The 72,089-nt window shown below is 36.8% G+C and overlaps 1 protein-coding gene and 1 pseudogene across 1 annotated transcript; one reads left to right on the top strand and one right to left on the bottom strand.

The window, feature by feature from the left end:
• Positions 1 to 41,114: 41,114 nt before the first annotated feature.
• On the bottom strand, positions 41,115 to 49,655 carry LOC135845020 (uncharacterized). The gene is made up of 5 exons (XM_065363458.1): positions 48,234 to 49,655; positions 47,733 to 48,141; positions 47,461 to 47,614; positions 47,205 to 47,356; positions 41,115 to 45,078 (listed from the first exon to the last, which is right to left on the bottom strand). The coding sequence occupies exons 1-5, from the start codon at positions 48,692 to 48,694 to the stop codon at positions 44,755 to 44,757; spliced, it is 1,500 nt and encodes a 499-aa protein (XP_065219530.1). The 5' UTR covers positions 48,695 to 49,655; the 3' UTR covers positions 41,115 to 44,754.
• A 223-nt stretch (positions 49,656 to 49,878) lies between these two features.
• Positions 49,879 to 52,814, top strand: LOC135844588 (arylsulfatase B-like; annotated as a pseudogene).
• The last annotated feature ends 19,275 nt before the right edge of the window (positions 52,815 to 72,089 follow it).

The raw sequence follows: 72,089 nt of genomic DNA, 5'->3' as shown, positions 1-72,089 counted from the left end.
GAACAGTAGGAACTATGTACAAATACTCAAAATTAACAAAATTAATACTAGAACAAAATTTTAAAGTGACAAAACACATCACTGGGTCAAATTACAAAAAAAAAAAAAGATACTGAATGAAATATGTACAAGAACAAAAACAAAACGAATAATACTAACAAAAGGAACAGAATATCATCACGGTGATACAACAGTCACGTTTGAAATCTTCTAAAAGTAAGTACAAAAGAAAATGAAAACAATCAGCGAATTCATACACGCAGGTATGTTATTCGAAAACAAAAGAAAGGTAATTCTAACATGATATTTACAAAACAGCCATGATGAGAAAAAACAAAAACTTTGAAATGTTTGCACGCAGGCAGACTTAACAAAGAAAAGAGAAAAATAAAAAAAAAATTTTTAAAGGAAATATTTACAGGGGTAGTATTGAAAAATCTGGTCATTGCGGTGAAATCCGAACATCATCGACGTAAGTAAGCGGTGGAGTAACGCGTTCTAATCGAATCGTAAATGGAATAGCTGTCATCGTTTCGTTGAACGGCAGACGGTTGAATTCCGTATTCGGCTCGGGTTCGTACCGCGACTGGAGTATATCGTCGACGATGGAATCGTAGCGGTTGAGGGGTCGCGTAGTTGGCCGTCGATGAACCTGAGTCCATGCGATTTGTCGCTGATCGGTCGAATTTGCCGGTCCCAGGATTGGTTGAAGTTGCGGCTCGCCGTCGGCGTTACGGGTGATCTCATAATATCGCCGCTCCTCGCCGTTTGGCATTACCGTGATAATGTCGGTTGCTTCCGGAGTGGGCGGTCGGCGAGTGAGAATATTTGGCTGGAACCTCTGACGACGCTCGACGGTATCATCGTTCGGTGCGAGTAAACGTCTCAACTCCGGGTGCCATGGTGGAATAATAGGCCATGGTCGGGCTGGAACTTCGTTGTTTCGGACTGGCTCGTTTAACACGTCCAACGACGGTTTTCGGAACGAATGCCCTACTGGCATTTTCGATACGCAAACCATTTTTTCGACACTGTTGAAAAAATATAAAGTATTAGAATTGGCGGTAAAAAACTCAACAAACTACGACGAGTTTGTAAAAATAGAGAAAAACCACCAATTCGACGATTGGAATGTAATTCTACTTTTCGATCAACTCCTGTTAGAGAAGTTCGAGAGTTGATGTATTGAAAGTTTCAACAATTCAACGATTGTGAGCTTTCAATTTTGTAGATTTGCCAAATTAAATCTGTGTAGAGTAACAGCAGTGCAAACCATAAAATGAAATATTCTTTATCGAGTTCGATTGAGCGTGTTGTTGTAGATACATAGAAACAGTCATCTTGATTATGACGTTTAATGCTCATGTGTGCGGTTTTTTCAGATAAGGCATACGTTACTGTGAATGCGTGCACTAATCTGTCAACAAAGCGCAGCATATAATAAATATCATTGAAAGCACACCAGCGTTCTTGAATATTCATTGCTGTAATCAAAATAGTTTCGACAAAGTAAATAACAAACATTGATTCAAAATCTTGTATTCTGATATCAAAAAATCATACAGTATAGCTTATTACTACTACAACAATGCATTTTGGCAAATGTAAGAAAACGAGATACGATCGAAACAAAACAAACAAAAAAAAATTTTGAACTATTTATAAAGAAAACGCGAGTTGGTTTAAAGATCTTCGTCGTCTTCATCCTCCTCGTCGTCTTCACCTTCATCGTCATTTGAAGGTTCGATTGCCGGTACGCCCGTTTGCTGTACTCCTTCATCGAGGAGCGCTGCTTCGGTGCGTGGTGATACTGGCTGTTGAGATTCTTCGTCGTTGCGAGGACTCTCATTAGTCAGATCATAAGTACCAACGAGGTGTGCCGGCTCGGTTGTTTCGATCGCTTCAGTAGTGACTACTGTGGTCACTACTTGTCGAATGGTAGTAAACTCATCATTCTCGACGGAATGTAGAGTTAGAGTCGTATCCTGTACCGCTGTATCAACCTTTGTTAGAATGCGCTGTTCGATTGACTGCGCTCCTCGAGGTAGTTCCTCCTTGGCGGAAGGATCTACCGTCTTGGTGAGATCGATAGTTTTGAGCGGTTTATCAGATTCCGCTGATTCGGTTAAGTCGACCGTTTTCACTGGTTTCTCATGCGGCGTTGATTCTGTTAAATCAAGCTTCGGCACGAGTACCTTTGGCTGAGTGCCGACTGTTCCTTCCGTCGTAGGATGTTCAGCATCAGTTTGTATCTTTGGTTGTGACTGTTTACCGAATACCTGTTTGAGGACTAAGTTGCGCTTAAGCGCTGCGTTTACGCGCTGCTGCTTTGCGTGCTGCTGTCTCGGAATATAGGTAAGTAACGTTTGCGGCGGCGAGAGCTTAACTTTCACCGAGCTGCGTGATTTGCGCGGTTTTGATTTGACGACTTTTGTCGTGTCGCTTTCCGAAGCAGAGGCAGAGGTCGTTGAGTCGGTAGGCTCAGGTACACCATCGGTATTGCCGAATATCTCGTACATTCGTCGCTCCGCTTCGGTGGGAGGTTTGCCCGATGGTGGCGTTTTCACCATATAACCGATGTATTTGTCCTCTTTATTGGTCGGGTTGGGCAATGAGTCGGTGTTGAGTACGTTTGACTCATCTCCCGACTTTACCTTGCGATCTTTTGATCTATTCGACGATCTGTGCTCTGAGCGAGAGCGTTCTCTTGCTTTGGAGGCTGCGCGGGATGGAGTTTTAGACGTGCTGAGTTTGTTATTTGAATCATCCGACGAGATCCCGGATTTTTCAGAAACATTGCGGGCTGGTTTCTCCTTCGACGAAGAGATGCCAGCTTTAGCATTATCAGCTTCCTTCTTCCACTCCATCTTTTCCTTTAGCGATTCACGTGATTTGGCATCGGCGGCTAGTCGCTCCTGCTCTTTCGCTTTACTAGCTTTTACATCAGCCTGAATCTTAGTGAGGACTTTTGCGCGTTCTATCACCTCCTTATCAGTAAGCGGTTTCTGTTCATCGTCGGAAAAGCCTACATTTGTTAGGTGCAAGCCGCTGTATGGTGAAATCTCAACTTTCGTTGAAGTTGTTGATTTCACCTTGGGTTTGCGCGGATCTAGCGGGTGACATCCTGGTGCCGGTGTATCCACTTTGGGATATGGCGGCGTACCGACTGCTTTATTCCCCAGGTAATCCGCTGTCGCCTGTTGCAACTGCGGGTTTACGTAGGATGGTGACAGGGTGTCGGTTATGATGTTGTTCGGGCTCTGCTGGAACGACGATTTCGGCAAATTGAACTGCGGCATCGCTGGTGCGGAGGTTTGTTGCAAATCGACGTTCGTATCAAGCTTTGCTTTTGATGTCGGCGGCGTTGCAGGTGACGATGCGGCGCTGTTAGCGTTATTCGACTCGACGGTTGAATCACTTTTTTCGATGACTGGTTCCGGGATAAATACGGCTGCGATACAGTTTGCTACTTTTTGGTATGTAGCTTTCGTGTATTTCGGGCCAAGTTCGTCCACTGATGCCAACTCGAGGTTCAAATCGTTAAGCAAATGGCCCGCTACCATATATTGGAATTTTCCGTTTCCCCAGTTGTACGTAAAGGTTTGGGTAATTTGCCGGAATGTGTTATTGTGCAATCGGCCGCTCGCATTCGGTGGCAGCATGATTACCTGTTCGACTTTTTTATCCCCTAAAACTTCGATGAGTTTCCGGAAATTTAGGTCGAAGGTATTCGGTGGTGTAAATGAGAAGATGTCGAACGTGCCAATAGATATCATGAGATTTTTCGGGATTTGTTTTAATTCGACGAGTAACTCAATTAACTCCGAAATCTTCATGTCACGCTTATACATGCGTTTGTCTATATTGTCATGATATGGTTTGCCTTCCGTAATCGCATGCATAATGCCATGGGCATGGATGTCGCCTACAATCCAATATTTGTATGCGAACAGTGCCATAACCGGTTTTGCTTCGCCGATTTTCAAACCGTAGGCCGAAAAGTGTTGCGGGTAGGCATTCGTAGGGTAGAATGGCGCTAACACTTTATGCGTTACCTCCGGGTATCGTGAGTCAAAGGTGTCTCGATTTGATTTTGTATTTGACTGTTTTCTAGGCTTTGCCCGCTTTTTCTTCTTCGGTACGACCGCCGGAGACTGGTTTGTCGCTGGTTGAACGTTTTCGGCTTGGTTTTCAACGTGTACATTCACGTTCGGCTCAACGGAATTTTGTACGTTGGCGGTATCAGGTGCGCTGGGGTTCGACTGCTCGCCACTTTGAGCGAGTGGTCTTCCCCAGTAGTCCGTATCTTTCTTCTGCGGGAAATTCCAGTAAGATGAAATTGGCGAGTGTGAACTTGCATCCGGTACAGTCGGCGCTGTACCCGGTTGCACGAACGGGATTTTGAAGCTAATAAGCGCCCCTTCGGCCGCGTCCTCGACGTGCGCGAGTGTCCGTGGGGCGGTTGTTATAGCGGCGTTCGTCGTGATGGTGCTCGTATTCATCGTAGTGCCGGTCGTCGTAGCGTTCGTCGTAACGGCCATCGTCGCGTTCGTCGCGGCGTTCGTTACGGCGCCTGTTATGATCGGGAAGCCGGGCGGCGGGCGGTGTATGCCTTGCGTAAGGTTGCTCGCGATAGCGGCGTTTGGTTGAGGTATCCCTGTGCCCATCGGCGTGGGCGCGGGGATATCTCCTACCGCGTTTTTTGATGGCTTCGGAGCTTTCGGCATTACCTCTGGTGTACCGTTGTTGACCGGAGGCGGTGGCGGGAACGGTGACGGTACAAACCCCTGGCAGAGTTCGTTTGTCGTCGCGGTGGGTGCCGTGTTCGTCGAAATCGAAGTCGTGTTCGTCGGTAAAGTCGCCGGAGCTGCTGGTGGCGTTGCTAGCGTAGTCGCGGCGTTGGACGCTGTGGTACTCGTAGCGAATTGCTGATTCGATTGACCGGCGGTCGCTGTGGAGCTCGGAAAGAGCGATGATATTTTGGCTTTCCGTAGAGCGTCGTATTTATTCGTAGTGGCGGCTAATTGAGCTTTTAAGCTCGCGATCGTATTGTTGGCATCGGTAAGTTGTGCCTCAAAAGTTGCCATACGTTGGTACATTTCTTCGGAGAGATCTTGTTGTAATTCCTTATCGGTGTTAAGTTTTGCAACTTGACTGCGCAGAGTTTGCAACTCGTCGGTTGCCGCTCCCGCAGATTGAGGTGTCGAGATCTGAATGCGAGTTGCCTCTACCTTGTAGCAGATGTTCTCCTTCACGTCTCGTTCACAACCAATATGTGTACACCGAGTCAACTGCATGCCGGCAGGATCTCGGAGTTCGGAGTCTTTGATCGCTTTCATGATGCAGCTCTTATGGTAAAGATGCTGACACTTGGTTATGTAGATTGATTCGGGAACCTTTTTATCGCCTGCATACTGCTTGCCTGGTGATGTAATCACCAAACCGCATTTATCGCATGCGATATGCGTAGATTCTGCCATCACTGTACGAATAGTTCCAAAGGTAACTTTCTGAATAAAGTTGCCAAGTTGTTGATTTATTCCAATTCGAATTCTATTTTTTCTGATTACTTTTTAACTGCTACTTTCTGTTGCGAAAATCTGATTATTTTCATCATACTCGTAGTTGTTTCACCGAGAAAAAACATACATTGTATTACTTAACACTGATACTGGCAATTTCAAACGACTACATAATTAGTCACTGTAACTGTATTTTCTACTTCTAAATGCTACGTCTGGAAACGTTGCTATATTCCATTCGTACCGCTGGCGGTAGTTTTATACTACGATAAAATTTGCTCGCCCTTCGTATACGATCTGGAATCTGAATTTGTATTTGTAGTTATTCGATGTATTTTTCATTTCAGCCTTCATCATTGCTTAATTGCAGCTTCCATTTTTCTTGAGCGCTGATAATGGTTGGTATTTTCCGTAAGGTTATCCCACCATTCTAGGTAGGATAGCTGGATCCATTTAGGCGTTTCGTTACCGTTGCCATTTCTGACGTAACATTTTCTGAAGATCTCGCCGTTGATTTTTCTAATGCGACATGTCTGACGAATGCGTTGCGTCGATATATTGTGCTCATGATGAACAACGTTCTGTTGAGCTTCCATTTTTTTATCGTTTCAATACAGCTGGCACTGTAGAGATCGATGAATAGTAATTTACTACGTTGATAAACCTCGACACAGCTTCAATTACTCGAAAAAAAGCAGCTTTACTTGGAATAGCTTAGAAATCAGTCAAACTTTCTTTCAAAGTGATGAAATCGTGATAAGAGCACATTTTCGCCGGTGTTATTTCGTCTAAATATGTGCGGATGCGGTGGCTCACGTTTTTGCCCGTAACGTAACGCGTAACGCTTTGAATAGCGTTATTTTTCAAAATTTTGAGATTTTACTCAAATTTTCGCGTTAAAATTACACAAAATGATTCTTGGCTGTTACGTGATCATTCCCTTGTGGAATTTTTACGTATTGGACGATTCTCAGAGATGGATTTCAGTTTTTTACCGAATTCCAACTCCGAAAATTCCCAAACTAAGTCAATGTTAGTAGTTAAATTTCAGTCTTTTACCAAATTTTAACCTGTTGAAAATTGTGATTGAGCATACGTGATTTATGATTATTCAAAAATCTAATTATTTTCGAAGTTGATCATTTTAAATGCCCCAGTCCGCGTTTACATGTGTTTGGTTGTGTCTTCTAATCAAATTATTTGAAATTTAAAACTTTTTCTCGTATTTGTGATTCATTCTGACTGTTTTAATTTCCTGTTTGAAATTTTGCCAATCAAAATAAATTTACATTGTGACTTGGATTTCGGCGAATCCTGGTCTGTGGTGTATTTTGGTCACTATCTGGTTATAGTGTTCAAAATTTCCAGTTACGATTTTACAAAATAAATTGGCTAATTTCAGATTTTATTAAGTAACCAGCCATTCATGGCGTTGGTAATTGTACTCTTTAAGAATTGTGCAATTGCATTTTCATTTCTAGGTATTTCACACTGCGGTGGAATTTCAACCTTTATGACTTCTCCTTCCAGTTTGTATTCTGGTGGGAGGGAGATGAAAATGTTACTTTCATTTTCCTCAGGATTGATCTCAACAGTGACTTCATTGACTTCTGATTTTCTCGGTTCCACAGTGAAAACTTCTTGTAAGTCTTCTGTGGCCGGTTGTTCTGAGTCTTCAATGAAGTAACTTTTGTAAAGACTTTTCTCAGAGTAATGGTATGGAACAATCTGATGGAAATCGTAGGTTCTAGGTGGGTCTTGACCCATACGCATGAGGCGTGCCTTGATTCTCTCAGATTTTCTCTGAGATTTAGTCAATTTATTCGGATCTTTTGCCGGTTGTGCGCTTCCTTCTGTCGTCAAATCTCCTGTTTGAGATTGCGACGTTGAAGGTTGCGGCTCCGCGGCGTTTGTCACAATTTTGGGCGTCTTTGGAGGTCGGCCTCGCTGCTTCTTAACAGAAGGAGCGAGTTGTGCACTTTGTTTAGGTGTGGCTGCGGATGCCCCAGTCGAAGTTGAGGATTCTAGTTGATCCTCTGTGCTCGTCTGAGTCTCCTCAGTGGCACTGGTATTTTGAGCTGAGTCATTTGGATCAACTTCCTCTCGTAAATCAGTGGATGTTGATTCCGTAGACTGTTGTTCAGTTGGCACTTCACCATTTACTGCAGTTTCAGTAATCGGTGGGTTGTGCACTTCAACTTCTACTTGTAGTTCGGTAGCTGTTGAAGTACTGGCTTGATCGCGTTTTTCAGCTCTTTGTTGTGCTCGAAGGTCGCGTGCTGTATTTTCAAGCTGTCGTAAAATAGCAGGTGATGCTTCTGCAATGTCACGCTCATTAATACCAACACCTTGCGGTGCACGAGTTGGCGGGTCGTCAACGTCTTCCTCGCTGTCAGACATTGCTTCGCGAGCTTTGAACAAAAATTCTTTGATTTTTTCTTCAATAGAACGCTGGTCTAGTAGAGATTTGAGACAGTCGCTTTTTTCCATGTCTTCGATGTTTTTACTAGTTAGGAATAGCGTTAACTGTCTTATGTTCGAAATTCTATCTACAGTTGTTCCATCTGTAGGTTTCAGAAGGTAACTGTTGAAACCTGACCATTTTATTACTATAAAAGGTCCATGTTTCTTTTGATAGAGTTTCGCAGCTGTTCTTTTTTCGAAACTTGACTGTTTGTGGTTAGTAATTAAAACCATATCGCCAGGTTGCAAATATGTAGGATCAACGTGCGTTTTGTTGAAGCAATATTCTTCTTCAATACGCTTTTGACGTCTTTTTTCTCTAATAAATGCTTCAACGGCTTGGCGATCAGTCAAATTCCCGCTTCTGTCTTCTTGCCATTCACTCGTATACACAGCTTTTTTAGCTAACATATCTGCCATGATGTTAGTGTATTCTACTTTGCGTGCGTATACGTGCTGAAATTCTACATCTTCGAGCTCTTGCCTGATAGCAAGAATACGTTGAAATAGTTCAGCAACTGGCTTGTTTCGGGAATTCTTCCAATTATTGGTTTTCCAAATTGAGCATGTGTTCGTTAGCGCTTTGATTACGTAATTCGAGTCTGATAACAACTTTATCTTCTTCACACCGTTATCTCGTAATATTTCTAGCGCAATGATTATTGCCATTAACTCGGCATAATTGTTTGTAACCTGGAATTCTGTGCTCACAATCCTGTCAGATATGTTAGCAGTTGAACCCGGTTTGAAACAAATTCCTATTCCAGCAATAGCTTCGGGTGAGCCGTTTTTGGAACAGGCGCCGTCGGCTGTAACTCTGGCATAGCCATTGTTGTCGATAAAGACTTCCTGTTCGTTCGACGGGACGTCAAATATCTTGAGTTCACGGCTTCGACATTCCTCAATGGTTATTGATGGAATTTGGTTGTTTTCATTTTGATCATGTAATCGTGCTAACGCATCTCGGAAGTTGAAAGTTCTAATTTCAGTAGGAAAACCTGGAATTGTCGTGTCTGGTATGAACCAAGCCTCGTTGGGCTTGAAACCAAATGACGTAGGTGTGTTATTTATTTCGTTCTGGATTTCTCCAACGAATTTACTCCAACCAAGATGAGTGCGATATGGATCATAAACTTCGTTGAGTTTGACACGTAACTTATCGCCTATTACTCTCATTGTTCGTTCCACTGAAGAACTCTGAGGGTTGTAAGCTGTCGTGTGTGCAACTTTGATCTCGCATTTTTCCAGCAAATTGTACCAAGAGTCGGAAATAAATTGCGTGCCGTTGTCAGTGATCACTTTCTTGATCTTGACATCGTGGATTTCAATTTCAAATAAAATTGATTCCATTGCGTTGCAAACTACTTTCTTTTGAATCCTGTGCATGTCTCGAAGCCAGACGCGACTGGTAAAGATTTCTTTTTCAACTAGCAAGTATTTCGGATCGTTCTTTAATGCTGGAACCGGTCCATATATATCTACCGATAGCACGTCGCCAATGGCGTACGCCTCTATTTGAGCGTATTCCAGGACTTTGTGTTTCGCGTAGTTCTTGTTCACTTTGCATATAATGCAGGTGTTTGTAATATCGCGAATGTACGCGAGTGAACTAGGATGGTAGTATAATTGTCTAAAAATCATGTCTAATCGATTTGCCCCAGTATGCCCATAGGCACAGTGTAGGTAGTCGACAGTGTCGTAAAGCAAACGATCAGGTAAATATGGTACTTGCGATTTATCTGGCAAAATTTCCATCAGACGTTTTTTACCATCGCGTGTGTACATTATGTCATAAATTTGTTTTTTACGGAGTGATGTACCCTGTTGCTTCTTATTATTTGCTGGTACATCTTCTTCTAAGACATCCATTATTTTTTTGCAATGTTTGTCTGTAGCTTGTTCGTCTTCTATATTGGATAGTAGGTCGAACAATCTGGGTACGTTTTCGTCCATAAATTTGCAATCCAGAGGTGGTAGAGCGGTCTTTTTACTGGCACCTGTTAGTTCATGATTGTCTTCCTTGTGAAAACCTTTCGTGAACCTGGGTACCACTTGGTTAATCATCAATAGATCGAGCTCTGTTAGCTCTTCTATGACGATATTTCCAACTACCAGTTCTGGTGCTCTAATGTCGTATAAAGCTTTATTGGATAACTTCATGTCATAGATTAGATCGAAATTGCATATAGTTGTAACCCATTTTGCAGCTTTTCGGTGCGTTTTCGCCAGACTCTCAAATTCTTTGTAAATTGGGAGCAAATTGGCGCGCACGTGGACTCTCCTACTGAAAATCCACATCCAAATCTTTTTGATGACTGAGTACAGTGTTAGCATTTCTTTGTCGTACAGCATGAAGTTCTTCTGGTGCTCTTTAAAGCCTACAGAAATAAACATAATGATTTGCTTTTGTTCATCCTCCTTGTAGAAGAGAACTGCATTCATTGCATCGTCTGTGTAATGCGTATCCAAGAATAAGTCGCCCTCACGTGGAGGTTGTTTCAACGTGAATTTCTTCAAGTACTCCGATTTGAGTATGTCGAAGGCCTTCTGTTGAGCATCCGTCCAGACTATAGGGTCGTCGCCCTTTGTCAGTTCGTATATTGGGCTTAGGATTTGCATGTAGCGGGGAATAAACGGCTTATACAGCACGGTGTTCCCAACAAGAGCTAACACTTCTTTGTTGTTCTTAAGTACGAATTTGCCATGTTTCATATGGTCTTTCTCAAATTTCAGGAATTTTTCCTTTTTAAGGTCCTGTTTGTCAATGTTTTCTTTGGATAAGACGAACCCCAAGTGGTCTGTGCGCCTCTTGAAAAAGTGGGTTTTGGTCGGATTCAGTTTTAATCCAGCCCGTCTTATTTTTTCGAATACACTGAGTAGTCTATCAAGTGTTTCTTTGAACGTAGTACCAGAGACTTTGACGTCATCCACAAACTTGGAGATGCCTTCTTTGTCTTTTAACACTTGGTTTATCATATGAACAAACTCACCGCTCGAGATCTTCAATCCGTATGGTAGTCTGTTAAATTCATATACTTGGCCGTTTATTATGAACGCTGTGTACTTTTTCGATTCTTCATCTAGCTCTAATTGCCAGAATCCGGACGTGAAGTCCAGCGTACAAAATAGACCATCGGGTGAACCACTGAATATCACGCTATCGATTGTAGCGGGTTCAGTTAGTACGCATTGTAAAAAGTTGTTCAACTCGTCAGCTGCCAAACACAGTCGTATATCGCCATTCTTTTTAATGACGGGTGCGAGTGTATTTATAAAAACTGAACGAGATGGCCGAATTATTCGCAAATCTAACATCTTTTGAGTCGTCATATCGAGGGCTTGTTTTAACCGAGCTGGGGGTCTGTATTTTTCACCTCGTGGCACCGCTAGGTGCCCCTCGCCGGGGATAAAGTTGAAATGTACTTTTTCACCTTTGTAACATCCCGGATTTAGACTGAAAATGTCTTGGTAAGCGTTTATCTTGTGCATGGCATCGTCTACCTCCTTTTGAGGTGCAATGCCAAGCTCTCGTATTTCAGCTAAATCTTCGATGAGATTTTTCTGCATAATACGAACTGCTTTAATTCGGTCTTCGTCAGGCTCTCTGAGCTTGTCTCTTGTAGACATGCTTGTCGCCATGAGATCAATAGTTATAGTAGTGTGTTCAGGGATTTGCTCAATCTTAAATAAAGAGAGCGCATCTTTATACACATCTGGGTTTATAAATGCAATTGTAAAATGATCATCATCCTTAGGTTCATGACTTACGCATCTCTGGCGGAAATGTAAGTGTAGATCCAAATGCTCCATGGCTACTCTTCCCAGTATGAAAGTGTTGCCAATGGTGTCCATTATGTAGAATGGTACAACAAATTCCTTTGGACCAAAATTAAATGTGATTTCAGCCAGAATTTGTGACGCTCGTTCAATTGCATTGTTGGCCATACGTAGCTGCACGATGCGATCCATAGCGATTTCGCGTACTGCATGTGGCACTTTCAATTTGAGTTGTTTCAGCACATTCCTTGAGATAACGTTGGGAAGTGCTCCCGAGTCCAACTGAATGGCGACGATCTTATCACCTACTGTGATTGGAACGACGCAAGTTGGGTCATCGGTACCTTCGTTTACCACTAATGGTTTAGCTTTTTCTTTCAGCTGAGTTTCATCAAGGTGTGCGTTGTCAATCGCTTCGAGTGCTCGAGCTTCTTTAATTATTCGTTTTCAAAGTGCATGATGTCTCCATTTCTTGTCGGCAGGTAGGCCTCTTACGAATTTCACACGTGTTGTAGTCGTATCACTATTACACGGGAATGTCTTAATGCCATCCCTTGTCAACAATCTGAGCAATCTGTCTTTGGGAGGTTTCTTGATTATTGCATTTTTAACTCCAAAATCTCCGATTGGTCTTCGATCTTTCGCTCTATGGTGAATGTCCAAGACTTCAAACGGAGTTGGAGAGTAATCAAGTTCCGGAAACTCGTCTAGTACGAGTTCTGGATCCTCCATTATCAAACATTTGACATCCATCTCTCTTATGGATTTCTTAGTTTGATTTTCTTGTACTAGCCCGTCATCGTCAAGTTCTGTTAACTGAGCAGGACGGGTGTACTTGTCCGTGAATGTTTCATAATATTCTTCCGGTAACATGCAACACGTTGGATCTCGTTGGCAATTGGGATTATTGCACGAGGTTCGATATTCCATGAATAAGGTTTTCTTTCTAGGTTCGACAACCTGACTACCTTTTAATGGTTCAACCTTTGTTGCTTCTTCCTGCTTAGGTTGCTGTTCAGGCGGAGCCATGTACGTGTACAGAGGTTGCGGACGTTGTTGGAGAATCTTTTGCATTTCGTCGTATGGAGATTTGAGCGCGTTTCTGCTTAAACGTACTCGTTTCCATTCTTCGAATAATCTGTATATACCTGTACAAGCCATGTCGTAAACCACACGGTACGTAGGTATAGCCGGGTAATATTTATTCCTATCCTTTTCGAATTTGAACTTTCGTTCACAAGGAATTACTCGTTGGTTTTTATCTGCCATGACGCCAATCGCTTCGACGCCGGAGGCCGTTATCAATTTTTGCGTCTGCAAATAATACATGGGCGGTTCTTTCCAGAATATTACAATTTGGTCATCCGCCGCATTTTGGAATATTTTACGGTATTCGATATATCGATCTAGTTTAACGCCAATGCTTTTGGGGTCACCTGGAATGCAGGGTTTTACTATTGGGAAGATTAATATAATCAATTCCGCCCCTTTATCTTTGACTAGTAGATCTAAGAGTTTGTTTAAACTTTTCTTTATTTTGTCATAAGGTTGAGGTGAGTGATTCAATTCAAATTGTAGAGCGGATAGAACGAATTTTCCCTCTTCGGGGAATTCCGTTTTTTCTATACGTCTGTATAATTCTTCAATTGGTAATTGATCACGTAAATATGGTGGCACCGCTACCGGTAATGGCGTGTCTCCTCTTTTCAGGAAATGCGCTATTCCGTCGCCTACCCAAATGAATTCCGTAAAGATTGACTTCATGGGGACTTTGATGTTACTAGACCGTGCCCCTGTAGTGTCTAGTCCTTTTAGTTTTCCGAATTGTCATCGTTTCCTTGGTCTTGACTCTCGTTGGAATCTTGACTCAGGTCGATTTCTTCGATTTCTGCACAGAAATCGGCATTGTCCGGAGTACCTTCTCCTACCGTACCATCCTCGTTTATTACGAAGAAATGTACTGGTAAAGGTATCTGACTAGACACTTTCGGTTGGAAAGTCGAGGGTTTTCTGGCTTCATGCGGTTTTTCACCACGATTGTCGCTGTTCTGGGGTTTAGCATTATCATTACTGTTGTTATTACCACCAGAATTGTTCGAATTAGTATTAGTATGAGTGTTCTGTTTAACGCCATTACTATTACTAGTTTTGTTCGAGTTGGGATAGAAATTAATTTTCTGATTCCCTTTGAAATTGATACCTAAAGCCTTTTGTAGCTTTTGGTATGCCATTTGTAGTTGTCCTTCGTTTACATTTTTGTTCGTAACAGCTAGATACGATTTCTTCGGAGGTTCCGGCGCATTATGCGGTGAATTCGTGATCATGGGTTGGTTCGTCCAGTTCCCTGTTGGAGTAGGACCTTGCGTAGAATTCCTATTCCTGTCAGAATTAGAATTCTTCGCATTCTTCTGAGAATTCCAACCCCCGTTAGGGTTGGTATTCTGGAAGTTTTGGTTGTTACCCATATTCCAATTCGAGTTGGAGTTTTGATTCCAACTTATTTGTGGACCGAAGTTTTGGTTTGAATTCATCGGAGTCTGATTAGTCCATTGATTCGAATTCCAGTTATTATTCGGGTTACCGGGAATCTGCGTCCACTGTCCATTTGCATTGAGTATCCAATACGTGGACTGCGGTAAACCGTTTCCGTTATTCCAATTGTTGTTAGGCATTCTATTCCATTCGAACGATGGAGTTTGTTGCCATTGAACGGGCGTCATCGCGCTGTCGCGAACTGCAATGCGTACATTATTCTTCGGGTCAGAGTCATAGTTAGCGAATTCGTCAAGTTTTCTTATAAAACCTTCCACTGTAGTTTGTTTCGCTAATTTCTTATCGTATGGGTAAGGCACTTTTTCAGCTGCCACTTCCAGTACTTTGGAAATATTTGGATGTTTGCGTTTGATTAGAGATAGGACCCATCTCTTTATCTCCAAGAACAGACGTTTCTCTGTTTTGGTTTCGCAAAAATATTTCTGGAAATATTCCCATGCATCGTTTTGACACTGACTGTTCCAATAATGTTGAAGGAATCTCTGTTTTAGTTCTTCGTAATCCGTTATTCCCACCATGTCGCCTTTCCACTCTGTCGCATCTTGAGTCTCAATTACTCCTTGGAATGCGTAAATTTTCTGAGTTTCGGCGGCATTGCTTTTGTTTACGTAGTCTTCGAACTGACGTACAAATTCATGAGGGAAGTAACGTTTCGATTCATCGTAATAAATGCCAGCACTTCTGACCAAGTTGGCATTTATTTTCAAGGTTGGGGTTGAATTAAGACCACTGTTGGGTCTACATCCACCTTCCTTTCTCATATCCGCAACTGCATGCGCTAACTGGCTGCATTCTGCTTTATGCTTCGTCATTTCGACTTTAAATAAATTAGTCGCTTGGTCAAATTTGGTTTCACATTGCGTTGCCTTTTGCATCGCGCTGTCAGCTTTTTGTAAGGCTGCACCGGTAGTTTGACCTACGTATTCCTTTATGCCAGTAGCCCATTGGGTGCAGTGTTCACGAACGTCTTTTATTTCATTTCTACAGCTATTGATATTGCTGTTTGAACTACTTGCATGGTCGACAAGATTAATTAAACAGTCTTCCATTCGTATAAGACTATGTTCTTGGACCACTTGACCGATCTGTAGGTTCTCTATGGCACCTTCAGTGAAATCCCACGTTTGTTGAAACAATGATCTCAGCGGATCGTTGATTTCAGCGTCGGTGGCGATTTCCGGTCGTTTCAGTTCAGTTTTGGATCTGCATTCTTCCCTTTTCGAGTCCCTGTAATTTTGCAGGTGACGTATCTTCGCCGGAGGCGGGTCAGGGAGATCTGATCCATTTACAATGTTATTTTCTTCGGTAGGTACGTAGTCTTCGTCAACCTCGTCATCGTCGTATTCATCCTCTGAATGATTTGTTGACGGGTGACTGCTGAATAGCGATTCCACAAGGTTCTGCGGACTCGTCTGTGATTCAGGTTGTTCTACGTCCAAATCCTGCGCAGGTGGATCCTTGCGGTCCTTCCGTTTGGATTTGTTGTTCGCGTTTTTCAACGTTATACACGATTCTTCGTGATTTTCGCCAATACATAGGCAATGTACTTGATGTTGCGTAAGGGCTACCGCTTTACTACGGGTGCCTGCAGCTGGTCCAGTAAACGCCATTTCGTTCGAATTAATTTACAGCTGGGATAATATTACGGTGAATATTTTCCCGTTTGTGTGAAATTTCTTGTAAATTTCAAACACAAATCTAAGTGCAATGCTGGTATTAATTCGCGAGTTAGTTTTGTACACAAAAATACTGTCGCGTAAATTGCGATTCACTAGCACTGGGCTATATCAGTTGGCTGACTCAAGACGCTAGATTACTTCGGCGAGTAATCCGGACAAGATAAAAAGCGCTGAGTCAGAATGAACTGACTTCACACGTGCTCGAAACGTGTTTCTTAGCGGGATTCAAGTGCAAAGTCACTTCAGAGGTGACTCGGACAAGATAAAGAGCACTGAATCTCGGCTAGAGAAATTAGCCTCAAATGAATCGCGAACACGAAATGCTGGAGATAAATTCAGGTGCCAAAATACCACTTAGGTATTTCTGAAAAGATACAAGGACACTGAATTACTACTCAGCCTTGAGTGCTGGTTTGAGAAAAAAAAAAAATACGTGAAAAATACATGCGTTGCGTTTGCTTTGATTAAAAGCCACTCGCGAAATGAATAGTAATATTCAACGATATTACTTACCAATATTGCTGCTAAATAGAGCTTCGAACTTAGAGTTCTACTGATGAAGAACTCGTGGTTGAAAAACAAACGCGAAGAAAGAAATAAAATTATGCAAATAAATTGCTTAGTATCAAAATTCACTTTTAGAAAAAATAAAACGTGAAAAGATACCGGACAAGACACACACTAAAGACGCAAAAATGCGCGCGAAAAATAACACAATGACAGTCAAGTTGCTTCTCTGGAGGAGCGTGGCTATAACCGTCGTCACACTTGAAAAGAAAAATATATAATGCGAGCCGCGGTAGCTATCAACTCGACGGTTGGTGGCTACGCAGCTGCAGCGGCAACATCAAAAGATGGCGGCTAGTGCGACGTGTGTGTCTGTCCTTGGGTGGTGGTAGGGGTCACACAACAATGCGGTGGACAAGCTGGAACTCGCTTTTCACGTTTCGACGAACGGATTGAGTTCTGAGAAATTCTCAACGGATCTTTTATCCATCGATGGATTTCATCATCTACCACCACACATACACATGTAAAAATAAACACGTTTTCGTCAAATTCTGGCAAATTTGACTAGGTGTGTGTGTGTATGAGTGAAAGCAACTTAATACTATCGTGATTATTTACTTTGAAATATTCACAAGTATTCTTTCCTTTCCTATTTTCGGACATGTTGGTCTGAGAATAGTGAAGAAGTGAATCGTAAGTACAATGAAATCATACTGCAAGTATTATTTTCCAAAGTTTGGTCGCGATCTAAACTTTGTACTCATAACGATTTACTTCCTCCAAGCTCAGATTACGACGAATCTGTGCTTTTTGGACACTCGGAAGGGCGCCAATGTAAGAGGGTAAATTGACTTAAGCATGATTAGTAGATGTACTTATCGATTGTGATTGCTATTGTGTTGTTTCCTAGAAATATCCCTTAGAGTATTTCTACTAAATACTCACCGGAATACCTCACATGCTCGGCTAGGGCGTGGGTAGGAAAAGGTTGCTTTTACACTCTTAACAAATGATCATACACACCATAAATGATAACAAGTTATACACAAGAATAATATTTAATGTGTGCAATATTAACAACACGTTACAGGTTTAGTACATTTGTATCTTATATGCAAATATACTCGTTAACATGACACTTTCTTAAACTAAGTACACACGTTGGTGTAGGTTTGGATAAGTGATCTCCTCTGGCAAGGAAATCTAACTTATACTCACTAATACGAGTGCAAGTACTTACCCAGAGTGGCGACGAGTAGATCATCACTCCTTCTCGTCTATTCATTGGTTTCACTAATAACTAACTAAAACTAAAGCACTAAATATAACACTTAACACTCGAGAGTAAAAACTTATAATTAAATGACTGCATTAACCCATTAACCGTGAATAACATACCCGCGTGCACTCGGATACATTACTGGCGTTCTGTACTCTCGTCGCTTGGCTCGTATGGCTAGCTGACGAGAATACAACGCAGTGTTGCCTTAGTGCAACGCAGTGTTACCATGTGGGCGAGCCCTATACATACCACGTACGGCATAGTAGTATATCACATTAGATTGAGAAAAGTGTCGTGAGGTCTATTGAAATGAGTAAAATTTTCAAAAATTTACAACAACCCATTTTTTGAGCATTTAAAAAAATTTCAAGTCTAGAATTGGGTCTTGATGCGTGATTTGCAGTAAGTAATTTTGAAAAGAATATCCAAATTCTCCATCAAAATATTTTTTAAGCATTCTGAAGGATTTTGGATCTAAAATTTATTGATTTTTTACATTATTTTCAATTCGTATTCATATGTCTTTCACAGAGTAAGTATGCCAAGAAAGTGTTTGGGGAACAGCATCCATGACATTTCAAAGATTAACACCTACATTGGCGAGAAAATAAATGTAGCAATGAGTGGAGAATTCAACGAAGATTGGTGGAGCAGAAGTCCGAATACTTAATGATCTGTAGCCTACAATGAATTTTCTTTTTTTGTAAAAATAAAATTTCAGAAACGTTTTTAACATTGTATATAATTATACTTGATTTTTTGTTATATGGGTGGTAATATCAATGCTACTACCACACGGAAAAAAATTTTAACATAAATTACCTGTTAAAAAATAATAAATGTCCGCCAAAAAATATATTTTACCCAAAATTAAGTAGAATTTACAAACCTCATAGTAAAATTTACTAATCTCATAGTAAAAATCACTCAACGTGTAGTTCAATTCGTGATGAAAGTAAAAATTACTTTTCTGTATAGTATTTTTTCCCACAAAATTCAATGTAATTTTTACTATTTACGGATGATAAATTTTTACTATTCTGTTCTAGTAAAAAATAAAATTGTATGATTGAATAAAAAGTACTGCAGCAGGTGGTATTATCTGTTGCGATTGTAATGGTAATTTTTACTATTCACGGATAGTAAAGTTTTACTATTCTGCCCAAGTAAAAATTACTCAGTTATAAAAGTAATTTTTACTATTATTTCTAAGTAAATATTACGCATTGTGAGAGTAATTCTTACTACATGGAAAACACGAATTACTGTGTCAATATTAATAGGCGTACATGTTGGCCAAAAAATACGTTTTACCTAACATCATGTAAAATTTACCGTTCTCATAGTAAAAATCATTCAAGTTCATTTTAATTTGCACTAAAAGTAAAAATTACCACCTATTCTAAATAGTATTTTTTTTTTTACAAAATTCAAAGTAGGTAATTTTTACTGATATCAATTCACAGTTTTTTTTTTACTGTAAAAAATTACCACCACGAGCGGTTATACGACTCGATGATGATGAAAAAATAATTTGTAAAAGATGTACACAATAGCAAGGGTATTTTTACAAATTATGTTCAAGTAAAAATTACGCAATTGTGACTGTAAATTTTCTGTTAGGTACCTATCAAATACTTGATAAATAACTGTCATCTCTATTGGATGAAATTCAGATTATTTCTTGTTCATTTTTTCGTTTCTGATCCATAAAAATTCAAAATTTATTTTGCATTGATTTCTTTTTAAAGATTGAAAATATTTTAAGATAGGAATAAGGCAGTTAGTAATGAGAATTCCAAAAAAAAAAGGAAATAGATTAGGTACCTTTTTTTTTTTTTTTAAATTAAATTTTGAAACATCTTCTGTTTTTACTTAGTGTATGATATGAGGAAATATGCCTTCATCGCCTAAGCGATGATTAAATTAATCATCACCATAGAGATGATGAATAAAATAACTCCCTTAAACTGCAAGTTCGGTAATGTGTTAACTCCTACTACTGTGCTACTCCTACTACGTAGCTATAACGTAATCGCGCGCAGCAAACGCATAGAACGCATCCGATGCACCCAAAAATAGTATAAATAGAGCAACACGGACGCGAGCCAAACTAGTTGTATTTAAAATGGGCTGAACTTCCAAATAAGTTGAGCTTCCATACGATCTTGGACTCGGCGATCCGGATAGCTGGTTCTTGGTCAAAAGTGTACTTATGTAGATACGAGTAGATGAAGTCCTCTATAGGGGGTTCATCCCTTTTATTCAGTCTTCGCCCACTTTTAGTGGTTAATATGTTTCTCGTTTTCGTGATTTAAATTATCGTATACGTAATTAATCGCGTCCACACCGGATATCATCTGATTATGCTGGCCATCGGAGATAGTCCTAGAAGAATAGGTACCTCGTGTATTACATTGCTGTCGACCGGCCTAGTATTAGTGAGCCACCCTGAAAGAGACAGTAGAAGCGGACATTATGTGAGCCTTGGTGAGTAAATCTCACTACTATTTCCGAAATTGCATGCAATTTCTAGGGTATCTAATTACCCACCTTCAGTAATCCATTAACGCGTGTCGTAAGGTATAAGCTTGTGCATGTACCTATTATAGAACAACCCTATAGTTATTCTATACTTCTTTATCTTTGTACCCGTTTTAATATGCATTTGATTTTATTATGTCTAATTAACAATAAACATATTATCACTTTAGTGTAATTAATATGAGTTTTATTGGTAATTAGAGATTTTACTGTGAAGAATGAGCTGCATGACTGAAACCTCTCCGATATTTTGAGCTAACCAGGCGAGGCAATTATTCACTACCTTAGGGAATATTTCTTGACTTAATCACGTAGGTAGGAATTCTAATAAAAATCATCTATATCAATCCTGTAAGATCTCACTCTATCATATTGGCGCCTAACTTCCGCGTAATTCTCATGAAAATTGCAAAATTTTCATTCCAACTTACTAAAAAACCCACCCTTAAAAATTCAAATTTTTCATAATCTTCAAACTTTTCGATTTTTCCAAATTTTGTCAAACTCGAATTCCAAATGGTTCTCCTAAAGAACACAATTCGAGTGTAAAAACATGATTTTCCAAGATATGTTGCATGTCAAAATTGACTAATCACTTAGTCTGGCGCCTGACGTGGATGAACCTCTCTAGAAAAAATTCATACATGCCACGTATCTTCGAAAACTCATAAATTAAAAATTCTAATCTACCAAAAAATTAATTTTGATCTTTCTTGAATCCAAAAAGCTCGAAAAACGAGCATAATTCAAGCTAAAAATTACGTTTCAATGGTAAGCCTTTGACCTTTGAATCTCAAAGGCCACAGTGTATTAAAAAATAAATTCTTGAACTTTCTTGAATTCAAAAGGCTCGAAAAATGAGCATTATTCAAGCTAAAAATTACGTTCCGGATTAATCTAAATTATTACCTTCCAAAATTTTTGATTTTTTTTTGATTTTTTTTTCGTTTTGATTTTTTTTAAATTCTTGTACCCCACTAAAAATACGTTTTTTGCCTCGAAGTCTCGTAGATAGGTCTTTAGGTAATACGATAGCTCATACTTTAGTGAGAAAAGTTTCAGTACATAATGCTTACTAACACTATGCTAAAATAATGTAGTATTTTTTTATGTACATAAAATGAATTTTTCCAAACACTCTTTCGTGCATAAATTGCGAATAGGGGCAGGGAAAAATTCTGAAATACTATTCGGTTCATGATTCGTAAAAATACAAGTCCGAATCAAAATAATAAATTCTTTTAAAAAACGAAAGTGGTTATTACTCTGTGACCTACATGGTGGGTAGGTAGCTGCGGCTATATCATACTAATCGAGAAAAAACTCCCTGCTGAGCAAGGTGTAAAACCTGACTAGTCTCAAGGGAGATAATCATCTCGAGGACCATGGTAGAATCGTGATGCCCTGGTCACTGTGTATTTACAGAGAATATCATTCATAAAATAATAACCAAAATTTCATCTACGTAAAACTCTGGCTTTGTAAAAAATTAATCTCTGACTTACATGGTGGGTAGGGGATCGCAGCTATATTGTGCCAATTGAGAAAAAACTCCTCATGAGCAAGGTGTAAAACCTGACTAGCCTCAAGGGAGACAATTATCTCAAGAATCACAGTAGAATTGCGGTACCCTAGTTGCTGTGTATCGTCAGAGAACATTAATCTTAAAATAATAAACAAAATTTCATCTAAATAAAATTTTGAGATCACAAAAATAACTAGTCTCTGTCTTACGTAATGGATAAAGGATCGCAGCTATATTGTGCCAATCAAGAGGGCTTCTCCCAATGAGCAAGATGTAAAATCTGACTAGCCTCATGGGCGATAGTCATCTTGAGAATCACAGTAGAATTGTGATACCTCATTCATTATGCACTTTTGAAAATTCAAAAAATTCAAAAAATTCTAAAAATTGCTATTCTCATAAGACTCTCATGAAGGATATTTTACTCACAGAGAATCATGGTACTCCCCATGAGCGATTGGTAAGTTTGTCTCCTAAAGTGAGTACTCTACCATCATGTGAGTCTAACTTTGAAAAATAGCAAACAAAAATTCTCAAAAAATAGCATAAAAAATTTTTAAAAAACGTCTATATAACTAAAACAGTAATAGAACAAATTTTTTCAAACACTCTCAAAATGCAAAAATTTAGAATAGGGACTAGGAAAAAACTCCAAACAAGACCATTTGACTCGTGATTTGTAACAGTACAAGTCCGAATCGAAATAGTTGAAATAGTTTTAAAAATCAATTTACTTATTTCTTGACCTAACTAACCCCTTTGTGGTGTATTTTCGGACATTTCTATGAAAGTTACGATGACGAAAATCTGAAAATACAACACAAATAAGGAAAAAATTCTTCCGAGGTTAATTTTGTTCCAAATGGAACAGATTAGCCATCTGACGAATTCGGACCTAAAATTAGGGCAAAATTGCTGTTTTCTGCCAAGTCCGAAGATGAAAATCTGACAATTTGACAGATAAATGCAAAATTACCCACAAAAAGCAAAGCATAAAACTTTGATCTTTTTATGCTCGTAACAAAAGTGTTCAAAATTCCGAAAACGTCTGTATAGTTAGGTTGAGAAAAAATTCACTCAAAATCATTCCTCCCTTATGGAGCACAATGACAACTTGAGTGAGGCCATCCAGTTTTAAAGTCATCAAAATGTTATAATTTTGATGAAAATTTCTTGGCCACTTTAATCTAGTTATTCTATGTACCTAGTAATATTTTAACAATTTGGTGAATGGGTAAAATAAGCAGTTAAGCTCATTTTATTCAAGTAGGTACCTAGAAACGAATTTGTTTCATGCTTTTTACAGACGAAAATCTGTAGAAAAATGGGATAAATTCAGTCTGTAGATAGTTCATTGATTTTCTTTCTGTAGAAAATTTTTCTCAAGTTACCAGTAAGAAAATGGTTAATAGCCTGCATGACTTGGGCTATTTGATCGAATTTTACACTGGCTACATTTTCTGTAAAAATGTATCTATCTGCTCACTCTATTTTGAATCTGTGTAAGTTCAAAATTTCGAAAATCTAGCCCAAAAAGATCGTTGCAAGACTCAAAATCTCCGATGAAAATTATTTTAAATCACAAGACAAAAAACATCTAAGTTCTCAGTAGAAAAAAGCGCGATCTTTTTCCATATAAAATGCATAGGTATCATACCTATAGAGAATCTTCTTTGTATCCAGCTCATATAGCTGCATACACGTGCCATGGCCTTACAGAGCCTTTGAAATCGAATAGGATTCTTTGTTTAAAATCTCCGAGCCGAAATATTCTCACGAAATCATAGCGCCAGTAGATAGTTATAAAAATTAATAAGCAAGAGACTCGAACATCTTTCGTTCAAGGCGTTGACATTTATTGCTTTAGCAATAAAAACTGTCACTATTTGGTCACTTTATTACACCTATTTAACCAAAACATACAGAATCTTCTCGGATACCTGAGAACACCTTTTTGATATAATAAAAATGTCATCATTTGATTACATTTTTTCTTACCTATTTTTTGGATATAATAAAAACGTCTAGATTCAACTACTTTATTACACCTGGTTGCTGGAGCATATAGATGCCCGGCAACGAATACGTAAACGACTACTGTATACAGCATAGATACATAAAGGCTACCTTTATTTTCTCGCATGTAAAAACTAACCATACTAATAGCCATATAATTAATTGAATTAACGTTTTAATATTTTTTGCTTTTCTATACTGATCACATAGGAGACTGGAGAATATTAACATGCAATAATTCAAATATTCTGCTTGACATTTTGACAGTTTTTTACAATTTATTACCATTCAATATTTTTCTGACATTTTTATTATTCTTATACCTACAAGTATAAGAAAACGAAAACAGACATAAATACAGTAGCTAAATGCTCCGATTCATTTTTCAAAATCTATTAATTCAATCATTAATCTGTCAGCCTGATTGTTCTATGCATGTGTACATACTAACAATAGACAAATACTCCGAGTAATTTTTCCAAAATTCAATAAATCTAGCCATTAATCTGTCAGCTTCATTGTTCTATGCTTACACATATACTAACAACCCTTAAAATAATCCAATTAACTTCTCAAATTTATTGATTCTGTCAGTCTTTATTTTTCTATACTTACAAATAGAACCAAATAGAAATCACATACTAACAATAGTTAAATAGTCAGATCCATTTTTTGTGCAATTAATTCATATTTTTGATTGTTTTCTGACAGATTTATGTTTCTTACAATTCAGCCAACTTACACATTTACAATATTCTTGCTACCATAAATTGCAGATACCAGACATTAATTGCTACTATTTCTGACAAAAATACAACATCTTGACGGATTTATTGGTCAAAAATAGGGATGATCCAATATAAATCAAGTAGCTAAATGCATCAGAGCTATAAATTTCATCCAAAAATGAGAAAAATGAGCTTGAAATAGACTTTTATAACCCAAAGCGAGAAAATTTAGCGTGAGAAAGCACATAGAGCTTAATTCTCACGATCTTTTGTGGGAAAAGGACTACAATGAAGTTCCCACCAAACCTCCAGATTTCCACTTCTCTTTTTTGTTAAAATAGGCATCCAAAAACACTATATAAACTCAAGCTATTTGATCAGTTCGACTATTCTCTGTGTGACTTTTGAACAAGTTAGACTTTCGCGTTGGACTTTCGTTCGCACTTAGTATTTCGTGATTCTATGAACACTCCTCCAGCTTTGAACACACGCAGTAGGGTGAGTAGAAAACCTTGTAAATTTTTCGAATTTCGTAAACGTGATCGGAAATCGGTTTTTAATAACATCAGTGAAATGGAACAGGAAAATAGCCAAAATTCCACTCACTCCGTCTTTAGTGATCATTCTCAGGCATATGCTAAAGAGCATGTATATGAGGATATGAGTGACTTACAAACCCCAAGTGACGAAGGGATAGGTACCCAACAGTACTCTCGCCCCTTTGAACCAGAACTTTTTAAAGATACTACCAATGAGCAAGTATTTGCAATTTTTCAAAAAACTTGGGACTGGAATGAAAAAATTGATGCCGAAGTAAAAAAGAATTTTGAAAATCAAAAAGATAAAATTCAAAATGCCACAAAGGTAGCATGCGAGGCAAAGGGAATTGGAATTTATGTCAACTCTAAACTTGCTGATCTTGCAACCCAAGCTCATAACAACCTGAAAGAAGCAGGAACCTGGGTTGATGAATTGAAAGAAAAATTAAAATCTACTCGTGTTGCACTGATCGAAACAAATAATGCCACAAAAGGAAATACTTTGGATTTGCAACGAATTTCTGAGACAATTGACAAAATTTGTCAAGAAACTAAAAAGCGTGACGAAGGTTGTGCTCAAATTGTCAAAGAAATTAATAACATCAAAGAGAAAATCCAATATACTCCCTCGGCAAGTGGCTCAAAAGTTAAATCTCTCGCGATTGATGCAGGATCTATAAAAAGTGCAGGTATTACTTTCACAGACGACCAACTGCACTTTCCGCATGAATTCTTAGACGAATTTGATGCGTATTTTTCGGAAACAAATGTAGCTGAAAGACATAAGATTCTGGCATTTAAAGGGGTGATTAATACAAAAACTCGTAAATCATTTCTTGAGACTGTACGAAACGTACGAAATTACCGCGAATTGAAAAATAAATTTCTGGACTTCTACTGGGATCGCAGAGCTCAAAATGAAGCAATGAAAGCTTGCAGATATGAGTTCAACTCTGCGGAAGACCTCAAAGATATGGCGAATAAAATGGCCAGATGGGCGAAATCACTTCGAAATCATCGCCATAGAAGTGAGGATGAAATTATCGACATCCTGATAGGGAAAGCTCCAGAAAATTACCAGACTAGACTAATGGAAGAGGGACAGTCTATGGATGATTTTCTTGAAAAATTGTCCAATTTGGCTAGAATTCAATACGATCCTGAAAATGAAGTACCTGTTAGGTTTCAACGAAATTATAGACGTAAATTTGATGACCCTCCCGTACCCGCGCCTGTAAATAATTCGCGATACACTAATAAGGGCACACCTTCAAATGAGCAGTTACTGGCAATTTATAATCTCATCTCGCAGAAGGGGATTCCGAAAAATTTTAATGAAAATTTCACCAACAATCGCCAGCCAGTTCAAAATGAAAAACCATTTACGTTCTCACCACCAACTTCGTCGAATCTTCCTGCAACGACTTATCCTCCGAAGGATAAGCCAGAACAGAAAACGATACTTCAAAACCCCAATCAAGTAAAAAACCCAAATACGACTACTTCAAATCCAACACCCAAGCCATTTGGTATCGATAAAAATGGCAATTTGACAATTAACAGATTTAGACCAAAAACTCAATCTAACACACCCGCGGCTGCCGTACAAGCAGTAGAATTTGATCAAGATTTGGATGAATATGTTGTAAACCAACCACCCCCAGAAGATTTAAATGATCAGGTGGCGACATGCAACATGTTGAACACAATCTTCGCAGATGCGCCGGAAGAGTTAGATTTGCAAACGATTACTGCTGCCTTGCAATTAATGACAACCTCTCCCTCCGATGATGATGAAAGCTCTGCTTCGGGAAACGAAAGCCACTAGGTAGCCGAGGGGCAACTCCTAGTGCCTTCACAGCCCCCTCAGAATTAATTTTGGAAAAATATATTTGGGTTGGTGATGGGTTGAGCCATTACATAGCACGCGGCGAAGTAACGTTATCAAACCATTTACCTGACTATTTACGCGATCAATTAGCCCTCGAAGAATTACACCGTAGGTTACAGAGGGCTAATTTCCCGAAAAAATCTCACTTTATAGTCTCTGCAGGTCAGTTAGAATTCAATTTTTCGCGCAAACCATATCACATCATTGAAAAACAGCTACACAACATAACCGACTTATTACTTGACAAGGGTGCACAGAGCATAATTCTATTATTCCCTCTGGTAAAACCACGCACACCAGATGAATATGATATAAAATTGTCTCGTTATGTCGACTTCAAGAACATATATGTACGTGTAGCCAACAATCCTAAGATAAAATTCTTACGTATGCCAGCTATGAGCTTTTTGGAAACAGAAATTATTCATAGTCAGGGTAAACAATACACCAGACCCAGAGTTGGTGCACGCAAAGAATTACTGCCAATAGAACAAAAATTTCACTATGTCTCCGCAATAAAACGATATTTCCCTTCAATCACGGAATACCGCGACGTCCGCAATTTACTCATCTCAGAGATAGCACGAATCGAATCATTCAAAGAAAGAATGGCGACACTTCCCACTCAAGCACAAGTAGAATACTTGGGAAGTGACACCAATGAAAACACAACAGAAGCTCCAATTTATCAAATTTTAACGCTCAAAAACTCAGATTTAGGCAATAGACTCAAACCAGAAAGAAAAATTAAGAACGCGATTCGCAATCTCTATAACGACCCTGCAATTCTATCAGATTCACCAACAGCTATGAGTTTGGGTGAAATATTAGTCGCAAAAATCAATGAACAACGTTTCCATAAAATGAAGAAAAAACAAAATATCAAGTTCATTGATGCGATAGACAACACTTCTCTCAAGAACGAGGAGCCTGACCCAACAACTTCCTCTCAACTTGTGACTCAAAAAACTAATGACCCTGCGTGTGTCATACCAGTCACCATTGGCGCAAGAAAGGTTGCGTTACAACTTGATACAGGGGCACTTCCCAATGTGCTCTCTCGTTTAATGGTCAAAACATTCCTTGAAGAGGCTCCAAATTGGGTGAAATTCATCAAACTCAAAAAACAAGTCCAACTCAGATTGGCCAATAATTCGCTAATTCCATCTGCGACACATATCATTGAACTTCAAATGATACTTGGAAACAAAATGATAAAGGTGCCATTTTACATCATTGACGCACCAGGTCAGACATTTATTTTGGGCAGAATTACAATGGATTACTTAAAAATGAAATTGAATGTCCCCAAACGACTCGTAAAATGTAGACCAGAATTTTGTGAAAGATTCACAATACCGTTCATGCACACTGATGAATTTCAAAGTGCATTGACGGTATTCTCGTTGGTTACTAACGAACAAGAATATGAAACATTTTCCGAAGATATGTCTGACACTCACTATACGATCATTGAGCAAGAAATTCATGAAGAGCGTAGATTGGCTCAACGTACTTTTAAAGAAAACCTACGGGCTGATCTGAATATGGCTCTTGAAAATGGATCAATTACATTACAACAAGCGATCCGAGGATTCGATAGACTGCAGCACTTTGCCGATATTTTTGACCTCAACCCTGGTAAATACACAAGAGAGCAGGTTAAATTCACGTTTCAAGAAGGAAACACACACCTGCAACCATGGAGAGGGGAAAAATTTCGACCTAGCAAAAAATTATTGCCTGCTTTACGCAAAGCAATAACTAAAATGCTCGCTCTCGGTATCATCGAGTATTCACACTCATGCTATATTAACACCTTAGCACCTGTAGTTAAGAAAAATGGAGATATTCGCTTATGTCTCGACGCTGACGAACTCAATAAATTCCTAGTCAATGTCTTAACTGAGCCAAATACAATCGCAAGCATGCTCTATGACAATGCTGGCGACAAGTTCTTTTGCACCCTCGACTTCACCGCAGGCTTTTGGCAACTTGAACTTGATTTGGAATCACGTAAATTTACTGCTTTTCAAGTTGAAGGGCAAGTGTACGAATTCACCAGGCTACCTTATGGGCTCAAAATCTCATCAGGTGAGTTCGTACACATGATTAATCAAGTCATTGAAAATGAGGACGGAATTACAAAATACATCGACGACATAAAAATATCAGGAACAACTTTTGAGGAAACTATCAAAAGACTTGAAAAAGTCTTTCACCTCATAAGAGAGCACGGTCTGAAGCTAAATCCAACAAAAACTCAATTTTTCAAAAATTGCGCTGATCATCTTGGTTTCGTAATTTCAGATAAAGGAATTGGAAAACAAAGTGAAAAAATTAGAAAACTAGAGGAATTTGAAAAGAAACACACTAAACGAGGAAAATTCTCTCTATCCAAAAAGAACGACATTTTGGCTTTAGTTGGCAATACCGGCCTCTACAGGGATTTTATTCCTGAATATTCCCAAATTGTAAACCCCATTTACCATCTTACGAAAGGTGATGTACCTGTCGAATGGACAGAAAAACAACAAAAAGCCTTTGAGACCTTGAAAGCTGAATTCAAGAAGGACTTCAAACTACAACAAGCTCCAAAGGAAGGTGATCTGTTCTTGGACACCCAACTCTCTGATGACTCGATGAACGGAGTACTATTTTATATGGTCGAGAATGACAAACGAATCATCATGTTCATCTCGATAGCATTTAAAGAGCACCAGAAAAACTTCACCTTATTTGACCGAGAAATTATGTGTTTGGTAAAATGTGTTCAAAAATTACAAATGTGGCTACATGGTCGACGAGTCCATGTCAGATCTAACCTTTTACCAATAATCAACCGATTTCGAGAAATTGCTCAAACCCACCGAAAGGCGGCTCACTGGGTAACTGTTCTAAATTGTTACGATATTATTTATGATATGAATTTTTCAAACAAGGCCCTTTATAAAATAAAGGCACCTGAATTAGAAGTTCACAATGTTGAAATTCCGGATGACTCAGATCCAACAGAGCTGGAACCATTTGAACCTCAAACTGAGCCATTGGAACCTCACTCACAAGAATTTGAGACAGGAATTGCACCCCTGGAAGTCAAATTTCTTGCTGAAAATATTCCTGAACTTCATAAACGTCTCAGAAACATCTCGTCATATCAACAGACAGACACGACGTGTAAAAAACTCATTGAAATTCTTGAGGAAAGTATCCCGGCGAATAATAAAAAGCAAAGAGATGCTCAGAAAAACAAACTTTCGAAATTTGAAATATTCAAAAATGTCAGAGGGGAGAAAATTCTCATGAAAAAATTAGAAAACGGTTCAAAAGTGCCCTGCCTGCCTAATGAGCTTTTCTATGACACTGTTGATTACCTACATTGCGTATATGGCCATGTAGGATCTACCAAACTTGACGTAATATTTCGCAGGATATTTTATCACAACAATTCATTGGCGTATATTCGCGAAATTTGCAACGTATGTATTGTCTGTAAGGTCAATAAGAACTACGCAAATCATAAGACTATTGAATATGCACACATTGAAGCATACGCACTCGGAGATGTTCTATCAGTCGATTTGCTTGGACCTTTACCTGCAATGAAAAATGACCCAAAATACCTCTTGGTCACAAAAGATGTTTTCACGAACCGGACGTGGCTACGAACATTATACAATATCAAGAAAAAATCAGTCTGCCAACAAATGGCTACGGTGATTTTTGATATTGAAAGCCACAAGGTAAACATCAAGAAAATAATAACAGACAATGGCTCACAATTCATCTCCAGTTCCTGGTACAATTTACTCGAAGAACACCAAATTCAAGCGGCTCACACCAGTACATACAATCCACAATCTTCATCCGTGGAAAGGACGATGCGCTGGATTGGAGACAAACTACGAGTAAAAATTAATAAGAACCACAATCCTTACCGTTCACATCTTGGATGGCAAGATATTATCTCTGAAATTGAGGATGAATTGAACAATACACCAACTTCATTTGGATTTAAACCCAATGAAGCCTGGGGCATCGCAGATGTTATTGGATTACAAATACCCCAGACGTGTGTAAAGTTCAACTTCAGGAAAGAACTCATCAAAATTCATGAGAAAATGATCAAACGCGAAATTCCATCTGTCTCGACTGAAAAATGTCTCGAGGAAACGTTAAATCCCGATATTGACTTGATATTTGACACAGATGGTTACGTCCGTGTTACAGCGGATGGAGCCTGTTCAAAAAACGGTGACGCGAATGCAATTGCTGGAATAGGTATTTGTTTTGCGCCAGACTCAATTTTAAATATTTCAGAACGTATAACGAGCACTCAATACCCAATTTCGAATAATCTTGCTGAATTAATTGCAATCCGTACCGCTTTGCAAGTACTTAAAGAAAATGATATCCAAAAAGTAAAATTATTGAGTGACTCGAATTACGCAATAAAAGCGCTCAACAATACCTGCTCATTATGGCAAACCAACAACTGGAAAAATTCCCGGAATAAACCAGTTCACCATGAACATCTATTCAAGGAAATTCTCGAACTTCGTAAAGAGTTCGAAAAAGTCGAATTCATCCATGTTTTTGCAAGAAAACATGAGTTTACCAACATCATCGCTGATTCATTAGCTAAAAAGGCTGTCTATACTATCGAGCAAGACAACCAAAAGATAAATGAAATGACCCCCCGTCAATTAGTTGAGACTTTTATTCGAGAAAAAAGAAGGCTGAAGAAAATAGAAGAAGAGTACGCCTTCAATAAAAGTCACCCCGACCCAACATTCTTTAAGAAAGGAGATTGGGTTTTAATGGCCAATCACAAACAATCATCTTTCGCCAAACAAACTTCCGGCAAATTATATGAAAAGAAAACTGGACCATACATCGTTGTCCAAAGAAATGGCCATAACTGCTATCTTTTGGAACCAACTGATGACGATGAAATTAACAGAGTAGCAAACATTCGCCAATTGACTCTTTTTATTACAAAAGAGAACTTAGAAAAGTTGAGAAGCGAAGTTTGCCTTAAATCTAGCATTGACTCTCGCTCATTAGAGCAAAGAATCAAAGAATTTCTTACTGACTATCGAAATGAATCTGAAATCGACAGTGAAGATGATGAACTATACCTCGATTCAGATCAAGAAGATGACACTGAAATTGTAATCAGTAAGAAAGACTTTCGAAAAGCGTCTCAAGTGGTCTTACAAGAAGTAGCAAAATCAGCTCGTGAAAAACGTGCTGAAGCACGAAATAAACGACCTGAAAAGGCGCAAGCTACAACACATGCGTCTCAAGACTCAATTCTTTCGCAATCCCAACCCTCTACTTCAGGGGCACAGGATGAACCCCCCAGCGTAATAAAAAGAGCAAGAGGTCGTCCACGTAAGAATAGGGCAATTGAATCTTCGTCTCAAGAGACTATTTCGACAATCGATGATAGCCAAGACAGTCAGGATAGCCAAGATTCTGACGATGAAATATTTTTGGATGCTCCTATGACGCTCCAAAATTCACCTGATAATGACCTCTCCAATGCTCAAAACCCATTGGACACCCCACCTGACTCTGTAATTCCAGAATCGCAACCTAGCGAAACTTCAAACGTTCCTAGGGCAGGGGCAAGTGCTCAAAGGCCTACCTCATTACCAACTAGGACACGATCTGAACGAGTTCTCGCTAGATTACGGACGAAACCAGCGACACACTGGAAAAAACAGCTCGAGACAAAATTCCTAAATTACGTATCTGATAGCGATCAAGAGCCTATTGCTCGTTTTTATGAGATGGTTCCTGATGAAAAATCAGACGATGAAGGAAACCAACCATGGAAAACCTAATGCTTTGCAGAAAATCCACCACTTTATCGTTGTGAATTGAAAGATGTACAAAAATTCCCCTATCATATGTCCTGCTACATCTTTCGACCTCAACAACAACCACTCATTAAGACTGAAAAGTGTACAAAAACCCCAAGATCATATGTCCTGATACACTTTTCAGCCATAACAAAAACTCAAGAGATGAAAAATAATCTCACCAATAGTTAATCATTGCAATTAAAAATGCGCAAGATCACAAGATCTATGTCCTGTGACATTTCTTAATTACAACATACACCCAACAAGCAAAGCATTAAGGATAAGTCAGTGTAAATATTTTTTTTTTGAGTCTTATAACCCTTTCTACTATCCTATTGTGGTATGTATACTTTTACAGATAGAAAATTACAATCTAAAATTGCTTGGAAGTACACCAAAAAATACCTTATCATATGTCCTCGTGCATTTCCAAGTGAAAACATTTTCTTTTCCTCTAAATTCAAAATTATATTCGATCATTAATTCATTTTTTGTCCTCGGTACCTTATCTATAAGTAAGTATTCTAAGACATTTACCAAGATCGATGTTTTGAACTCGTAATTTGGACACTAAGTAAAATACTATCTTACATCGCTTGGAGATACGCTAAATACCCTATCCTATGTCCTGACGTACTTTCAAGCTATACTGCTCTTTTAACGTAAATGTAAAAATCACTTGATTTCATTATCACAAATACACACAATAACCGATTCCTTTTTATGTTAATCGTAGTTCTAGCCCTTGGTAAAATACACCACGGATACGTAGCAGGTAGACGAACCCGGAACCCAACTGTGTCGTTTACGTACACAAACATCAACAACGCATCTTCACACCCCGAGTTTGTTACTCCAAAACGGTCAGCGAGTGTGACATTGACCCTACTACATCTCGTCAACACAGAGCGCAGACACCCGCATATGACAGCTGGAGAAGAATACGCAAACGAACCCAAATAAACATGTACACAGATTGGTCCGCGATTTGCTACCCGATGACTTGGGAAAAGAATACGCTTATCAAGTAAATTAAATACGATTCACGAGTATTCCATGAAATAATTCTCTTCACAATAGCCCATATACCTATCTTCTTTTCATAAAATACGAATTCAAATACTCGCAAACATACCTAGATCTAGGTCCTGGTATGTTATAGAATGATATTTCTCCTAAACTTATCCATATAGTACACCCTTGTTCAAACACACCTTACAATATACCTACTTCCACTCAACCCAGAAATCATTTTTTTTTTTTTCCTTTTCCTATTAAAATCTTCGACTCGTAATCGTAGGTATAATATAAGCTGTACATATATGTAACCTTAATTAAAAATCTCTCGCACACAGCATTTACTGCCCAACAACAGTAAATGCCCTTACGTAATATTCTACACAGTGTGTTTATTGTTTCAGTATACGCCACAATATGTAAATATCATGCCACTATAGGATACTGTACCATGTCCCCTAATAAAACCAGAACGATCTTCTCTAAAAATTGATAACCGCATGGTTCCCAGCGCAGCACAGAAGACAATTTTGGTCAACGGCGCGAGTAAATAGGATTGCTAGCTGCTCATAAAAACGTCAAATAAGTTAGTACCTCGTTAAGATATCAAGTAAGGTACAAAAATTCGAGCAACACCGGCAGCATTATAGATGAAATAATCGTCTACAGTGCAAGCGATAAGCCTGCATTACTTCGACGATTCATAGCGATCTCTACGAATTCGCTACTTTGAAAACTGAACGATGTGCAAAATTCCATGCATTTTATTCGTCTGGCAATCTTGATTTTTTTGTATAGTCAGCTTTTTTCGGAAAATTCAGTTCATAGAAACTTAGAATGAAGTCCAGACGAAGCGCTACCACATCCAGAGAAACCATTCGATAAAATAGTCAAAAGCCATAAAAACTTCAACAGACGGCGATACTTGTCACTCATATTTTTCTCTCTTATATTCGATTATTTTATTTTTTGATAATTACCTCGCCTTCTTATCTACTTCTCACACACAAGTGTTCTTACAATCATATACGCACCAAAATTTTATGGATTTGGAGGTGGGGACGATTTTTTCACCTATCTGTATCATCCAAAAAGATAGAAAACTGAAATAAAGGTGCTACCTTTTCTCGAATCTCACCTCATTATATGTAGTGCTGGGATCCATACGACACCTCTCGACTTAGCTGTGGTAAGTTTTGACTCTACTTTACCTATTCGATCCGAGTTTGCTTTATATTTCAACTTGATCTAGCTGGCTTATATTTAAGTAAGTTAGTTGGATCTTTTGCATCGAATTCGCGAGTGATTATTTGTACCTTTGCACCAAAATATTCAGTCTTATTATTTTTTCCAATTTTTTCCTCAAAAATCCAGATTTTGAACACAATTTCACCTGATCAACTATTCGATCAATATTGTCAACTCCTTGTTGACAATCTCCCGTTTCCATCGAATCATTCAGCTTGATTATAATTTTGCATCAAACCACTCCAACTAATTTTTGAATTTTTCGACCAATTTTGATCAGATTTTTTTCGACCATTTTTCCAAAAAATTTATTCGATTATTCGAATATTTTCCCGAACAACTTTCAAATCTTTAATCATCCCAGTTTGATTTCCTAGAAATCATGTCGTATTGCGAGATTATTTGCGACCAGTGCAAGCTATCTTTAGCACTGCCCGGACCATTTGCAAGGGCAATTCATGATGATATTTACATAACAGCATGTAGGCACCTTTTCCATTTTGGATGCCTATATCGCTTGTATATAAATTCCACTACTAGAACAGAACAAGGTGCACAATGTGTCCCCTGTCCTCATCCGTCATGTAAGCAAATGATCTTAGGATCTGATTCTTTCTTTGTGGATCAATCCTTACGAATATTCCAAGTACTCAACACTGACTCTAGAGTCCAGTCTCTCGTAAATCAACTCGCATTACAACGAGATTACATCACACGTATCGAGATGGTGATGATTAACGAGAATATTGAACTAAAAAATCAGCTGGAGGAGTATCGACGAGAACACTTCAATTTAATGACTCGATACAACTTGCTCCTAGATCATCAGATAGGCAATCTATTTTCGAATATACGTCCGAGAATAAATTCCTCAAACAATCCTCAACCTTCTTCTTCTCAAACTGCATCCGTCACGCCACAATCTTCGACTTCAAATTCCGATGTACCGCAGTTTACATCCCCCCCACCACTGTGGCGACAATTTCAAAACTCAGCACAACCTCTCTTCGCAAAACCACAAACTTCTTGTGATTCTGCACTGATTCAAAGACCAGAGCCTGTAGAGACCCCAATTCCAACGATTGTCACCCCTCGACAACAAACTGTCCAAGCTGGTTCATTAACCCAGCCCATAATCTCGCAGCTCAAATATGTAGACGTAGTTGGAACACCCTCCACTTCGTCAGACAGCTCTAGAGCCTCAGGTTCCGGCATTAGTACGACTTCGGATCGCGTAGCTCCTACGACACTACGATCCAAAATTTTCCCCCCAAAGCCAAAAAAGGGCACTTCTGCTGACAAGCGCCTTTTTCATAAAAATTATAGAGCCCGGTTCGGCTCCGATTCAGCTGAAATAGAACCTTTCTATCCCATTAATTCGTACCCGCATGGCTTTACGGCAGCAGGATACGAAATTTTGGACGATGCTTATATCATCGTATTTTTGGCCTATAATATCCTAATTATGGGGGATGGACACGCTGATGGTATCGCAAGATACTTAAGTGTATCTAAACCCTATGAAAACCTGATTGACATAGAAATGTACCGTAGAGACCTTCTAGCTTCTGAATTACTCTTATATCTCGAAACGTTCTTAAAACTCCCAAAACGAATTATGATGTCAATTGGGAATTTTGACGTACAAAGAGGTACGTCATATGGACAATTCTTCAATATATTCCAAGCTATTATTCTATTATTCAAAAAACTAAAAGTGCAAGAACTCATAATCCTTCCACTTATCCCTCACAAGAAAGTCAATCAGGAACAATTTTCAGAAATTAACAGAGCTTTAAATTACGATTGGGAAAGAACTCTTGGAGCTAGAATAACTAGAATTCCACATATTTTCGAAGAATTCCATACAGATAGGGCAGGAATCGACCAATATGGCCCATTCTACCCATCCAACCAATATGCCAACGTGCTTCTAGCCCTCAGAAATGAGCTTATCCCAGACGTACTTCCCAGACACCCTACAAGCCAATCTCCCAGACCCCCTACACCTGATGTTGAAATTCCTCCAAATAATATTCTTCCTTTACTACCACTGGATCTTCGAATTCCCAGAATTTGCTTGACCCCTGTTAAAATAGATCCTCCTCCTACCACGACTTCATCTACTAAATTATCCCAAACTACAACCCTTTCCACCCCCTCTACCTCTTCTTGTTCAAGCAGAACAGATCTAGCGGTGCAAAGTGTACAAATTTCCACCGAAAAGAATGCAAACAATCTCGGAAAGAAAGGTAAACCACGCCGTGTAGAACGTCGTAAACGCGATGAGGAGGAAAGCTTAGTTCGAAATGTACGACGACGCACCGATCCCATCGTGCGTATGGTAGAAGAAGCTATAGAGCAGGTGGAAAAAACCAGCATGCCACCAGTTAATGTGCCACGCGACCGCGCGGCTCGTATGTTTGCTTCTGATTCCAGGTCATCTTTAAATGATCAACGAACGCCATCACGAGATGATGAGACAGAGAAAAAGGAGGCTGAGAAAGACATCAATTCATCAGACCAAAACCAGTAGAGCTCTGGACCACTGGGATTGGATCGCTGTTGTAAAATTGTATTTTCTATATACTTATTAATTAACTATATTTAACCCTAGATTTAAATATAAAAGTAGAACATTACTAACGTTTCAGACTCTCATCTATAGACAAACTCCAACAAGTAAGTATTTTTTGAAAAACATACTAATAGTTTGCTTCCCCACAGAATTATTATGACTCAAAAACAACGCAGTCCAGAGTAATGATCCTATGCTAATTGACGACTTTGAGAGATGTTTGACTCGAAAAAAGCTGAGATTCATTGATAATGATACTGTCGGTGACTAAACAACTACAACTTCTCATCATACAATACCACTACTTCTTCAACAGAAATTTTCACAAACCAACATTATTCAATAGTTCATATTTTTGCATTCTTTACAATATTTGTCTTTTATATGCATTCATATTCAAATCCTGCATCATGTGTCTACTTTTATACATATAGTTTTATGCCATGCACATATATTATCCCTGTAGAATTAGACGAATATCTTAGAATTACGCAAAACAATAGAATTAAGCAAAATCCTAGAGTTAAGCAAAATTTTTTCTTTTCTCCATGAAACTTTACGCAATTTTTTATATTACTTTTTACATTTATTCTATGTTCTCTACAATGTTAGATTCATGTTTCTATGCATTTATTTTCATGCCATATACATATAGTATGCCTTTAAAATTAATCTTAGAATTACGCAAAAACGGTAGAATTAAGCAAAATTTTCGAAACTGTATGCACTTTCGGAAAGATAGGGCCGCATAATGTACAAATTAGAACACACAGTGACGTTAATCAACTTTTCTTAGCTTTCGAACTTTTTTCAACTTTATACTTTTGGTCGTCACATCTGAACAAAAATTAGGGAACAAAAATTTAAAATCTGCAATATGACAATTGTAAAACTTTCTATAAAAGAAGCTAGCTTTTCGTCTCCGTCATATTTGCAAGAAATAGGAAATCTTCAGAAATTTATAGGTCAAATTACCATAATGACACTTAATGACCAAGAACCACTCACATTAGCAGAGCACATACTTCGCGTATTTATTCTATCCAGTTATAAGGAAAACCTTCAGTTCATACCCATTAAGACATTTAGGATACATTTGGCTACATAACAAAAAAAAGAAGGGCCATTTCGGAACCCAAAAATTTTAGAATTTTCTGTAAAACACATTACCATTTTTCGATCCTGTTGATTGGTTATAAATTTGAGCAAACGATCCCTCATTATTGACTTCAAAAATTATAGACACCTTTAGTAGTCAGGAGCATATTAACGACTTTTCCACTTGAAAAATCCCACCCTCCGACCCATCTCTTGAAAACCTGTCACCTCAAAATAGTCTGCAGATCAACGCAGCAAAGTACGGAGGGGCAGGGTGGTGGAGCCTCCCTTGTCTTGGAAGGGAGGGGAAAGCGGGGTTACGGCATATTTTTCCTCTTATTTTTCGTGATCCGTGCTTCCCCCCGTGACCTGCTGTAGGGGTCAACCCCCGGAAGGGCATATGATATGAGGAAATATGCCTTCATCGCCTAAGCGATGATTAAATTAATCATCACCATAGAGATGATGAATAAAATAACTCCCTTAAACTGCAAGTTCGGTAATGTGTTAACTCCTACTACTGTGCTACTCCTACTACGTAGCTATAACGTAATCGCGCGCAGCAAACGCATAGAACGCATCCGATGCACCCAAAAATAGTATAAATAGAGCAACACGGACGCGAGCCAAACTAGTTGTATTTAAAATGGGCTGAACTTCCAAATAAGTTGAGCTTCCATACGATCTTGGACTCGGCGATCCGGATAGCTGGTTCTTGGTCAAAAGTGTACTTATGTAGATACGAGTAGATGAAGTCCTCTATAGGGGGTTCATCCCTTTTATTCAGTCTTCGCCCACTTTTAGTGGTTAATATGTTTCTCGTTTTCGTGATTTAAATTATCGTATACGTAATTAATCGCGTCCACACCGGATATCATCTGATTATGCTGGCCATCGGAGATAGTCCTAGAAGAATAGGTACCTCGTGTATTACATTGCTGTCGACCGGCCTAGTATTAGTGAGCCACCCTGAAAGAGACAGTAGAAGCGGACATTATGTGAGCCTTGGTGAGTAAATCTCACTACTATTTCCGAAATTGCATGCAATTTCTAGGGTATCTAATTACCCACCTTCAGTAATCCATTAACGCGCGTCGTAAGGTATAAGCTTGTGCATGTACCTATTATAGAACAACCCTATAGTTATTCTATACTTCTTTATCTTTGTACCCGTTTTAATATGCATTTGATTTTATTATGTCTAATTAACAATAAACATATTATCACTTTAGTGTAATTAATATGAGTTTTATTGGTAATTAGAGATTTTACTGTGAAGAATGAGCTGCATGACTGAAACCTCTCCGATATTTTGAGCTAACCAGGCGAGGCAATTATTCACTACCTTAGGGAATATTTCTTGACTTAATCACGTAGGTAGGAATTCTAATAAAAATCATCTATATCAATCCTGTAAGATCTCACTCTATCATGTACCCAAGTATCCATTTTTTTAAAATCCAATTAAAGATTGGAATTTTTGACATTTTGAAATTGACCTTTTTTATTTTCCTTGTAAGTAGGTATTTTGTTCAGAATTCTGAAAAGAATCAATTTTATTGTTTCAAGATCAGCATAGCCTATACTTCTAGTTCGAAAAAGTTTAGATTGAATTTGGATTCCGTTTCAAAGTTTTTGTTTTCCTATTTTCAAAATTATTTTGCATTGAATTATTATTTTTCTTTTTAGAATTCAACTCGCAAAATTATTCAACTTTTTTTTTAATGTGAATAAATTCCCATCCAAAAATAATATTTACTTAATTAGTTTTGTTTCAAATTCCTTCAACTATTAAAATTTCTAATCAAACTGTTAGAGTAGGTATTTGCCTTTTTAAAATATTTTTTCCCTTTTTTAAAAAAAAAATCCAACTTTTGAGTTTAAAAATGGTTGACTGCGGCCAAATTGAATTTTAAACGATTTGTCAACCAATGAAATTACCTACCTACATATGCAATTTTTTCACAAAATTTTTTTGCTCAGACTAGTATTATGTAGGTAAGTAGTTTGTTACTTATATTTCGTCATACATCCTTCGTAGAAATTTTGTAAAAACGTAAACAAAAATAATTTGAAATCTGTCGCCATGTTTCCGATTCTTATTTCTCTTTGGCAATGAAAAGCAATCAAAAAATAGCGCGAATTACAAGCAGGTTCAACTTCAGTTTAATTCAACATTTGTTGAACAACTTTTTCAAATTGCAAAAACGAAATATACGATCCACTTTGATAAAAACCTCGAATCCCCAACACAAGTTTTTAAAAAATAAAATTAGTCTGTACACTAGAATGTTATGAAATAAAACAGAAATTACGTATGCATTATATAATTATTTGAACAAATAATTAGGTACCTACATAATGAAAACACGTTTTTTTAAAACTAAATTAAGAACACAAACATTTCCTACTAAAAACTAAAGAGTTTACTTGGCTCAAAAAAGTGACTGATACAGAAACTCAGCCTGAAAATTTTACATTAAATAGCCCTACATAAGTATGATGGTCAAGTATCAACAGTAAAAAAAAAAAATATCACACTCATACTTAGAATACTTATACAACAAAATACTGGAAGAAAAATACATTACATACGTAGGTAAAGTACATCCAACTTACATACTTTGGTACCTACTGATGAATACCTATGAACACACTCCAAAAAGTTTGCTAAAACTACGAGTAGGTATCCTTCAACAACAGTTAAAATATAAGAACAAAAAGCTCAAAAGAATGACTAATTGGAAAACAATTTTTTTTTTTTTTTTTTTTTTCTAAAAAGAAAATATGTATTATGTCAACACGTAAGTACAGGTTAAAATCATAAAAAAAACACAAAAAAATGAAAAAAATACCAATGTAGGCAGAAAACAACAAATAAATGATATGAAGTCAGTATGAATTCGATTACATCAAAATTTGACCATTTCAATTAAAAAGTAAAAAAAAAAAAAAAGGAAAACAAATCACTGGAAAGTTACGTATTATAATAACAACTAAGAGGCCCACTCAGGCAGAAAAGAGCAAAGAAATAAAATGAGGAAGTCAGTATGAATTCAACTGAGGCAGAAAACAGCAAATAAATAAAATGAAGTCAGTATGAATTCGATTACATCAAAATTTGACACATGTCAATTAGGAAAAAAAAAAAAAAGGAAAACAAATTACTGGAAAGTTACGTACTATAACAACAACTAAGAGGCCCACTCAGGCACAAAAGAGCAAAGAAATAAAATGAGGAAGTCAGTATGAATTGGATTTACATCAAAGTTTAACTTAAAACATAATCAAATTGCCTGAAAAAATGTCTCTAGATCCATCTTTTTAAAATATATTCCCTCGAATTTCTGAGAGTGACTTTATGTGAAATACGAAAGTGAAATAAGTCATCAAATTGAAACATAAATAACTCGCTACCATAATTACCTATTTCATAGGCATCATAATGAGGATGGTAGAATGCATTAATAAGTTGAGTAATAATTACAAGCTGAGTATTAGACTCTGATAGGAACATGTGTTTTACAGTGTGAAATTCAATGAAATCACTCGGAAACATTAAGATTGAACCAATTTTAATAATTGAATTTAAAAAAGAGATGTACTTGGTACTGGAAATTGCATTGGGATGAAAATGCGAAGGTAATAGACAGGATAACTGTTCACAGTCAGGAAGATTTACTAAGGAATTCACAGTGACAGGGCCACACTGAAACCATGCATATGACTCTTTACTTACAAGGCGATAGTTGAATTTCAACTGATGTTTGAAAGCAACAGTGCGAGCAACATTTTTTCGACAAACAGAAACGCGAGATGTTACTTTACCCTCCTTATGTTTACTTTCATAACGAAATGCAGAAAGTTTAGAAAGAGGCCCCATTAACTTCATAATGCGAGGGTAGTGCAGAAGAAAATGGTGTTTTGGCTTCATACATTGAGGAAACAAGTCGAGCAACAATTCTAGATATTCTGAAATAAGAGTTTCCAACTTTAAATACATATTTCTGTGGTGATTGTGAGAGAAAACAATATCAATAATTTCTTTCAAAGAAATAATTAGAATCCAACCTGGCTCTGCCTCTGGTATAAAATCACCTAACATAAGAGGTAAATTTCGAATCAAGCATAACATTTCTGCAGCAGACATCGATGAAATAAACTTATTATTTAAATTATTTTCACTTATACTCGGAGGAGTGTTTCGCTTATCGTTTACTGAGTAATTAAAACCATTAAGAATATCATTAAGATGATCAAGAGTGACATATCTCTTAATACGGATAAAGTAAGAAAATAAATTAGCAAGATCGTATTTTAAAACCCCTTCTAGAAGATCGTGCATGGGATCACATGCAATATTCTGAGTTACATGAAATCCTTCAATTTCATGTAAGACACATGATTCAACGAGACCAGTTAGCGATGTATTATTAATATTCAGATGTTCTACATAATTTTCTTCTGTTCTTAGGATGCATTTCTTTTCATTGAGAATATCACTCAAGTTTTTCTTATTAATAAGACAGAAACGACAAAAAAAATTAGCATTAAATGATTCCACAAAACCAAAGAGTTGATGAATGCCTAAATTATCACCCAACACTAGACATAACTTGAAGTAAATTTTAGTAACCTTTTCACCATCTCCTTTGACAAAAATTCCTTTACTTTGCAATAATTTAATTTCATCTATTGCTCTACTAAAAACAGACAAATTTCCAAACGATTTTCGATCTAAAGTATTAAATAATAAAAATAGAAAAATATTGTCTAACTTTGACTGGTAGTTTATTGGCAAGCACGGAATTGAAGCGTAAACAGCGCCTAATTTTGAAACACCACTGTGGGAACCTAACGGATTATTTGTCTCGTAATCGTCAAAGAATAGAAACAACGGCAGTGTGATTGCCGACTCGTCATATTTAAAATTAAATTTTCGCCAAAAGTCACCTTGAATGAAATTTGATACAATTTCATTTTCATTTGTTAGATAGTTTAGATATGAAACCGTTTCATGAAGGACATTGGGCATCTCAAACAGTTGCTGAAATGTTTTGGAGAGGGGAATGATTTGGCCGTCACATTGGACAGGTTGTAACCTTTGCTTATCATCCTGATCACGCCTATAGTCAAACCTTTCTCCAATTACGTATTTTTCAGGAGGAACTAAAGTAGTGTTATCAATAAAAAATTTCTCATGGCGATATTCGCTACTTAGATTCAATTTTTCAAAAGGATTAGAAAATGATTCAAGCTTATTTTTAAAACAATGAAGATTGTCACTTGACTCTCCAAGTTCAGCTAATCGATTTAAAATTGAGCTTTTTAAATTTAAAAATGCTGCGCCTTGAAGGTAATTACTTTGTACATCAATGATGTCCTGTACCCTCTTTCTAGAAACATCAGTAAAGTTGTATAGTTTAGCTAAATTATGCAGGATATCATTTTTCAAAGACAGCTCAAAACTTGCATTCGGAGGCAAATTGCTATGAGAACGGTTATTAATTTTCAATGATTCAAAATAATGAAGCATTTCCTCATCAGATGTAGAAGTTATTTCTGATGCATTGTTCTGATTATTTGAATGCGAATCATCGTTCATAACATGACCTACATCAAAATTGGTTTCAAAAGAATCGTTTAGAAAAGAATCGTTTAGAACAGCAATATAATTAGATTCAGTGTTCACTGGCAGAGTATCATCCGCATGTTTACTACGTCTATGTTTTTTATAAGATTTTAAAGAATTAAATAACCGAGCACAAGAACCAACACACCGAAAAGAAGATAAGCCACTATGGAAAGTGTCGATATGAATTAAGAGATCATCATTTGAAGGCAAAGGGCAAAAACAAGCGAAACAAGTATTCCCATTCATACTGACAACATGCAAATACAAACTAAGTACTTAATACTGTAACTGTTTAAGTAGACTAATCAAGTCAACTCCATTATTACGATTATCTTGAAAATTACCCTTCAAACAGGTAATCTGTAATAGTTTCCAGATTTGTTCGCTTTCCCTCGGATACTCCGCATCCAACGCATAATAAAAATTGAACAAGTTTGATAACGTTTCTTCCGCGGAGTTGAACGAAAATTTGACACCGTCAAAAGTAATCCAATACCTTTCTAATTTTCCCAGATGTCCAACGAATAAAGCAGTGGGTTGGTATGTTGTTTTAACATTTGTTTGGCGTTCTGTAACTGCCGCCTGAATATCTGTATCACTCTACAAAACAAAAATAAAAATACTGCATTAAAACTCAACGCCAAAATGAAAAATAATCGTAAAATATTCTGAATAAAAATCACTGGAGCCCCAGTGGAAAGTAAACTTATTGCCCTTTTTTTAAACATCCCCCTACCAAAAAAATAACTTCAGATTCAAACTCTACAACCTCAAAAATATATCAATCGACCCATCACACTACCTATAATATAAGCACAATTTAGAATTTTTATTTCCTTACGCCTCATCCCCCACCCCTACCAAAAAAATAACAACGGATTCGAATTCTACGACCGCGAAAACATATCAATCGACACGTTACACGATAATACAAGCACAATTTGGAATTTTCCCCTTCCGCACGGCTCACCCCCCCGTCACTTCTACCAGAAAACGAACTCCAGATTTGAACTCTACGGCCTTGAAAACATATCAATCAACATATCACACGATAATATGAGCGAAATTTGAAATTTTCCCCCTCCCCACACCTCACCAGCCACCTCTGCCATAAGATAACTCCAGATTCCAATTTTACAACCTTGAAAACACATCAATCGACATACTATTACGCATCAATGAGGGTCAAATCCTAATTACCACCGTTTTAGAGGGTCTGAGACTCACTGTGTATTATGGGACGAACAGTGTGTCTTATGGTTAGCTGAAATTTTCACGGAACGCTTAATAGATTCAAAATTGTACTTACATCTTTGAAGTTGAAGTTACAAAATTCGAGAAGTTGATTAAAAAAAAAAACAAACAAAATTAAATTCTCTATAATTTTGACGACATGAAATTTTCACCGAACGCTTAGATTCGAAATTGTACTTACATCTTTGAAGTTGAAGTAACAAAATTCGAAAAGTTAATTAAAAAAAAAAATGACCCATCCACCATACTAAGGTAAGGACCTATACGTTTTTTCGCGATATTAAAAAAGGCATAAAATTGACCGCAAATTCATGTTCTACGTGAAATGTTACGATTGAAAAAAAATAAAATCATGCCTTTCCCAAATTATGCTATGAATGACTTTTAAATGTAACTTAGAACACGAATTTGCGGTCAATTTTGCTCTGAAGTCATGCCTTTTTTAATATCACGAAAAAACTCATACCTTACACCTAGTATGGTAGATGTTTTTTTTTTTTTTTTTTTTTTTTTTTTAAATTAACTTTTCGATTTTTCTTTGAGCGTGTTTTTCTTGGCAAGTACGTTTTGGCCATCAGGTACTTTTCCAAATACTCGTATATTATTTCTTTTAAAAAATGTGTTCATTATTTGCAGGAATATTCTTTAAATTTCAAGCTTTTTAAACTTTGTTTCGAACACACAAATCCCAATGGTCAGGTTACGTATTGAATTAGATTTTTATCGGAGTGTGTTTTTCAAATCAGTTTTAGTTTTTAAGCAATGAAAAATACGTACATTGAAGGTCTATGTAACAAAAATAAAGCTTCAACTTTAAAACTTTTTTTAGACATCAGTTTTTCGTGCAAATGTTCAACTTCTAAAAAAATACCTAGGCCTAATGAAAAAGAAACAAATAAATGAAAAAAACATGAACCCAAACTATAACAGTAGAATGAAAAATAACTAATTACGAGGAAAAAAGTGAAGAAAAAGGAACCTGAATTATTCACATAGGTATTATAGTAACAAAAATTGATCAAAATTGAAATTACGAGTATATAAGCTCCAGGGAAGGGGGGAATTCATATTCAACGCCACTATGCTAGATACCACTATACCACTGCACTTCACCAGAACTCGTTTTCAAAGTGTTCTTACATACACATGCCAAAAATGACAAAATAAATATTAATTCCCCTCCACATAACACACGCATACATACACAGTTTCAGCTGTATTGTTCTCGCTCACGTAATTGAAATGAGATCAGAGGTATGAATTACGAATACCTACAGTAAGTACATCAACTAGGAGAGTAAATTGGGTTCGAATTTGATACTAAGTAATTTCAGCTACATTATTCTCGATTGAGTACCAAAGAGAGATCAGAGGTACAAATATTACAAACAGCATACATCAACGTTTGTTTAGAGTAACCTGTGTTGTAATTTACTAGTAATATTGTAATTTGATAATGTGAAGTTTCTTACTTGCACGATAAGAAACATAGAGTTTAACACCTCAGCTCTTGAAGGCTTGTACCTAGGCAGCAAGACTTTACCTTCGTGATCACGTTTAGCTTTGACAAAGGTTGGCCGAATAATACTGGGAAGCAATGACAAAATAATTATATCTTGTTGATCTGCAAAGTGACGAAATGAAATTTAAATATTACTCGATTATTTCACATAGGTTCACATAATTTTGTTTTCAGACACACAAACAATATATGTAAAAATAGCTTACCACCCTCTGTAAGAGTCAACAGGGCTTGATTTGCAATCGCGTCAGCTGAACTGAACGTTTCTTTCAACAAAATTTTGATAAGCTGAGGCTTGATACTCGTCCAATTGGAAGAAAATTCGTTTGGCCCGAATTTGAAGATAAAATCATCTGCCAACTGTGTTGAACATAAAAAAAAGTTGACTATTTCCTGTTGTAGCCATAGGTAGCCGAACAAAGGCACAAATATCTACGTTGATTTTTATGAAATTGAAAATTAATCAGTGAAAACTTACCAAGTTCGGTGCCAACGATGTTTTTAATACTGGAAATCGTTCCAGATATTTCTGAATTTTTAAATCTTCCAATATTTGTAGTCTTAATTTTGTAGTTTCACTCCAGTACATTCGAACAGTATCATCAGGCTCCAAATTTTTTTCTAACCACTTTACTTTCTGGGTGTCTTCAGTAGCATCCACTTCCGATGATGTAGACAAAACTGATGAATTCTTCTTATCTTCTTTAACGGATTTAGTTTTTTTAAGTTCACGCAAGTAATGGGAGTATGTGTGGTACAGTTTTCCGGAGGCCGGAATACTTTCCTTTACTGTCCTCCTCGCTGGTTCATAAAAAACCGTCTTAGATTCCGATGGAAAAATGTGTACTAGGATGCTACTTAGTTTATCAAAGTCTTTGTGATTCAAGCTATAACGCAAAACATAACACTCGTGTGTAAATTACTGACCAGCTGGTATCTAGGTAAGTACATGAAGAAATTCACAACAAAAGTAACTTACGTCTGATGGGTATTGATTTGGTTTTGAATGATTGTGCGTACAATTTTGCTACGATGTGTTCTAGAAAGCTTTCCATCTGTTTCATAATTTCTCAGTATTTGATTACACAAACGATCTTCGCGTAAAACCTGGTACAATTCTCTAACATCTTCATTTGGCGCGTTATCAGATGATGAAGTTATATTTATTGGTTGAGAAACATCATTAGCTATGGGTTTCTGTACCAAACTGCTTACAGCATTTCCTGTTAACGACGAGGTTGAAGCTATTTCATCAGTATTCAGTAACGTATTAACAGCTGTTGATAGAGTTGATCTGGTATCGGCGATATCACTTGCACTAGATTGAGATTTACGAATTAGATTCATAGCTTCTTCGCTAACAGTAACCGTCTTTACGATATTATTGTTATCGAGGTTACAATAAACAGAATATTCTTGCGAAGAAAATTCGCTATTCATTATGATCGTAGTAAGACGCAACGAACGCAATGTAACAAAGCTTTACAGTAATACTCACAAAGTTGGAGTTAACGAAAAATCAAATCACGTAAAATGGAACAATTCAACAAAATTCACGGACAATGAATGATGAAACTATTATTATTAATATGGATACGATATACCGGCAACACAGAAAATACACACACAAACATGTGAAAAAGCGCTATCCAATCAAACTGCACGTAATAAACAGTAACGTGATTTGAAATAGCACCACACGTTTGCAAACAAATAATATGTTCTTTTAATCCTCGTTCATTAGAAGCGTGGTCATAGCCGAGTTGTCAAGTTAGGTAGTTAGGAAACTGTAGGGTACTAGGTTCGATTCCCCGTTAGGTCATTAGGTAAGGAAATTTTCGTAAGAGATTAAAATTGTGAAAAATCCTCCACATCGAGTACATTCCAACGGTGTGAATAAAATTCAAAATAGCGCAATCCTACCCCTTTATTTTAATTTTTTTAAATTTAATTTTGAAAATTGATATCATTGCTCCAAAGTAAAAATTACCTCACCACAAGTACTTTTTATTTCTCAAATAGTAAAAATTACCTCAAAACAAGCATTTTTTACTTCAACGCCTATTAATCTTTACACAATTGGTTCGAGTAATTTTTACTATTAAAATACAGTAAAAATTATTACGATAGAATAATTTTTACTTTTCAAATAGTAAAAATTACTTCAAGACGAGTATTTTTTTCTTCACCACACATTAATTTTTACATTATTGGTTCGTGTAATTTTTACTATCATGGTATAGTAAAAGACATTATGGAGGAATAATTTTTACCATGCCATCACATTAAAAATAATTTATGTGACCAGTTGAAAATACCAAGTTCTGAAATAAATTCTACTGTATTTTCGAATGGGATCCGGTTACTGTACTAAAATAATAAAAATTACCTATACTTTTTTTTTCCCGTGCAGTGGTAATTATCAAAGAAACTACCAGTGGTTATTACCACTGGTACTTTCGTCAAGAACCACTGGGTACCAATGGTGACCACCACTGGGTACCAATGGTAGCCACCACTGGTAACCAGTGGTAATGATACCAGTGGTTCTTGACGAAAGTACCAGTGGTAATAACCACTGGTAGTTTTTTTGGTAATTACCACTGGTACTGTTTTGCATGGGTAGCTATAAAGCTTGCACACATTTTTAACCAAATGCTGCGGTTTGTTAGCAAAATCAATAAATCGAAATTTAACGTAGGTTCATTTTCAAATCCGCTCATGGACGACGATAAACAAAATTTTTATACGAATTTTTCGTTATTTTTCAATCATAAATTCAATCACAAACGCACGCTCTACGTTAAAAAAAATAAATCACTGGGTTGGCAAACATAATAATTTTATTGCAGACAATAGCGGAGTAGGTATATAATTACAAAACACCGAACATTTTATTTACACGGGCATTAAAAAAGAAAAAAATAGTTTAAAATCACCCAAGCCACCTTTTTCAACCAACACATGTTCTAATATCAGTTGCAAAATCGTAACCGAACCCGCATCTCTTGGAAAAATTGCATAAATGTCTCCTCATCAAGTCTTAGTGAATCGGTTACTTGTATTTTTTGTCGTATGTTTGTCTTCTGTAAGATGGACAGTCTCCTCTGGTGTATGCAAACAGCCCCATATTATTCTCATCACTGCAGATGATATGGTAAATTCTGTAATTTTTTTTACCCATAGCTTCCTAAATACATGTAGGTACCTACCTACCTGTTCACAAATAGTTCTTGTATCAAGTCAGATTTGAATATTTTTATAACTAAGTACCTACTTAATACTTACTTTTATCGTAGAAAAACGTATATAAATAGGTACCTAGCTATGAACTACATTATTTTTATTGGAGCTTGCTTTAAATTTTGAATTTAATACTTTAGGGCTGGAACGACGTCAGTTTCCACGGAACAAACGTAATTAAAACACCTAACATCGATGCATTAGCCTATAATGGTATCATCTTGAACGATTTTCACACCAATTCGTTATGTTCGCCTTCTAGATCAGCTCTAATGACCGGAGAATACCCAATACACTTAGGTAACATATTCTCCTCCTTCTCCTCACAGATACTTCCTCTCCAACATGATATACTCATTCATTCAAATTTTCGATCTAATTCATTCAGGTACTCAGCATTTAGTTATATTGGAAGCCGAACCTACTGGTCTAACCTTGGATAGAAAAATACTCCCAGAATTTCTGAGAGATGCCGGCTATTGTACACATTTGATTGGAAAATGGCATTTGGGATTTTACAAAAAAGTATATACTCCAACTTGTAGAGGATTTGATTCATTTTATGGATATTGGTAGGGTCATCAGGACTACTTTTCTCATTTCTCTGAAGAAACTGTACGTATTTATAAATTCTATATTATTAAATTCAAATTTAGATAGGTAGGTAAGGATTTCTAGAAACAAAAACAATGATAGTCTATTGATCAATTCAATCTTAAATTACAGTATGGTCCATTCATTGGGTACGATATGAGAAAAGATTTAGAAGCAGATTTTACAACTAAGGGTCAATACTCGACTGATGTTTTCACCGCCAAAGCAGTCAATTTGATCAACCAACACAACTCAGAAATCCCACTTTTCTTATATTTATCTCAAATCGCTCCTCATGCCGGAACAAAGAATGTTACTTTACAAGCTCCAGAAGAAGAAATAGAAAAATTTAATCATATACCAGATCCTGAAAAAAGAAAGTATGCGGGTGAGTGAAAAGTGGAAATAATGATTTAATAATTTAAAAAAAAAAAATAGAATAAATTGCTATTGAATATTAAACTTGACTTTCAAAAAAAAATTACAGCAATGGTGTCCAAACTCGACGAATCTGTTGGAAAAGTTGTGATGGCGTTGAAAAATAAAAACATGCTGGAAAATTCTGTAATAATTTTCATGTCCGATAACGGAGCTCCAACCGTTGGAATTTACTCGACAACTGGTTCAAATTTTCCTTTCAGAGGGGTAAAAGTTTACTCAAAGTTCCTTCTTGAACGTTCAACAAAATTTTAACAATTGTAAGAGCACAAAACGTAATTGAGATATTTAATCATTTCCAGATCAAAGCGACTGAATGGGAAGGTGGTACCAGAGTTCCAGCCATATTTTGGAGTCCTTTGTTTGCCAAACAACAAAGAGTGTCAAATATGATGATGCACATAGTCGATATTTTACCTACTTTATGCAAAGCAGCAGGTATCTAAATAATATAAAATGAAGATGAAGGTACTCGATGTTTTCCTAACACTTTGGATAGGTTCGATTACAATTGAAATCTTTTCGTTAGGATTGAACTTGGAAAGCATTGGCAGAATCGACGGTAAAAATATGTGGGAAAATCTTGTGAAGGGAAATGAAGAATCTCCCAGGACAGAATTCCTCTACAATATAGATCCAGCTGATAAAGATAAAGCTTACGGTGCCGTTCGTCTGGGTGATTGGAAATATTTCCAAGGTACCTATGTTGAAATAATTGATATATTTAATTCAGCAAAATTATAGCAGAAGTAGGTAACGCTGAAGTCAACACTTATTCACTATTTCAGGAACCAAGCTTACCATTGGTCCGGAAAACAACTGGTACAACATCACCGATTTAGAGGCTGTATTCGACGATACATCCTACAAGACCGAAGATATATTAAATTCGCCCGTAGCCAAAGCCATATCAGAACTTTATACCAGTAGCAAAAAAGGGAATACAGGTAAGTACATACGCAAAAAAGCACTAAGAATTTCACCTCAATTACGTTGTACATACATATAATCTTTCACTCGTTGAATCAGAATCCATTACCAAAATGTTAACTCCGGAGAAGATCCTCAGCTTACGAAAGGAAGCCCGAATTGAATGTCCTGAAGAAAAGAATCAGCCACTTTGTAAATTGTATGAGGCACCGTGTTTGATAAATTTACGAGAAGATCCATGTGAAAGATACAATTTTGCTGATGAGAATCCACAGCAGATGGAAACAATGCGCAAATTATTTGAGAAATATCGTCAAGAGGTGGTACCTCCGATGAATAAACCCAGAGATGAGAATGCCGATCCCAAAAAATATGATAATGTCTGGGTGAATTGGGGCGATCGTCAAAGTGCGTGTCCAGTTTACACATCAATATTTGACTGCCTTCAAAAAATATTCCATTTTTTCTGAAAATTCTGAAAATAATTTAGAATGATGATAAAAAGAAGATACAATCACAATTAGGTTTGATTCTCCCACGACTACTCAAAAACTCAATAATTATTACAAGTGTACCAAGTACCTACTAGTGGTCTGCACGGGCCTGTCCGAAAGCCTGCGGGCCGAGCCCGATAAAAGTCGGGTCGGGTCGGGCCGGGCTTGTCGGGCTTGTCGGGCTTTCTCGGGCTCAGGTTTCGTACTCAACGCATGCGCTGTGAGTACAAAAAGTGTAGCACCATGTTCACGTCACAACAATGCCTATTGTTGGGAAAACCATCTCGTCGCATCATGCCAACGTTGCAACGAAATTTATCGGAAGTGTTGAAAAAATTATTATCGGGTCGGGCTCGGGCCCGTCGGGCTTGTTTCGGGCTTTCGGGTCGGGTAAGCCCGCGGGCTTGCCCGACCCGCGCAGACCACTAGTACCTACCTACTTTATTAAAATTTAATGATTTTTTTAATATGGGTGTATTAAAAAATTTTAGTTCCTGGGTGCCTTTTATAAATTTTGTCAAAAATTGTGATTGTGACCCTTTCGATCGATTTAGGCACATATTTTCAAAACCTTTTTGTGCTGGTTCAAATTCAAAATTTTCTCCAGCAATTATTTACCTAAGTGAGTACCCACCTAATTTTTAGAAACAATTTTGAGATTTTAAAATCTTTGAGTAGAACTGGCACAAAAAGATTTTGAAAATATGTGCATTTGTTTCATGAGAAAATATCAAGCAAAACTTGAATTCACAAAAATGTATCAAAAATCAAAAAATGAATTTCAGCATCTAATATTTCCACTAGTGGTGTATTTTAGGGTTCTCTTTCGATTGCTCTCCATCCAGTTCAAAAATTTTTGAGTGTGTTGGAATACTTCCCTTGTCAGAAATAACCAATACATTGAGAATGACCTACCAACAGAGGAAGTTAAATAAAGGAATTTTCTTCTCAGGTACCTAAGAATAAAATTCCTTTGAATACGTATTCAACTATTCATCATCATTTTAAATTGTTTTCGGTGAAAATGTACAAAAATAAATACCCATTTAATAAGTTGAATTATTCAAATTACAACTACACTTTTTTCAATTTTAGGTAAAAAAGTAACTGAATAATGTCGTTTTGAATCCAAATTACGAGCAGCTTTATTTTCATTATTACATATTTTTCAATAATACATTTTTCACCTAATTTAAATTCAAAATAGGTAGGTATAAATATTGTTATTTTTGGAAAAATTCAACACAATTTTTTCCCTTCAAATCCACCCCACTCAACTGCACCCACTCCCATGAATTCGAAAAAAACTGCCTGTGAAACTTGTAAAAGGTTCCTCTCTTATGTTGAACTCTTCCCCTCCCCTCCATGTTATAAAAACTATGGAATCCCATAACCCAAACAATAAGTCCAGCTAATACCTATCTATCGAAACAAAACGATCGAAGAGCTCAACAAAACTCACCCTTTTGACAACCATAATCTGTAAGAATACTTCAAATAGCCGTTTACTTTGAAACCATGCACCTAAACAACATCTTTATCGTTAAGACAGACGATTTAGACAGCTACATGAAGACGAAGAGAGTCGCAGGGAAAAGACACTAATTAACCATTTCTCTTCAGTCTTTACACGAAATACCGCAATCGTGGTTTGTGTTCAAAACGTAAACGTATACTACTCGTATTCTAGGCGGAGCAATACGGGGGAAGATGGGCGACGATACATAGAGTGAGTTTTACGGTTTGGTGAATTGATAAGGGTCGCAGAGCCGTCGTCGAAAGCTCGTTTTCATTTGCGCGATACCGCGCCTTATCTGGAAACCTTTTTCCTCGAGTCGAACGCTTTATAAATCATTGATAAGATTTTCAATCGAATCGTTTTCTACACCGAATCGACTGTATCAACTTTGCTGAATTTTTCAGTGGTGAAATTTTCATCATTAAAATGTTCTGGAATCATGTACTGATGCTAATGCTGGAAGTTCGATGTGTAATTTGTGGTTTCAAATACGATCATATTTGGTCTATTAATGAAAGTAGGTTGCCGAAAAATAAGCACCAATCACGAATATATACGAGCTAAAATTGATTCGAAAAGAATTTAAAAGATTTTTTTGGAAAACTGGAATTTCCAAAAAGTCACTGGAGGCTCCAGAACGACTTGAAACCACTATGAGTTGACTCAGCATGTTAAAATTAGCGTCTAGAAGCGAGTAGATTTTAATTTTCCAATTTCATATTGGGTAAAGGTGGAATTTTAACTTTTAAAAATCTGCTGGAGGCACCAGAACTGCTCAATACGTTTCAAGGCCGTTTCTAATCGATTCAAAAAGTCGAAAATGAAGTAATTTTGATTCTTCTTCATTTTTGGGTCAAATTTGATTTTCAAAAATTTACCAAAAGTCGAAAAATGCACTTTAGCACTTGAAATTTTGGCTGGTGAAATAGTTTAGCATGCTCTATTCGGCCTTGTACGATAGGAATTTCAACCTTGTTTTTTTGGATGACTGAAATTCTCATTTGGTTGTAGAGAAGCCCCTCAATTTTACAAAAGTAGAATATGGGCACTTGGGCAGAGGGAAGATCAAAAAAATATCAATAACTACGAACGTATCTATGCTAAAAGATACTCCACTGATCTCATTCCTCCCTCCCACTTTAGTTAATAAACAAGTTGATTAAAATACTTCATACCTTGTTAGCAACTTCACAAAGATATTAGAGAAGAGGTCCTGTGGTCTCTGGAGACATCTCAAACGTCGCTTCGTGGTTTTTCAAATCTACGTCGAACAAACCAAGCACAAGATACATACAATTTCTATCTATATTTTCATTTTTATTCGAGTCTGTACACTTCCAATAGCATTTTCTACCAAAAACTAGGTACCTGGTACGTAAATACTAATTAATACATTTACCTATTATATTCTCAGTCCTCGGAGATTATTTTGAAAAGGATTATACCGTCGGTATCGTCAAATTGACCGTCTACGACCTCGCCTCTTTTCAAAGTGAATTAATGAAATTCACTCGATCGGTGCTATACACGTAACGTAATTAAGCGTATCTTGCGTTCATTAGGTGTACGAGTAGTTTCTGTAGAAAAAGTGAACAAGTGTATACCTTTTCCTATGTACTCGTACCTACTGTTACACAAGTAGATACACACAGCATTATAGTTCGCAGAGCTCTATATAAGTAAGTAAGAGTAAGAGAAAAGTGCAGTGTTACTGACGTGCAGGAATTGTATGTATATGTTAAGCTGTAGGTGTATACATAAGACCGGCGGGCAAAGAAGTCGCCAACATTTTGTTCTAATTAATTTGCTTTACTCTGTGCTCTATTCAACAATTGAAAATTACATCGCGACTTGTAACTTTTTGTCGTTTAAAGAAAGTTGTTACTAATTTTAAAAGAGGGTGTAAAACTTTCTTGTTTTACAACCCCCTTCTCCCTTTTCCTTTTGTCTCGCATCACCCTCGTTATTTCAACTCGATCTCGTATAGAGGTCGAGCCGCTTTATAGACTGGAGAAAATCCTCCCCTTCTTTGCTTCATCGTCATTCATTCACGGTTTTGTTGAAGGCGACATCTTTCGCTTTTTTCTTCTTAAGAAGATTTTTTTTTTTTGCATGACAGAATTGACACTTGTATTGTGTTTTCTTCCATAGTTTTCCCAGATACGTGAATGGAACGTACGGATGATTAATTAAAACAAAGGATGCTTGAAAGTTGAGAATTAACCCAATTAACGGTGTACTTTGGCGAGTAAATAAATACGCGAAAACAACCGATTTTAACGAAGAGATTTTGTACTGCGTCGTCGTTGAGTTGAAGAATTAATTTTTTTTTCTCAATTTTTTGTTCCACAGGAAAAAGGTTGGAATTTGATCGCTGTGAGACGACCCATTATCTATACTGATTCAAATATCAGAATGATATTTCCCACGATTATCGTCATACTTTTATGATTTTTTGAAAAGAAACGTCTCTAAGAGGCGAACATTTTATCGAAGAATCTCAAAAGACAACATTGAAAAGTGAAGGAAAAATAATTTTGAAATTCTGTCATCATTGTGAGGAAAAAACTCGGCAAAAAAATTAATTTTCACACTAAAAATTTCATTTTTTATCAATAATGAAGTAAATTTATATATGTAATTAGAAATGGACATTTTATAATTTTTTCATCTCAATCAGGTTTTTGAATTTGTAGATATTTTTTGCAAATCCAATTTGGGACAAATGTGAAAACTAATCGAAATTTTATTTAATTGGGCTAGAAAGCCAAAATTAATTAAAAAATTTCGCAGTTTGGATGTCTTGCAAACTTTAAAATTTAATTGAAAAATCCGAAGTTTGAAGCCTCTTTGAACTCCATTTTTTTTTTAAATTTGCAGTTTGAAGCTCTTAAAATTCCAAGATTCATATGAAAATTTCGTAGGTTGAGAGGCCTGTGAACTCTGAAACTTTAAAAAATTGCAGTTTAGAGTTCCTGCAAACTTCAGAATTCATTTTAGAATTTCATAGTTCAAAACTCACGAGAGCTTCAAAATTTTTTTAAAAATTTCATGGTTTAGTGCTCCTGCGAACTCCAAAATTCATTCAAAAATTTTGTACTTAGTTTGGAGCGCCTGTGAATCCAAAATTAAAGAAAAATGCAGTTCAGAGCACCTGCAAACTCCAAAATTCATTAGAAAATTTTTTAGTTTATAATTCCCAGTGAACTACTACATTTTTTCAAAAATTTCATATTTTGGAGTCCAGCAAAATCCGAAATTATCTTTCAATTGTGTAATTTATTTGAAACAGCTGAAAATTGCAAAATTTATTTAATAACTTTGCAATTTAGAGCTCCTGCAAACTCCAAGGTAATTCTGCACTTTGAAGCTCATGTAAGCTTTGAAATTCAATTAGAAATTTAGCAGTTGGAAGGTCTTGCAAACTGTGATTTTCTTTTGATAATTTTGAAATTTGATGTTCCTGTGAACTCTAAAATTATTTTTCTAATTTGAAAATTTGAGATTCTGAAAAATCCGAAACTCAAATAAAAATTTCATGGTTTGGAGCTTCTGCAAACTTCAAAATTCTTTTGAAAATTTCGTATTTTGAAGCTCCTGCGATTTCCAAAATTTATTTGAAAATTTTTCCGTTTGAAGCTCCTGCAAACTCAGAAGTTATTTTCCAACTTTGAAATTTGAAGCTCTCGCAATATCCAAAATCTATTAGATAATTTTGCAGTTTGGAGCTTCTGCAATCTCCAAAATTCATTCGAAAATTTCGTAGTTTGGAGCGCATAAAGTGTGAACTCCGAGATTACATCATCATTTTCCACTTTAGAGCTTCCAGGAATTCCGAAATTCATTTAATAAATTGACTGCTATTTGAATAATTATTCAAAGAAAAGTCATTCCCCATTAGTAATTAAAAATAACTATCTGGAACTTATATCAAAATATCCTGAATTCAACCTCTGTTTCACAGATGGATCAAAAATACCAAATCATCATTCCGGATATGCACACTCTATAAATAGTGAAATTTCAAATTTCAAACTCCCAAGCTGTTCATCACTGCTAACTATCATTGCCACTTTATTATTCAGTTTATGTATGTTCCCAGCCACATTGGAATCACTGGAAACGAAACTGTTGATACTTATCTGCAAATACTCTTTCCCCCTTACCACCATCACAGCTGACGATATCAATTCTTTTCTCAATCAAAATACATATATACACGAATTGGCAAAATTTCTGGTCCCAAAAGAAACAGCCAACAAGCTCTTTCAACATAAAAAATCAGTTCATCCTTGGAAAAACCTCTCCCACTCAAATAGGCTTGAAGAAGTTATCTTGACAAGACTGAGAATTGGACACACCAAAATCACACATAACCATCTTTACCTAAAAGCCCCTAAACCATCATGTCAATTTTGCTCTTCTGAACCCATATCTGTTCAACACCTACTATTCTATTGTCCCCAATTACACCAAGATCGATTATCTCTTCAAATAGATGAAAACTCTTTCTCCATTCCTGACAGCCCCTCCGAAATAGAAAAATTTATTACTCTTGTTAAAAAAACACTACCTGACAAATTCAATATTATAATCTGACGTAGGGTGTAGTAATCTAATAATTATAAACACCAAAAAAAAAAAAATATTAATAATTTAGTGGTTTGGGAGTTCCTGCAAAATCCAAAATTTATTTGAAAATTTTGCAGTTTGAAGTTCCTGCAAACTCCATAATTGATTTGAAAATTTTATATCTTGAAGATTCTGTGAATTCCAAAATCTATTTGAAAATTTCGTACTTTGGATGTCCTGAGAACTTCGAAAAATCATTTTTTAATTTTGTGATTTGGAGATCTTCAAGTCAAATCGATATATGAGCCTCATATATGTTGTTCTAATCATAGGCTGCTTATTCTTCTCAGACATCTCACCTTATATATAGGCGTGAAAAAACTCCATCTTCATCCACCTACAATTCAAAATATTATTCAAATTAACAACGAATATTCTCATCCGCTCTCGAATTCGGAATTTGTAATTCGAATGGTGATAAATGATAATGGAAAATGTAAAATAAGAGAGCTTAAAGGACATATACAAACAAAAGATGCGGTAAAATATAACTTTTGCTTTACCGCTGCACAAGTGCGACAAAATAAGACAGATACGGAGAGAGACAGGCGCGCGGATAAAAGCTCATTTGGGATTTTATATAGCACGCGTACACTTACCTACACTATGAGGTTAAAAAGGCTACGAGTCGAGGTTGACGTTGGGGAGGAGGAGAGCGCCGAAGAAGACGACATCGATGAGCGCGGTGCGGCGGCGGCGGCGTAAAAGAGGTAAGAAAAAGTTGAGCAGCTCGCAAACACATAGTTAAAGAATGAATTGTTTAAAATTCAAAGATGAAAACGTAGAGAAAAGCAAAAGTAGGTAAGTGATATGATAAGTTAAAATGGTTGTATAGTCGTCACATGATTTATATTCAAATGGAATATTAAATCTGCCTAGTTTGCGAGATTCTCTCTCTCATACACAGAGCCTCTTTCGCTTCGTTTCTTTACCTCGTGCGAAAAATCTTACCACCGGTGTTGTCGCAAAAGCCGACACAATTCCAGGGTTTCTTAAAAATAAAAAATAATAAAGAAAATCCTCGACGCCGTTGAAAAAACACCCGAGAGAAATGATGACACGTCTGAGAGCAGACGCGACAGTACAAAATTCCGCACTGTGACGAGAGCAATTTTAAAACACATCATCGTATAAGAGGATGATATCGCGATCATTTTTAAAATTGAAATTATACGCTCTCGTCGTCCTATGATTTACTGCACTTTTAAATCCGAGGTAAAAAGTCTCCTTCGACAAAACCAGCCATCATTTAAAAAACTACCAACCAACAGTTTCAAATACACATTAACACCCACTGATGTGCTTCTTTTTCCGAGTTCTTTTCATAAGGCTCGCTTCGCATATTTTTCTCTCTCTCTCTCTCTCGCTAGCTCGTTCTTTTTCCAAGGCCTAGATGCTTACCTCTTGCCTTGTTACAAGTTTAACTAGCTCATAAAAATGAATATATTCATCTATCTATCTTTTTCTCCGATATATTCTCTTTTTTTGCTTCTCATTCTTTAGTTGAAATTACACATATTGCACGATTTCGTCGAGATTTTTCTCATTTTTTTCCAACTTTTATCGTGGCATCTGCCATTGCATCTTCATAACTCATAAGTATCGCAGATACCAGCCATGATGGTTTCTATCTCAGTCTCAATTTACTTAATTTCGAAATTTAAAAGTTTTCCAGAGAATGGTATAGAGATAAACTCAGGAGGAAAACTTCAAACTGATAAACATTACTTATGTTTTTGTATGATTTTTCCAGATTTTGGCTAAAAATTTGAGATCCGCTTCTTCATCTTTGAAGAATCACATACCCAGCAAGAAAGACCATTGAAAAAACCTATTAACCCCAAACTTAAATTAAGAATTTTAGATCCAAAAATAAAGCCACCCAAGTTTAAACGTGATTTTCAATGGGCATTCTCGCCAGCAACCACAAAATTTGTTCTACTGCTCCTTGATCTATTCCTACCTACACCTGCACTGTACAGTTTGTCCTTTCGAAAAAAGAATAAGAAAGGAAATACAAAAAAACAAAAAAAAAACACGTCGAATTGAAAATTGAACGATATATACAGTAGCAGCGTTGAAGAAATGAAAAATAGGTAGGACGAAGTAGGTAAAAGAAAGAGTGAGTGGCTGAATAGAAAGGTAGAGAGGAAAAGTTACATCGAATTTCTTTTACCTTTTTTCTCACTACTATACTCGGGTATCAAGACGACGACGTGTACCTTCCTGGTAGTATTTTCACAAACAAATGAAATTCGCAAGTCGAGAATAAAATTGTACGTAGACGAGAGAAAGCAGTTTTTAAACTTTTGAGGTTAAGGTTCGATTCTTTGCAGCTTAAAAGGACTATAAAAGAGTGTCTTTTTAATGGATTTCAATTCGCGGAATATTTATGTTTGGGAAAGCGTTATATTTTAAATTCGAATTTCTATTTTCTCCTTCTACGTCAAGTTTCTTTCTTTCTTCTCTTTTTTTTTTTCGTTCTGGCGCATTGCGTTTTTGCGAGCGCTTATCATAGATGAAGAATCAGCATTCGAAGTGAGAGCGTGAATTTAGCGTCGAATAAAAATCGCGTGAGAGGTGTCGAGAGAGCGAGGGTTGGTAAATGATACCTAAAATGCGTTTTTTTCTCACTTCAACTCTTTGCCGGTTTAGAATTTTGTATACTTTTAGAGAGTTCTAGTGGTGAATAATTCTCTGTTTGTTTGAGAAATAAAAATAGTCGCAACCAATGGGTTACAAAACGTGATTTGAAGTTTCTGGAGAAAATTGAAAAATCTCTTGATGCTCTAGAATTGCCCAAAACTATGCACTTACTAAAACCATAAGTTTTTGAAGTGTGTGGAAGTTGAGCAGAAGGGATTATTCACATCGGTTCGGTTTGCTCAAAAAAATTATATCCCATGAAAAAGTTTAAAAATCGTTCTCAAAAACAGTTTTTCAATCAAGAAAATAATTGAAAAATTTTGAATTACAGAAAATATAGTTATTCGAAACAATTTTTTTACAGCAATTTTGTATTTTGGTACCTACTTACCAACACTTTTTATACTTTTCTGAAAAATGTCAAAAAACATCATCGATATGTTGTTCTACTTAAAAAAGGGATATTTTTGGGATTTTTTTCAGAATTTTTGATTTGGGCTTTCATACTTTTATTTTACTTGCAACTTTTCAAACTGATTTTTTTAAGTACCATCAAAAAGGCAACACTGATTTTGCCACCGAGAGAAAATAGCCCTTAGAATGAAGAATAAAATGAAAAATTTTCAACTGCATCAAAGTTGATCAGAACCTCCGCTACTAGCATTCATAATTTTCATTGGGCAGCCATTCTTGGAATTTTCAAAAGTCTTCCTGCCCGTCCCCTCAAAAATAACCGTAGGGACTTCCAGTTTGCGGCATTTCTCATTGTTTGATAATTTCTGTACCAACATACAAAATTTGAAAAAATTCAGTGACAAGTCGTGCAAATTTTGGCTGATTTGGCATGGAATGACTATGATACGAGTTAGTATAAGAATTTGAAATATGTATGTAAGGTAAACCCGGGTGAGATGCCGCACCGGGAGAGATGCCGCACCTTCAATTTTGGTATGTTGGCAACACTGATTTGAAAATCCAACCGTGTAGAAACATACCTTATACCCAACTACCTTACATGCAACAAAAATATTTCACCGACCTAACATATTTTGGTCTGTGGAAATCATTGAAGTTGAAAAGTGATGAAATTTTTTGAAGAATCAATTTTCATGATTTTTAAAACAAAAATTTTCGTTCAAAATACATTCTGAAATTGGTTTTCAAATAGTCCAATGGAAAGTACATTTAATATAGATTAATTTGAGCTATACAACTTTTTCAATATCAAATGATTTGTGAGATCAATTTACGAAAAAAGAAAAAGTCTCAAAATGGGAGAGATGCCGCACATGTGTGCAGGGAGAGATGGCCTATGAAAATTTCATAGTTATAATAATGCTTTTCATTTTTTTAATGGAATTTTTTAAATTTAAGCTCACAAGACACATCCAACACAGAAGACTACTTCTGTGACTTCTGCTCATCTCAAATTTCAAAAAAAAAATTTTCAATACATTTTCAATTATTTACATGCAAAATCCCATAAGCCATCTCACCCATACACATGGGAGAGATGGCCAAAAAATTTTTTTATTTATTTTTCAAAAAAATCGAAAAATTATTGACCAAAAAAAAAATTGTTCAGGGCCACAGGTACAGAACCTGTACGTAGTACTTTTCACGAAGTATCAAATTTTTTGAGTCATTTTTGCCGAATTTATGACGATTCTAAGAATGGTGCGTCATCTCACCCGGGTTTACCTTACCTGATGAAGGTTTTAATTTGAACTTCTGAAACGTAGAAATTAAAAATTGGAAAGATTTGACTGTTCGATTCACAATTACCTACCTTACGATGTAGTTAGTTGAGTGTATTTCAGTTCTCGAAGCGGACATCCATTCGATTTTGAACGTAAATGGGATACCTATCTTCTGATAATTTTGTGAAAGAATTCGAGAAAAATGAGTAATTTCAAACCATTTTAGAAGTCGAACTTTGCAATTTAAAAGATGTGACTGTTCAGGCCACGATTGATTCACAGGTAAGTACGTGTATTTCAATCATTAGACAAACATTTGCCCACACGTGAGGCTATTTTTTGAGAAATTTAATGAATTCCTAGTTGATTACCATTTTTAGCTATCTACCAGTTTGATTTTATAGGTAGGTATTTGATGTGACGTGACGCGGATAAAAATCATGCATCTATATGAAGAAATGTTCATTGGTAATTTGTTTATTTTGTTGTAAGACGCATATTAAGTGCGTAAATGCGTGTGGATGTGACAATGATGTGATGACAATGCGGGTAAGTGTCGTTAATGTTTTTTTTTTTTTTTGTGTGGGAGTTTATATATGTATTGTGTAGATAAAAACACGTCTTATATCTACGGAAGCGCATAGCCCGCATAAGTGATGTTTTTGGGACTTTGAAATAATGGCATTGGCTCAGGTTGGGGCAGAGTCTAAAACTGGTTCATTTTCCTTTGAGTATATTGTGTACTACATATGTAGGAGCTAAATCAAAAAAGCTAAATTTTTCTGAAAATGGGCCCTCTTTGAAAGTTTACAATCTTCCCTTGAGGGACGCTTTCTGCGCTAGCATTTTTCCTGGAAGTCTTTCAACACAAAATGAAGGATTTCACCGCATTGGTCAAAATCTTTCTTTTTTTTCTTGATCCAGCCTAATACCATTAAGTACCATTAATTACGCGTAAGATACTTACATGGTTTGTATAATTGACTGATATTAAATAACGATAATGTTTATTTTCAGGTATCAGCAATCTTCTGTTATATTCTGTTGTCCATGGCGTGTCTTGGTAGTGCTCAAAATTCCAATTACTTGATGGAGAGTTCGAATCTACTCGTATATCCACTTCACCCAGAACCTGCTCCAGAACATATCCCATATCGACTTCACCCAGAATCTGTTCCAGAACCTATACAAAACCTTCCATTAGCTCCTGGTATCGATTTCGATCCTGCGATTGATGGTCCCATCGATGACTGGTGCTGTGGCATACCGGCAGAGCAGGTGGAAATAAACCAGGAACAAAATATAGGTATAGTAGTGGACTATATTAATTTCAAAAGCGTTATAAAGAGATTTTACAAATACATCTTATACATAAGTGATGCGATCTGGGATAGGGTACCCAAAGTCGGAAAAGTAAATTTTGTGCTACAGCAAAAAACAGTTGAGATATTGAGAAATGTCAATTTTCAGGTTACACTGAAAACTTGTTCTAGACACTGTTGGCTATCATCTAGCATAAAAATCACCTCTGAAAGAAATATTTTTCCCTATTAAATACCCCAACGAAGTTAAAAAAGAAAAGGTACCCAAAGTCGGCGTGTTGTTTCCCCCCGCTTGCGCTTCCACTACCATTCCACTTGCTACTACCCAATCGATGTTCTTCTGTTCTTTCCTGTTAGTTATGTCAAATTCACAATAAAATTAGTTGTATACCATTAGAAAACGCCTGTTACATATCTTCCTTGGTGGCTAGCTGCCTGGAGCGCGGACTATCACGCCGAAGGTCGTGGGTTCAAGTCCTTCTCAGGGCAAACATTTTTTTATAATTTTTTTCACTTATTTCTTTTTAAAGTCGTGAGTTTCTGTAAAATTTTCATTTTTTACGCATTTTAATGTTTTTTTTTCAAATTTTCTGTACAAAAAATGTGTTTCCCTCAACATGATTCAACAAATAGTCAACAAATGTTGACACAATTTTTAAAATTTGATTGTCTATAATTTTGAAGTATCATATCAAAATTTCAGCCAATTTAATGCAGTAGAAGTCGAGAAAATAATTTTTTTCAATATTTTGAAGGAAAAACTTTAAACTTTGATTTTCTCAAAATTTTCTTTTTTTAAGCAGAAACTTCAACTGTTCATTGCTCAGCCGCAAAAAGGGCTAGACTTAATATCTTTTTTTTTAAAAAAAGCTGACATTTTAAGCTTTCAAATGACACAATAAAAACGAAAAAAAATTTTCCGACTTTGGGTACCCTATCCCAGATCGCATCACAATTAAGCTTATTAATGTTGCCTATAAATATAATATTTAGGTAGTATTTTACCAGACGGTTTTATAGGGGGGGTATGGGGGGGGTGTAACACCCCTTCAATGTTCAGCATCGTCGGCAAAAATGGTAAACTGCCGGCAAATGTCGGAAAATAGGACAAAATTTGAAAAACTAAAACAAAAATAAAATTGTCATTCTGGTGGCAAAACCGATAATTTCCCGACAAAATCACAAATAATAATTACTTTCAATCTGAGAAACATTTCAATCTTTAAAACGCTCTTCTGTAAAATTTGTGAAATACCACTTTATGTCGTTCTTTCTGTATATCTACCCTTCAATTAATAAATTAAGATGCTATTCAAAATTCTAAAACATTTCAATCAATACATTGATCACATCAATTCTAAATTCTAAGTTCATTAATGCATACCTGAATTATACATATAATATTAGGGTGGTTCAAAGAACAATAGAAAAAATTTTGTTTCAATTTTTTGAGCTTATCCCCTAGAAGTGTTCCATTTGGTCAGAAAACACTTGACAAAAAATTTCAGGTCAAAAAAATAATATTTAGAGGTTGAGCATGAGAGTTAAATGTTGAGAAGGTACATATGAGCATGTCGAGCAAAAACTTCCCACAGTTGCGCACCGGGGAACGCAGCGTTGTGTCCCCTCGTCCCCTCATTGGATCGAAGCAGATTACAACACATTATCTCCTCTACAATGCATGATAAGTAAGTCTAGTCTTTGGTTAGTTGGGTGGTTCATGTAACATTTTTTTTGAAGTCTTAAGGTCTTACCCCCTAATTTTGTTCCTTTTTATGAAAAAATGACACCATAAAAATTTTGTTGAAAAATAATAATATTTAGAGGTCGCGCACAAGCGTTGAATGTTGAGAGCCACGAGCGTGGGAAAGCACAATACTTCCCAGGAGGGTGCCGCGGTGAACGCAACAAAGCTCAACTGGGTTGATTCTATGCAACTGTACAAGAGTGGCATCCCCACTACAACATATTAAGTGATACCAATTTTTTGGGGGTTTTTAAAACAACTATTCCAAAGTATTGATTATGATTTTTTGACTGTAGAATTCATTTGAACCCGAATTATGGAATTTAGAAATCAAAAAATTCCATTTTTACTAAGTAATAACTCACATCAACTATTCAACTAGAAGTGCTGAATCTTATAAAATATTCATATTTCAACGTAAATTTATCCCATAAATTGTTTCCCTTTGGTTTCAAAGTAAGTAGAATAGAATAATACATACAACCTCAAATTCATACTCATACTTTTTTCTTTACTTTTCAAATGTTTTGTATGTTATATTATTCTTCACCATCAGTGATCTTCAGAATTGAAAAATTGTCGTTGACTCATCGTTAATAACATCTTAAAAAGCTCACCATAATATTTATTGAGAAATCACTACATTGACCATGTAAGATAAAGTACCAGTTGTTGCGGATATTGACACCAGTTATGGATAATCATTTTGTGGCACTCTATGTGGCCAAAAAAAAAGTGATATCTTAATCTTCGTCATCAGGTTAATATGTGTACAACTTTACATTATGATTCTCAATTAGGAAGTCCTAAAAAGAACGCTCTCAAATTGTCACCCACAGCCACAGCTCGATTTTCAGTTGCCCAGATTTATTTTGACGCTGTCTGGAGAAATAATGTTTAAATTCTGGAGAAATCGAAAATCGCGTTGGAGGTTCTCAAATGATCAGAAATGAGGAAATTCATTTCGGGAAAAATGAACTATTTTTTTTTAAAGAAGGACTAACTCACAACTGACAAAAAATCAATCCCAGCTCTCGTATGAAGTTCCAATGAAAGATGGTAAAGTATCACAAAAAGCCATAAGGCCAAACTGTGATGGAAAGGTGCAAGCAGAGACCGCTGAAGCAGCAGCAGCAGCAGAACACAATACGTAGGTAAGTTCCACTCATACTCGTACATAGATAGTATACATGCACGCAGAATAACATACAGTATAAAGGCGTAAAGTTGTATGTAGGTATAGGTATATAACCCCAATCTTGGATAAAATTTCAAATTGCTGCGGTTAATGCATCTTCTCACGCAACGCGTTCAACTCAGCAGTGTTGCCTATTCTCTCATCTCAACAAATTGTTACGTGTAGGTGGCTCAAAAGCAGAAGAAAATATCTCCAGTACAATTCAGCCCTATTAATTGATACCGTGCTGCGATATCCGATTGGTAAAGGGGTAAGCAAGGTACGTGTATGTATAAGGACGATTAAATATTTGAAAGTTTTGCTGGAATGATAGCTGTAGAGCGAAGCGGAACGGAATGGGAAGAGAGTGTGTGATATCTAAGCATTGGAAAAAGGCACGCGTGGGATTTTTTCCTCCTTTTCATTGCGCTCTTTCGAATCGAATCTTTGTCATCGTCGTCGTGTTTAATGAAACGTGTTAATGTATCGGCATTTTAGTTCACGATTTTTACATATAGGTAACCGTATAATACTTATACCGACTGGCTGGAAAATAGTAGATAGGTCTGGGGTGTACCTGGTATAGGTAGGTATACGTTTTGAAAACTTTATACCAATACAGACCGCCGCCGCGTGGATATAATGGTATTTATATGAATGCGAATGCGAGCAACTACAGCAACGATACAGGTCTATAGATATAGACGCCTAATGCCAAGCCGCGATGAAATTTTATAGCTTTTTCAAAGTTGCATAGCCGATATCGAGTATTGAATTGGAAAAGTTAGCTTCGCAGTATATGAGCGTGTGGCGAACATTTTCCTACGATTGGATTCGTCGACTCGATTGTTGTGCAGGTTGAAAGTTGTAAAAGAGGTAAAAAAGAATGAGAGGAGCAGATAGACAGAGTAGGTGAAAAAGTCTGCATTTTACCTAACGAGGGAATAAACAGAAGAAAAATTCAACCATGTGTAATTAATTCAGAAAAATAAACAAATGTAGGTACGAAGGTAGGTACGTGTATTTAATACGATGCCTATACAATACGAGACCATTAGATACCTACGATTTGTTTTTCGAAATTGCATTATTCGATAATACAAAAGATTAGTACATCTCGAGAGATATCAATTGCATTCATAAAACGTGCACTCGTATCATAAAAAGTTATATAGGTACCATGTTAGGTACTTTCCTATATACCTAAGCGTACGTTAAACTGAACGTTAGTGTAACTTACCGTATGTATATCGTATTGGTACAGTATGTTGGCGTAATTTATACGACCGAGTTATCTAGACGAGAAGCTACGTCCTTCATATATTTACCTAGGTACTCTTTGCTATAGGTTGGTAGTCGTCGTCATTGCTCCATCCTTCGGGAATTACATACTATGAAATCATATACTTAGGTACCGACCTTATATGTATAGAAATTCTAAAACTTGCTCGTGAACAGTACTCTAACGACCAACCCCTATTATAGTTGGTAAATGCTCAAGGATGAAGAAGAACAAAAAAGTATACGCTGAGAACTCACTCATGCTGAATGTATCCCCTGAAGCTAATAGCGAATAATTTCTTCGAATTTAAGGAGGTTTTAATCGTAACTACTCGCATGTGTACGAGTATAGATATGAAATTGCCCACAGGTATAGGTCAGGTGAAATGGAGAGTACGCCGAAAGAATACGAATGACAATTTTCAGAAAAAAATAAAACACGAAATGTAATGTCAAACAACGCGTAATATCAATTTCAAGATTTTGAGTAAGTATAAGAGTGCAAAATGAATTGGAAACGCGTCAATTGATGGGCATATTTTTCATCTTTACCCACTGATTTTTGTTCCTTTTTCCATCCCTCGGTCTCAAATAAATTACATATTCTTTGGGTGCTATTCAATGACCTAATTGAAACAGGAATTTTCAACTTCGACAATTTTTGAATGAAAAGCCATTTTTCCATCTGGCTCAGACTTCCACAGAAGCTGAATTTCTGGTGAGAACAGAGCCAGATCAAAATACTCGTATTTTCCGCTCTAGGCGAACTTTTTTTTGTTGCCCCAACTGAAAATTAGGTGAGTTTATAATGAAAAAATCGCCGGAATGTCCTATTGACTCTAGAAATCGTTTTCGAATGTCTGGTGACTCTTTGGTGAATTCTGGTGAATTCTGGTGACTTCTGGTGACAGATTGACCAGAAGTCACCAAGTGAGTTTTTGACCTTTTTTTTTGTGAATTTATGTTCAAAAAATCACGAGAATGTGCTCTGAGCTCTTGAAAATTTGTTTGGGTGTCCGCTAACTCTTTGGTGACTGTTGCTGACTTCTGGTGACAGATTCACCTGAAGTCACCAAGTGAGTTTTCGACTTTTTTAAAGGTGACTTTATAATGAAAAAATCACCACAATATCCTCCTGACCCTAGAAATTTTTTTTGAATATCTGGTGACTCCTTGGTGAATCCTGGTGACTTTTGCTGACTGATTCACCAGAGTCACCACGTGCGTTTTCGACTTCTTTTTAGGTGAATTAATGTTGAAAAAATCACGAGAATGTCCTCAGAGCGTTTGAAAATTTATTTGAGTGTCCGGTGACTTTTCAACTTCTTTTTAGGTGAATTTATACTGAAGAAATCCCCACAATATCCTCCTGACCCTAGACATTTTTTTTGAATATCTGGTGACTCCATGGCGAGTCCTGGTGACTTCTGGTGACAGATTCACCAGAAGTCACCAAGTGAGTTTTCGACTTCTTTTTAGGTGAATTCATGTTGAAAAAATCACGAGAATGTCCTCAGAGCCTCTGAAAGTTGTTTTGAGTGTCCGGTGACTCTTTGGTGAATTCTGGTGACTTCTGGTGACTGAGGTCATCAAGTGAGATTTCGAATGTTTTAAAGCTAACTTTTATGATGAAAAAATCACCACTATTTCCTCCTGACCTTAGGAATTTTGTTTTGAATATCTGGTGACTCCTTTGTGAACCCTGGTGACTTTTGGTGGCAGATTCACCAGAAGTCCCCAAGTGAGTTTTCGACTTCTTTTTAGGTGAATTTATGTTGAAAAAATCACCACAATATCCTCCTGACTCTAGACATTTTTTTTGAATACCTGGTGACTCCCTGATTAACCCTGGTGACTTCTGGTGACTGATTCACCAGAGTCACCAAGTGAATTTTCGACTTCTTTTTAGGCGAATTAATGTTGAAAGAATCACGAGAATGTCCTCAGACCATCTGAAAGTCGTTTTGAGTGTCCTGTAACTCCTTCGTGACTTCTTTCTAGGTGCATTTATGTTGAAAAAATCACGAGAATGTCCTCAGAGGCTCTGAATGTTGTCTTGAGTGTCCCGTGACTCTTTGGTGAATTCTGGTGACTTCTGGAAGTCACCAAGTCAGATTTCGATTTTTTGAAGGTGACTTTATGATGAAAAAATCACCACAATATTTTCATTACCCTAGAAATTTTTTTTGAATACCTGGTAGTTCCATGGTGAATCCTGATGACTTCTGGTGGCACATTCACCAGAAGTCACCAAGTGAGTTTTCGACTTTTTTGTAGGTGAATTTATGTAGAAAAAATAACGAGAAAAAGAGTTTGTGTTAGTCGAAAGATAAGTTTTCATCAATTTTTACTTACTTTTTTCCAATTGTAAAGTAGGGGGCTTCGCCCCCTAGGTCGCTCCGCGACCTCGACCCCCAGCTCGCGCACTCGCTTCGCTCGTGCTGCTCGCCCTGGCCCTCGCTTCGCTCAGGCCTCTCACCCCTTCGGGGCTCGTTTTTTTCACAATTCACAACTCAACTCATGCCCCTGCTCCTAAATGCAAATCAGCTGAAATGTGTCAATAGCAAATTCTACTCTGGTTCTAAAGTACAATGTTTAAAAAATTCAAGTTTGAACTTGGGGTGCTGAATTACTCTGGTATACTTACTGACTTGATAATTATCATCATTTTTTAGGAGTAAAATTTCTGAAATTCTATATGTAAAATTGGGTAGAAAAATGTTTGAAATTCTACTAAAATGATGGCATAAAATGAGTAGGTAGTGAGTATGCTGGAGTAATTCAATCCTATGAAATGAAAATCTGAGGTAGGATAGTCAAATTTGTATCCCAAGTATAGAAAATCTACCAGTGGTTGCTTAGCTAAGGGAGGGACGTGACTTGAGCCACCCCCCCCGCGAGAGAAAATTAGAAATAATGCACGCAATAATGAACCGTTTTTTGTTTTTTCGACCCATTTTTTTCAACAAATTTTCGCTCTCACTTCACTTGAGCAGTAATTGCACCTTCATTTCCATATAATTTATCATACATTACGAAGGGTTTCCATTACATTACCTCTAATTTCGATTTTTCATACCTAAAAATCTGGTTTTGCCCTCTCTTTGAGAAA

Source organism: Planococcus citri, chromosome 4, assembly GCF_950023065.1.
Source record: "Planococcus citri chromosome 4, ihPlaCitr1.1, whole genome shotgun sequence".
Taxonomy (NCBI): domain Eukaryota; kingdom Metazoa; phylum Arthropoda; class Insecta; order Hemiptera; family Pseudococcidae; genus Planococcus; species Planococcus citri.
Note: the sequence above shows the minus strand (reverse complement) of the source record. Positions and strands in the feature narration are given on the sequence as shown.

Bases quoted from the DNA above. Each gene is read 5' to 3' on its own strand.
- LOC135845020 (XM_065363458.1), bottom strand. From the start codon at position 48,694: ATGAATAGCGAATTTTCTTCGCAAGAATATTCTGTTTATTGTAACCTC. The intron at 48,142-48,233 runs GTAAGTTACTTT...TTTGCGTTATAG, and splicing joins CAAATCAATACCCATCAGAC to CTTGAATCACAAAGACTTTG. The intron at 47,357-47,460 runs GTAAGCTATTTT...GTCACTTTGCAG, and splicing joins GTTGACTCTTACAGAGGGTG to ATCAACAAGATATAATTATT.